The sequence below is a fragment of the Plecotus auritus genome (genome assembly GCF_963455305.1).
Source record: "Plecotus auritus genome assembly, chromosome: 2".
Taxonomy (NCBI): domain Eukaryota; kingdom Metazoa; phylum Chordata; class Mammalia; order Chiroptera; family Vespertilionidae; genus Plecotus; species Plecotus auritus.
In genome coordinates this window covers 20,702,686-20,765,473 of record NC_137771.1, presented here as the reverse complement: position 1 = coordinate 20,765,473, position 62,788 = coordinate 20,702,686, and the positions used below count along the sequence as shown (strand labels likewise).

General features: G+C 42.8%; 1 protein-coding gene across 2 annotated transcripts; it reads right to left on the bottom strand.

Moving 5' to 3' along the window:
• Window positions 1-9,099: 9,099 nt before the first annotated feature.
• Window positions 9,100-52,810, bottom strand: KHDRBS1 (KH RNA binding domain containing, signal transduction associated 1). Of its 2 annotated transcripts, XR_013959827.1 has the most exons (11): window positions 52,227-52,744; window positions 38,175-38,299; window positions 37,327-37,443; window positions 32,964-33,110; window positions 28,791-28,924; window positions 27,701-27,902; window positions 27,113-27,180; window positions 26,140-26,198; window positions 22,719-22,911; window positions 20,091-20,148; window positions 9,100-9,872 (listed from the first exon to the last, which is right to left on the bottom strand). XR_013959827.1 is itself a non-coding variant. In XM_080654067.1 (9 exons), the coding sequence occupies exons 1-9, from the start codon at window positions 52,606-52,608 to the stop codon at window positions 22,814-22,816; spliced, it is 1,332 nt and encodes a 443-aa protein (XP_080510193.1). In that variant the 5' UTR covers window positions 52,609-52,810; the 3' UTR covers window positions 21,570-22,813. The 2 variants fall into 2 exon arrangements, 1 of the variants encoding a protein (XP_080510193.1); XM_080654067.1 differs by lacking the exons at window positions 9,100-9,872; window positions 20,091-20,148 and having other exon boundaries at window positions 21,570-22,911; window positions 52,227-52,810.
• Window positions 52,811-62,788: the final 9,978 nt, after the last annotated feature.

Sequence of the window (62,788 nt, the reverse complement as noted above, 5' to 3'; positions counted from 1 at the left end):
AGGCACAAGCATGCATGCCTGGTGTGTTTAAGAAACAGCAAGGAGGCCAATGTGGCTTGGACGGAATAGACAAGAGATCAGGGTATGAGAAAGGATGAAACATAAAGGACTGTTTAGCTTTATTCTGAATGAGATGGGGAGTAATTGGAGGGTTTGAACTTCCATTTTAATTGATTTTTTAGAGAGAGAGGAAGGGAGAGAGAGAAACAACTATTTATTGTTCTGATTATGCATTCATTGGTTGATTCTTGTATGTGCCCTGACCGAGACCTAACCCGCAGTCTTGGTGTATCAGACAACATCCGAACTAACTGAGCTACCTGGCCAGGGCTGAACTTCCATTTTTAATAAATCACTCTGTCCTGCTCTGTGAGAATAGACTGTAGGGTCACAAGGGTGGAAGCAGGGAGACCAGGCATGAACCTATATGGCAATGACCTTAGCAAGAGATGTTAATGGTTGGTGTCAGATTGAGTGAGGTGATGAGACATGGTTGGATTTTGGATTTGAAGTGAAAGTCAACAGGATTTGTTGACAGATAAATAGATGTGGGGGAGAGAAGATCAAGGATTACTTCAAGGTTTTTAATCTAGACAAATGGAAATGTGGAGTTTAATTCCACACATACACATCTGTTATAGATTTTACAAGTCAGGTCTTTCCTTCTGCGGGAAAAAAGCCTGGAAATGGTGGGGTTGGGGTCGGGGGAGGAGAATGACCAGGTCACAAAGCAGAGTAGAAACCAGGGCGGATGTTTGTTTCCCAGCTAAAGAAATTCTGGTAGGAGCTAGTCTGGCCTCTTCAGAGCACTTCAATTGAAATTTATCTCATTAATTTCTGAATCCTTAAAGCCTAATACTACCTGGCATATGATAGGCATTCAAAGTAAGTATTAATTCAGTTGAATTGAGATAATGGCAAATTGACTCTTGAAAGGAATGCCTATTGAGAAGGGAAGCTAAATAGTTTCAGGAATATTCCATAGAAGCCTGAGGACAAGCCATACCTGGGAACTCATTTTAAATCAGGTCATTAACTTTTTGGAGCATCTATTATATCCTGGGCACTAGAGATACAGAGATGCCACTCATTATTTGGGGAGACAGAAGAATCAATAATTATGGTACAGTGTGATAATATCAGTATGTATCAAGTTCAGAGGTGGATGGAAGGTGACTAACTCTGACAGGGATGGTAGGCAAGAGGCTTCCTGGGAGATGACATCAGAGCTGGTTTCTGAGAGATGAATAGCAGTTTGCTTATTATACTCCTACTAGAGGCCTGGTGCATGAAATTCGTGCACTTGCGGGGGGGGGGGGGCGGGGAGGGTCCCTCAGCCCAGCCTGCACCCTCTTGCAGTCCGGGAGCCCTCAGGGGACGTCCAACAGTCAGACATCCTTAGCGCTGCCGTGGCTTCTGGCTGAGCAGTGCTCCGGTGTTGAGCGTCTGCCCCCTGGGAGTCAGTGCTCCTCATAGCGACCAGTTGTTCCTCTGTTCAGTTGATTTGCATATTAGCCTTTTATTATATAGGATGGGAGGAATAGCTTGAGTCTGGTAATTCTTACTGAGGACTGTCTTGCTGTGCATTTATCATGTGGAAGGTGCTGCACCTTGTACATGGTGAATACTCAGTAAATGTTTGCCAAATTGCTTTTAGGGCATTCATACAACCCAGGGTAAGAGTTTGCTCAAATTAACTGTTTTGCATGTGACCCATTATCTGTGGCTCCTGCCCATCTTGTACAGGTTGACTATTGATTTTGCCTGCCCAGCATCTATTCATTCCTTCTTCTGTTAAGAAACCTATAATTTTCTTTGGGGAACTACCCTTTCCACCACTCAGTTCATGAGGTTTTGTGGGGCTGCTTTACTCTGCAGTTCCAGTGTGGGCAGATGCCCCAGTCCTGTTGAATCAAAGCATTCCATTCCTGCCACTCCAGAGACAGTGACTGGCTGTGTGTGTGTGCTTGTGTGTGTGTGTGTGTGTGTGTGTGTGTGTGTGTGTGTGTGTGTGTGTTTGTGGGGTGAGGGTGTTAGTGCCTAATGCAGCCAAATGAGACATAACTCTAGGATCTTTGCTAGAAGTATTGGGAAATAATTTTAACTTCTGAGATGGCTAAGCAAATAGGTCATAAACAGAGTTGTTGGTGGGTATCTTGCTACTTTTGGGAGGAGCTTAACTGACAATGAGGGAAACACAGCTGTACCTGAAGCCATTATGGACTTTTCTATTACAAAACTCCAGTTTATATTTGGTGTCTGACAACTGCATCTGAAATAACCCCGAGTATACACTTCTATCCTGATTTCTAGCAGTAACATCTAGGGTCTTAGTCCTTTCACATCTGCCTCCTACGGGCTCTCTGGGGGAAATAATAAGAAGGTAGGATGCTAGTTAGGTTCTTTCCTCCAAATCGGCAGCCACACATTTCAGCTGTTTAGTGACCTTAAAGCCCTCACTTTGCTTCTCTGTGTCATTTCCTGATTAACTTGCTCTCTATTGGCTCGTCCAGGAGTCTTTGAGTTTTTGAGGAAATGCCACTGGCTCTAGGCCAGTCCTGTGTTATTATTGGGTGTCAGGAGTCGGAATCTCTTTCTTGGTCATGTTATTCTGGGGCCAAGGCTGGCACATCTGTCCTCAGTATCAGTAGTTTTCAACTTGGAATATGCAGACCTCTGGTGGTATACAATGGGGATGCTGAAACCACAGGACAAAGCACAACGCTGCTTTCTGGAGTGTCAGTTTTATTCATGAAAATGTTTTTCAATATTAAAGTGTAGTTATTCATAGCACCTTCTCTGAGCCACACTTAGATGAATTAAATCCTGGCTCCACCATTTATTAGCTGACCTTAGGATTACTTAACCTCTCTGTACCTCAGTTTCCTCTATAAGGGTAATATCAGTGCCTATCTTATGAGATTATGATAAAAATGTAGTCTGTGTAAATGACTTAATAGAACAATGCCCAGTGCATCATAAGTGCTATGTGTTAGCTATTACTGTTAAAACATGAATATATTATGAAGTACAAAAAAACCCCCACACAAACTAGTGTAACTTAAAAATCCAAGACTCTGCCCTAGCTGGTTTGGCTCAGTGGATAGAGCATCGGCCTGAGGACTAAAGGGTCCCAGGTTCGATTCCAGCCAAGGGCACATGCCAGGTTGCAGGCTCCATCCCCAGTAGGGCGCATGCAGGAGGCAGCTGATCAATGATTCTTTCTCATCATTGATGTTTCTATCTACCTTTCCCTCTCCCTTCCACTCTAAAATCAATAAAAATATATTTTTTTAAAAAAGTGTTTCTCTGTGGACTGAAGGGTCCCAGGTTTGATTCTGGTCAAGGGCACATGCCCAGGTTGTGGGCTCAATCCTCAGTGTGGGGCATGTAGGAGGCAGCCAATCAATGATTTTCATCATTGATGATTCTATCTCCCTCTCCCTTCCTCTCTGAAATCAATAAAAATATATTTAAAAATAAATAAAATAAAAATCCAAGACTTTGAAGAAAGTCACTTGCAGCTCTGACCCAGCTTCGCAGGGAGGGATTTGTTGTCACTTTCTTCTGGCAGCAAGAATACTCAGGGAGCCCTAGCCGGTTTGGCTCAGTGGATACAGCGTCGGCCTGGGGACCAAAGGGTCCTGGGTTCAATTCTGGTCAAGGGCATGTACCTCAGTTACAGGTTTCTCCCTGGCCTGGGCCCTGGTCAGGGCTCATGCAGGAGGCAACCAATCAATGTGTTTCTCTCACATCAATGTTTCTGTCTTTCCCTCTCTCTTACAATCTCCCTAAAAAAATTAATGGAAAAATACCCTTGGGTGAGGATTAATTAAAACAAACACCCAACAATAGTAATATTTTTTAAATATATTTTATTGATTTTTTTACAGAGAGGAAGGGAGAGAGATAGTTAGAAACATTGATGAGAAACATCGATCAGCTGCCTCCTGCACACCCCCCACTGGGGATGTGTCAGCAACCAAGAAACATGCCCTTGACTGGAATCGAACCTGGGACCCTTCAGTCCGCAGGCTGACACTCTATCCACTGAGCCAAACCAGTTTCGGCAGTAATATTTCTTAAAAAAAAAAAAAAGAATATTTAGGGAACCTTTGTTCACTGCTCATGGAAATATAAATTAGAGCAGCCACTGTGGAAAAGTTTGGAAGCTCTTCAAAAAATAAAAAAATAGAATTACCATACAACCCTGCAATTCAGCCTCTGGGTATTTATCCAAAAATGAAAACACTAATTTGAAAAGATATATGCACCAAGATATGGAAGCAATCCAAGTGTCTATTGATAGATGAATGGATAAAGATGATGTGATATACAGTAGCATATTATTTAGCCATTGAAAATAATTAAATCTTGCCATCTGCAGCATGGGTGGACTTAGAGGATAATGTACTAAGTGAAATAAAGAAAAAGACAAATACTGTATGATTTCACGTATATGTGGAATCTAAATAGCAAAAGAAATGAACAGGTGGACTCATAGAGAACCTGTGGTTGCCAGAGGGAAACAGGGGTGGAGGGGCATGCAGGAAGCAGCCAATCAATGTCTCTCTCTCATCATTGATTTTTTTTTTCTCTCTATCCCTCTCCCTTTCTCCTGAAATCAATAAGAATGTGTATATATATATATATATATATATATATATATATATTTTAAAAAGAATGCTATAGAAAGGAAAAGCATTTTAAAAATAACATAAATAAGTCACAGGGATGTGATGTACAGTATAGAGAATATAGTCAACAATAATAGTTTTTAAATGTTTTTATTGATTTTAAAGAGAGAGGGAAAGGGAGAGAGAGAAACATCAATGTGAGAGTGATACATTGATTGGCTGCCTTCTACCCACCCCCTACTGGGGATTGAGCTTGCAACCCAGGCATGTGCTCTGGCCAAGAATCGAACCTTTGACCTTTTGGTGCATGGGATGACTTTCAACCAACTGAGCCACATTGGCCAAGGCTATTCAGTAATATTGTAATAACTTTGTAGGGTGACAGATAGTTACTATACTTAATGTGGTTATTTTATAAGGTATTTAAATGTTGAATCACTATGTTGTACACCTGAAACTAATATTGTATTCAACTATATTCTTTTTTTTTAAATCCTCACCCAAGGATATTTTTTCCATTGATATTTAGAGGGAGTGGAAGAGAGAGGGAAAGACAGAGAGAAATATTGATGTAAGAGAAACACATCAATTGGTTGCCTCCTGCACACGCCCAGACTAGGGCCCGGCCGAGGGAGGAGCCTGCAACCAAAATATGTACACTTGACTGGAATCGAACCTGGGACCCTTTGGTCCGCAGGCCAATACTCTATCCACTGAGCCAAACTGGCTAGGGCTGTTTTTAAAGAGGGATAGAGAGAGAAGCATCAATATGAGAAACATTGGTTGCCTCCCATACACGCCCTGACCAGGAATTGAACCTGCAACCTTTTGGTATATGGGACAGTGCTCCAATCAACTGAGCCACCCAGCCAGGGCTCAACTATATTCTTTAAAAAATAATACTTACATGTGATTCTTACTGTAAGAGCCCACAAGAGAGAATCCAGGTTCTTCTAATTTCCGGGGCCATTCTCACTTCATGTATACATTAGTCTCCCCTATGCACCTTCCACATCTTAGGGCCACCCACCCATTGTCATCCAGACATTTGCCTTCCATCTGATTATTACAAAGATAATGTATGCAAGCTTTAAAAAATAACAATCTCTTCAGTTTTTAAAAAATAGGATTTTGTTAGGTAATGTACTTGGTGGGGGGTGGGCAATGAAGATAGAAGAACAGCATGAGCAAAGATCCAGAGGTTATGTTCCAGAAGAGCAAGTCCATTTTGGCTTGAGAGTAACTGAAGATGAGGCTGGAAAAATAGATTAAGTTTATATCACTTGGGGATCTCAAATGTTACATACATTGAAGAGTTTGAAGTTGATTTAAACTCTCTAAGCCTGTTTCATCTGTAAATTTAGGATAATTTCTATCTCACTGAATTGTGAGGATTAACGACAGAGAGAAACAAACAGATGGGCGAGATATCCTACAGAAGAAACGGAATGGCTGTCTTACAAGTTGAAGACAAAGAGGTGGGATAGAGCAAACCATCCCACCTCTCCGGGTAGCCTGTAATTCAAATGGTCTCACTTTTGAGATCTCGTATTTCTGCAAGGCACATATCAACAACCACCAGAGGGAGCTCATACAAAGGAATCAGAGCTCCCAGCTCGACAGGAAAATTGTGGTGGGCAAGTCTGGGCAGGGGTGAGGAATCCTGAACCCAATCCAGAGTCTCAATGATAGGAGTGGGGCATGGATCTAGGTGCCCCCTCTCTGGCTCCTTCTCCTTAGACCCATCTTAAGGACAGGGGTTGGACATACTGCTACAACCTAGAGCTTAGCAGCTAGCCAGATGTAAGATCTCTGGGATGGGGGTAGAGGATGAGGGCCAGATTTAATTTGGGGGCCTGAATTTCTGTGTCTCAAGTAAAAAGGGCTTTCATCAACTCTGCTTATAAGGAGTCCAACTCCTTAGGATACGGGTGCCAGGCCAGGTAGTCTGTCTAGATCTGGGAACTGCAGAGGAGGAGCAGGGCTGCAGTGTAAGGAAGGCTAGGCAGTGCCATATCTGATAATCAGTCATTATAGTAGCATCTACATTGCCTCAGGACTCTAACCTTCAGGTCTATCAGGAAGGGTTATGGGGTCTAGCTTAGCGCTTCATACAACTTTTACAAAACCTCCTTTGTCCTCTCCACTAACCCACAGTGAGAAAAGTGGGGATTTTTGTGTTGCAGATATTAAAGTGAAAGCCTAGAGACATTTAGCAATTTACCCAAGATCAAAAAGCACTCAAGGGCAGAGTTGGGCCTGAAGCAGTAGGAGTGGCTTTGAGGGGCCCAGGAAAGGGAAGGCTGGCCAACAGAGCAAGAGCCTTCAGAACTGCCTCAGCAAGCACTGGCTCTTGGCCAGATTTCATACCCACAGCTCCAGGGCCAGCTCTGCTGCTAGGCCCCAGGCTGCTAGCCCAGCCGCCACACTCCTACCCTAGTCTCCTGAGAGCCCATCACCCTGGCAACAGCCAGAGAAAAACCCAGCTAAAATATTTATGGCTCAAAACAGTCCAGAGGCTTCCATGGGGGGAGGGAAAAAGTTGATGTCATCCCTTCTCTGCTTGTCCAGGAAAGTGACTGACATGCAGGGCAGCTGGGTGTGTGGGACAAACCCAGTAAGTCAGGGCTCTCACAGGAAGCTCCCTAAGGCTGCAAGTGTTAATGAAAGGAGGGAGGAGTCTGTATGTGACAGGTGACTGGACTGGGTAAGAAACACAAGCCAGATAAGAGGAGGAAGGAACTCAAGCGTTGAACAGTATTGTGTAGACTCTGTGCTAGGTATTTCACACACATTCCATTTGCTTCTCAGATCCCATTCAGTGGATAAGAATTATTATCCCACTTTTACCGAGTAAACAGGCCCGAAAAACACACGAGTGATGAGCTAGGATTTGAATCCAGACCTGTTTGGCTTTACCACTGTGAGCTTTCTGCAAGATTGCATGGCTCCCAAGTAGATATCCTGTATTTGGGGTTGAGCATATGGCTGCCTAGGAACCTAGCTGCTTCTCAGACAGTGACACCAGCTCTGTGGCTTCATTTACCAATGACCAGGATGTCATATGATTCCCTAACTTCTTCACATCCCAGGAACTCTCTCAGTTCTAGATAAACCTGATGGTTTATCATCCTTAACAAATCTTTTACACAAACACAATGTTTTACTGCTTCAAAATAGTTGTGGCTGGAAGAGGTACAAACAGGTCAAAAGCAGGGACTATGAAAATCTGATAGCCACCCTTTTATTTTTAGGTTAATCCTCACTCGAGGATATTTTTTCCATTGTTTTTTAGACAGAGTGGAAGGGAGGGCAGGGAGGGGGAGAGAAACATCAATATAAGAGAGACACATTGGTTGCCTTCTGCATGCGTCCCACTGGGGGCCGGGGATCGAAACTTGCAATCCAGATACAAGCCCTGGACTGGGAATCAAACTAACCGCTGATCAACACCGGCCAAGGCTGATAGTCCCTATTTTTAACTTTAGGCACTGTTATTTATCCTCCTTGAACCTCTGTTTCCTCATATGCAAAATGAGTATAATGAAATGGGGGAGTAAGTGAAACAGTGCATATAAACGCTTGATATAGTACCTGGTACATACTAAGCATTCAATAAATTATTAGCTGTTATTTATAGTAATCAATATATAAAAATGTGCTCAGAGGTTAAATAACTTGCCCAAAGTAAAGCAACTGATTTCAATATCCTTTTCCTGCTAAGAATAAATCTAAGCTTATTATAATGTCCTAGGCTCAGTTAAAAGGCAGACAGGCTCTCTCCTCAAACTCAGCCCTTCTCCTTGATCCCTTGTTAGGATAAAAAGCCAAAAGGCATTAAAAGAAGAGTGTACTAGGAGAGATCCATAACCTCTCAGAAACCCCATTGTAAAACCAGCCTAGACATTAGGTCATAGGAAACCGGAAGTCTATATCAAAGGTTGACTTTCCAATCCTTCAAGAGAAATGTTAGGGCAAATAGCCTAATGTGTAACTAGAAAGTAAGTGGGAGCTCTAAAGGGAAGCTTTGGTTCTCTCTCAAAGTTGATAGAAGCTACCAGAGTGGGACCATTCATCACTTGACCAAACCTTTATTGAGCCCCTCATTGCCAGATATATGCTGGGGAAGGAATACAGTACAGGAGTTAAAGCCCTACCCTTAAAGAGCTTTTTGAGTAGCTTTAGTAATCAACAATGAAGAGAAAAACAGGTGCCGAGGTTAAATAACTTGCCCAAAATAAACGAACCTTCTCACTTGGCTTTCCTCAGCCTGTTACGGAGTTGGTGACCAGCTTCTCTCTAGGAGCCCTCTGGAAGCGTCCAAGGGCCCCAGGCTGGCACCCACAACACAGATGTGGCAGGGAGGGAAATAGGAGGTGGTGAGGTATACGTAGGGTGTTCTAGCCAGTTCTGTTGGAGGCTAAGGCGAAGCAGGCAAATTGGGAATGACACAGAAGTTATTCAGATTTAGGAGGCCAGTTGCCAGTTTATTCAGATTTAGGAGGCCATGATGAGGATACTGTTAGTCCCCTTCAACATTTATTTTATTTTTTAATATATTTTATTGATATTTTACAGAGAGGAAGGGAGAGGGATAGAGAGTTAGAAACATCGATGAGAGAGAAACATCTATCAGCTGCCTCCTGCACACCTCCTACTGGGGATGTGCCCGCAACCAAGGTACGTGCCCTTGACCGGAATCGAACCTGGGACCTTTCAGTCCGCAGGCTGACGCTCTATCCACTGAGCCAAACCGGTTTCGGCCCCTTCAACATTAAAAAAAAATGTTTTTTATTGATTTTTAGAGAGAGGAAGAGAGAGAGAAACATCGATGAGGGAGAAACATTGATCGGTTGTCTCCTGCACATCCCCCACTGGGGACCGAGCCTGCAACCTGGGCATGTGCCCTGACCGGGAATCGAACCTGGACCTCCTGGCTCATGGGTCAATGCTCAACCACTGCGCCACATTGGCTGGGCTCCCCTTCAATTTTTTCAAGTTCTGAGCATGTTTAACTGTTAATATCATAGTCCCCTGCAACCCTGAGGACTTCATTCTGGTCCTAGAGACTCTTAGAGGATCCTAACTGGCTTTCTGTGTGTAAATCGGACATATCAATGAAGTGGCTGAGAACAGACTGTTGATCTCTCTGGTGTTTCTCTGTGCTCAGCAAATGCCCTCAGGCTAGCCTTGACACAGCAGGCAGCTTTCCCAGTTTCTGGAGTCCTCTGATAGCTGCAAAGACACAAGCAGAAAATTAAGAAACATGAAACTGCCCTATCAAGGGCTTCCCTGCCACCCATATGGCCAGGCTGCCTCCCTTACAATCTCCCCACCACACAGGACAACTGCAGTTGTTTCATTCAATACAAGACTTCTAGGTGCACAGATGAGTAGAAAATAGAAGTCCACAGCCTATGAGCTCTCTTTTCATGTCAGTCAAACATATGGACCCTCACACCTTATACGTCCCAGCCTTGGCCTCAGCTGAGTGATCCAGGGCAGAATCAACTAAACCTTTGGGGTTTTCAGTTATACAAGCTTTGGGATCCCCAATTATACAAAAGGGAAAATGCTTCCTGTTCTCCCAGAGATATGAAAAAGATCCAAATGAACAAAGAACTTCAAAAGACTTTGGAAGAAGAAGAAAAAAGACTTTGGAATAAAGGGAATGGGGAAATAGGCATCTTCTAGTACCGAAATCTTAGATTCAGGGGTCTATCTTTCCTGGCCTTGAGGTGTTTAATCCCAGCCTTAAATGATCAGGGTTAACCACAGGAGAGATACATCCTACACCAAAGCCTATAACAGTGTTCCCCATCTTTTAAAAAATGGTACTACCATTGCCCCAGTTGTTCAAGCCAGGATAACCTAGGAGCCCTCCTCTTCTCCCACATCTAATCAACCACCAAATTATATTAATTAAATTTCCTACAAGTTCTTTTTAAAGAATATATATTTTTATTGATTTCAGAGAGGGAGAGGGAAACATCAATGATGAATCATTGATCAGCTGCCTCCTGCACACCCCTACTGGGGATCGAGCCCACAACCTGGGCATGTGCCCTAGACTGAAATCAAACCTGGGACCCTTCAATCCACAGGTTGACGCTCTATCCACTGAGCCAAACCGGCTAGAGCTCTCCTAAAAGTTCTTGAATCCACTTACTTCTCTACATTCTCACTATCATCACCTGAAAGAGTTCTTCTTTTCTTGCCTGGACTATAATCCATTCTCTGCTTGGGAGCAAATGAAGTTTAAAAACCAGAATCTAATCATGTCATTCTCCTTCCCGTCACTCCCGGATTCAATGGTCTTCAGTGAAGAACACAGAGTAAGGTCCACATTCTTACCTCATCTTGAATCTGGTTCAGGCCTACCCTCTGCCTATAATGTGCTCCATGCCCTTTCCCAAGCCTTCTACCTAGGTAATTCTTCCTTTTATTTTATTTATTTTTTTGCTTACTCTTCATTTTTTTTAATATGGGTTTCTTTAAAAAAATAAAATTTTATTGATTTCAGAGAGGAAGGGGTAAAAAAAAACAGAGAGGAAGAGAGAGATAGAAACATCAATGATGAGAATCATTGATCGGCTGCCTCTTGCATGCCCCCTACTGGGGTTTGTGCCCACAACACGGGCATGTGCCCTGACTGGGAATCGAACTGTGGCCTCCTGGTTCATAGGTCAACCACTGAGCCACACTGGCCAGGCTGCTCTTCCTTTTAGATGTCAGCTTAAACATAATCTCAAGGAAAACCCGTTAAGTTAGCTCTCTGTTGTGTACCCTCATAGCACCCTATTCTTTTTCTGTCATAGCACAGATGATTACAACTGATATGTTATTTATGAGTTTTATCTGTTTAGTGTCTGTTTCTCCAAATATACTGTTTTTAGTTTTTTTAAAAATTGTTTATTGAGGGAGAGGGGGAGAAATCAATTTGTTTTTCCACTTATTTATGCACTAGATGCCCGGTGCACGAAATGCAGGGATCGGGCTTAAGTCAGCAGTCTGACAACCCTCTTGCAGTCCAGGACCCTTCACTCCTTACCACCCACCTGCTCACTGCTCCTTAGCAGCAGGCTCCTTACCGCTGAGCTAGTTGCTCCTTAGCGCTGCCACGGAGGTGGGAGAGGCTCCTGCCACCACTGCTGTGCTGCCAGCCTTGAGCCCGGCTTATGGCTGAGCAGTGCTCCCCCTGTGGGAGCACACTGACCACCAGGGGGCAGCTCCTGCGTTGAGCGTCTGCCCCTGGTGGTCAGTGTGCATCACAGCAACCGGTCATTCCACTGTAATGGTCACTTAGACTTTTATTATATAGATTCCTTGGTTGTTTCTTGTATGTGCCCTAATTGGGGATTGAAACCGAAACCTTGGTGTAATGGTATGAGGCTCTAACCCAGAGGTCGGCAAACTCATTAGTCAACAGAGCCAAATAGCAACAGTACAATGATTGAAATTTCTTTTGAGAGCCAAATTTTTTAAACTTAAACTTCTTCTAACGCCACTTCTTCAAAACAGACTCACCCAGGCCGTGGTATTTTGTGGAAGAGCCACACTCAAGGGGCCAAAGAGCTGCATGTGGCTCGTGAGCCGCCGTTTGCCGACCACTGCTTTAACCAATTGAGCTACCCAGCCAGGACTCCTCAAATATACTGTAACCTCCATGAGTCCAGAGACCAATTTTATCTTGCTCACTAGCCACTAACTCTCCAGCGTCTAGCACATAGTAGGTGTAAGAGTGAATGCATTAAGAAAAATGAATAAAAGGAGCCATGTGTACTGATATCTGGACAGAAGCTTATGATGGAATCATATCAGAGCATAGATATTTCTTTCTCAAAGGCTAATGCAATTTGTTTCCTATTTTCCAACCCCAGAGAGCCTGAGAAATGGGTAGCACCCGTTTTATAGCTAAAGCTGGACCATGAATAGAAAGCAAGAAACCTGCAGGAGTCAGAAAACCCCAGAGAAGACTTGGCCCTGTATCTGAATCCAGGTATGTACCCTGACTGGGGATCGAATCTGCAACCTTTCAGTGTATGGAACAATGCTCCAACTGAGCCATACTAGTCAGGGCTGAACCCAAATACTTTGATCTCAAGTTCTTACTCATGGTGCCTAGGGGGAAGAGACTGGCTATCCTGAGGTGGGCCAAGGTGGTCTCTAGAGGTTGACAAGGGAACAGCTAATTCAGGCATCTTAACACAGTATAAACAGAAACAATGCCCAAGTTCCTGGTAGTGTGCTCTACTTACCTGATTAATCTGGGGCGATACCCTGGCCATGGCTCACACACTGCCTAGAAACAACTCAAACAGGCTGTCTTTTTTCAGGAGTCCTCATAACCTCTCCAAATTTGCCCTGGAAACAGCAAGGTCTTCTTAAAGCAAAAAGCTCCCCTAGGTCTAGGTGAGGGAAGCACAAAGATAGCTTGAGTACCTGCCTGAGAACTCCCCTGCCTAATTAATGCCTGCCTGAGATGCAGCCAATCGCCATAGTGTAGACTAGGAATGAGTCAGACACCTACTGCTGAGAGGCTACTACTGCATTTGTGGTCAAGGAATGTTAAGAGGCTAAAACCCAGCAGCATGATTATGGAATTCAAGTCCCTTCCAGATACAAGTCTCCCTCCTTTTAGAAAAGAGAACTGAAGTTGGCAGAACACTGGATGAGAACACATTATCTGTCTCAGAGGCAGAAAAGGCCATAGAATAGAGAACCTCCAGCCCAGGATTGAGAAATTGATTCTAGATGTGAGGGAACATAATCTGCTCCCATTACCCAAAAAAGCGGTTTGGTCTGCTGCTTGAATGTAACCTCCTTGGGAGCCCAGGGCAGCAATCAGGCCACAATAGGACTAGGGTACAGTACCCACCATAGGCCTTTGCTCCTAAAGGGCTAGGCCAGGGAACAAAAGAAATAGTTAGGCAGTGCAGTACACTTCCTCCCCTCCCCCCAACAGCTGCCATCTCAAGACAGCTGTATGCAGCCTGTGTGCTCAAGGCTATTAAATATTCATCAGATGCTTGCTAGCACTAGTTTCAAATATGCAAGAGGCACAAAAGGTTCTGAAGGGAGGGAGGGAGGGAGGGGGAGAGGGGAGAGAGAGAGAGAAAAAGAGAGAGAGATATTGAGGTTGAGATTAGAAGGGTCCAATTCTTTCAAGTCCAGGAATCTGGAAATCAAGCCAGGTGGTACACCTGTACATCAAAGCTGAGAACTACTTTGAGTGTAAACGAATCTTCTTATTGCCACTCTAGAGGAAGCAGCTCAGTGGGAACAGAAAGACTTGGGTCTAAGCTCCAGCTTTTGGACCTTGTGGTCATCCTAACCTACACATCAGTTTTGTTTCATAGGATTGTCTGTGAGAATGAAATGGGATGTTGCATATGATATTCTCTGCAGAGTTAGCACAGAATCAAAAGCTTTAAAATGGAAGCAGAGACTTCACTCCTTTAGGACAGAATAGTGAGAGCAAAGTTTGTATCAGTGGAGATTCAGAGTGTTTCACCCAATTGGGTGGGTGAAAGGGACAGACATGGAAAGACTATCAACATATGGTGAAGGCTTAACATCCCACCTTCATATAGCCCAAATACTATCTGAGAGGAGAAATGATTTTTCTTTCTGAAAAAGGAATGAACCAAAAGGCCTTCAGGCAAGAGGGAGAGAGGAAAGAATGCAAAGTGAGGGGAGACTATACCCTTCACTCTCCCACAAAGGAGGGGTGCCACTTACGGAAGGCTTTTTTCCTCTGGTTCCCTTACTCCCCTACCTCACCAGCACAATGGCAAACACAGATGTGTTCTTGGCTTAAGGACACCTATAGCTCCCTAAACTTTAGAATAAAGTCCAAATTCCTTGTCTAACATTTACCGTTTCAAAATTGGTACTAACCTATTCATCCAGTCTCTATTTATACCTAAATTTATTGGGTGCTTACTATATATCATGTTGAATGTTTCACACATATTAGTCCACTCAATCTTTACAACAATGTTGTAAAATGAATGATATTACCCCATTTTACAGATGATGGAACTGAGACTTGGAGAGGATAACTCATCTAAAGTTCGAAAGCTAGTAGCTTTGGAGGAAGCAGAATTTGAAATTAGTCTGTTTAAAGCCATAGTAAAGTGCTATTGCTAACCTATCTGTCTGTCTGTAAATTCTTAGTTATACTTTAAGGCTCAACTTAAATTTTGCCACTCCTGTCCTGGCCAGTTTGCTTGGTGGTTAGAGCATTGGTCAGTAGGGTCTTGGGTTCGATTCTGGTCAAGAGCACGTACATTGGTTGCAGGATTGATCCCCATCCCAGGTGGTGTAGGAGGCAACCAATCAATGTCTCTCTCACATCAATGTCTCTCTCCCCGCACTCCCTTCCACTCTCTCTAAAAAAAAAAATCAATGGAAAAAATATCCTCAGGTGAGGATTAATAATAAAAATTTTGTCACTCCCTTTCTTCAGCACTCCTTATGCCTTTCTCACCAGCTCCCGCAAGCTCAGATACTCAGTTCAGCAACATAAATGATCACACTAACTATGTAAGACTTACTCTCTCCCATTAGACTGAGTTTCTTGAAGGCAGAGACTATGAACTGTTGCAGACCCGTGACCCAGCACAACCAGCATAAGACCCTAAGTGACCCCAGCAAATGTTCACTGAATTAGTAATGACATTCCTGCTGAATAAGCCTCCTTCCAGAATACAGAATGACTGTGAAAGCATCCTGGGTTGGTTCGGGCTGACAGGTAAAACCCCTCAATTCCAATATAACCTAATAGTCGAGACTGATTATAGCCTCTAAAATCAGACTGCCTGAGGTTGAATCCCAGTTCTGCTACTTAACAGCTACATGACCTTGGATAAGTGTTTTAATTTTTCTGGGCCTCAGTTTCATCACTGTGTAAAAATGGGAGAATAATAGCTACTCTACATGTGGAGAAGACAGTGCCTGGCACACAGTGAAGAATATTAGAATTGACAAAATACTGTACTAGCTAAGACATATATTTTTTTCATATTTTAACATCTCTGAAATCAGGATGCATCTTACATTCAATATAAAAAACGAACAAAAAACCATTGTGTCATTGTGTTGGTTTAATTGGTAGTCTTTGTTCTTTCTTTGCTGTACTTAATAATACATTTTGCCCTAACTGGTTTGGCTCAGTGGATAGAGCATCAACCGGCAGACTGAAGGATCCCCGAGTGGATTCTAGTCAAGGGCATGTACTGATTGCAGGCTTGATCCTCAGTAGGGGGCGTGCAGGAGGCAGCTGATCGATGGTTCTCTCATCATTGATGTTTCTCTCTCTCCCTTCCTAAAATCTATAAAAATATTAAAAAAAAAAAAAATCACATCATGTGAATTTTATCTCATTAAAAAAGAAAAAGGTAGAGAGGATCAACTGACATAATCCTTATTAACTGCTTAGTATATTATGATGCACATAGTGATAAATGTTAGCTATTATTATCAACTTCATCTGATGATAAATTAGAAAGGTTAAGGGCTTTGTTTTTGTCAAAACAAAGACAAAGGCTATGATGAGACAGAGCCAGGACATGTTCTATTCTTGGCTGGCTCTAAATTAGCTTATAGAACTGTAGTAAGTTCACAGGTAGTGACAGGAAGTTATAGTAAACACTGGGACCAACTGATTAAACTACACAACCAGAGCAGGCAGACCACGAATAAGCCTGGTCTTCCAGTAATGAAACCTGCCTTTCCAAGCACAAATTACAGGCCAAATGAAGAAAGACATTTTCCCCAAAGTCTGTTCTTAAGACTATCCTAGGCAGAACTGAGACAACTTTTCTGAATCCAGGGACTTTATCTTAAATTTATCTACCCATTCATGTGACTAATATCATATTCAGGACTTTCTGGATGCCCCAAACCATGCTAAAGACAAATGGCCTTCCTTAAAGTCTTCAAATCTCAGAGGCTCCTGGCTAAGAGGGAGGCTAAGAAATGATATCCAAGAAGGCAAATTACTGTCAAAGACTATAACGTGCCTTTGTCTTAAATAGCTAGATCTTGTCTCCTCAGTGCTATCAGAACCCTAACAACTCATTCAGGGGCAGAGGGGGAAAAAAATCATCCAGTTAGTTCCTGGTTGGTTTTAAACAATAGGAAGCTCATTCAAGTTGTTAGAGTGAGGCCAACCACCCAAACAGGAAGGGGTTAAACTTCCTTAGGGGAAGAACACTAATATTTACTATGTATAGGGCACTGAATTCGTTGGCCTTATACGGAACTCCTTCAGTTCGCCAACCACAGAAAGGTGTACATTATCACTATCTTCCTCCCCAGATGTGGAAATAAGATAAGTGATTTGTTTTAGATCACCAACCAAAAGAAAGCTCACAGATTCAACTATAGGTTTTTGTCAGGTCCGATGTTCTTTTTACTATTAAAAAAATCCCTACCAGGGGTCTCTTAAATGTAAGAAATACCCCTTTCCTTAGATTATAAGCAATATCGTATAAATCAAGATGTTAAGTTCTGGCAACACATAAACTTGGGCTTGATTTTGAATAATACTAATTATGTGACCCTGGGAAGTCACTTCACCTAATTAAGTCTCAGCTACTTCTGTAAAATACAGATTTTACTGGACAATTGTTTTTTGACTGCCCAGAATCCATTTCCCCTCCCTAAGAACACTGACCTCTTTTTGTGGAATGAACTTTTTTTGTACTGCATACTGCTAAAGTACAGGTAGGTGAATCAAACAAATCCAGTTTGATATTCCCTTCCTAAAACTTGAGTCTTGCCCTAACCGATTTGGCTCGGTGGATGGAGCGTCGGCCTGCGGACTGAAGAGTCCCAGGTTCGATTCTGGTCAAGGGCATGTACCTTGGTTGCAGGCACATCCCCAGGAGGGGGTGTGCAGGAGGCAGCTGATCAATGTTTCTAATTCTCTATCCCTCTCCCTTCCTCTCTGTAGAAATCAATAAAATATATTTAAAAAAACAACAACACCAAAAAACAAAAAAACTTGAGTCTTGAGGGAGAAACAAACCAAACATGGCTAGAGCTTACTTATTCCAGTCAACAGTGCCGAAGCAGTTTTTGCTGTTTCAGGACTATTCCTGTGATCTACCACTGTTTCAGTTCTCTGCAGCCATTCTGGTTCCCAAGCCAGATTTAAAAAAAAAAAAATGTTTTTAATGATTTGAAAGAGAGGAAGGTAGAGGGGGAGAGAGAAACATCAACCGGCTGCCTCCTGTATGCTTCCTACTGGGGATCAAGCCTACAACCCCAGCATGTGCCCCAACCAGGAATCAAACTGGTGACCTCTTGGTGCATAGGATGATGCTCACCGAGCTACACTGGCTAGGGCAGCCCATAATATCTTTCCAATAAATTCCCTTTTGTTTACATTAGCCATTTCGTTGCTTATAACCAATGAACTCCAAATAAAACACTGCCTTAGCCCTAACTGGTTTGGCTCAGTGGATAGAGTGTTGGCCTGTGGACTGAAAGGTCCCAGGTTTGATTCCGGTCAAGTGCATGTACCTTGGTTGCAGGCACATCCCCAGTGGGAGGTGTGCAGGAGGCAGCTGATCGATGTTTCTCTCTCATTGATGTTTCTATCCCTCTCCCTTCCTCTCTGTAAAAAAAATCAATAAAATATATTTAAAAAACAAAAACAAAACAAAAAACACTGCCTTATTAGATTACTGACAGGATAGAATGGGAGTCAATAGCCATAAGTTGATACTACCTAGTCATTATAAGTAAATTCAGTATGAACTATAAACGAACATATAAACATGGTAATGTTGTAAATATGATACAAATGATGTATAAAAGAGACTCACCCACTGATTACCCCCCAGATTACCTCTTGGCAGAACTGTTTTATAGAACTAGAGGCCCGGTGCACGGATTCATGCACTGGTGGGTCCCTTGGCCTGGCCTGCGCCCTCTTGCAATCTGGGATCCCTCGGTTTCAGCCCAATATCCGCAGGCCAGGCCAAGGGACCCCACTGGTGCACAAATGCGTGCATCAGGCCTCTAGTATGCATATAAGATCTTTAGTTAATCTCGTCCTGCTCTCCCCTCTTCCCTCTGAGATTCATCACTCTGTTCCATGTTTTCATGCCTGTGCATTGAGCATCTGCCCCCTGGTGGTCAGTGCGCGTCATAGCTACCGGTCAAACAGTTGAATGGTCACTTAGGTTTTTATATATATAGACTAGTGGCCCAGTGCACAAATTCGTACACATTGAAAGGAAATTAATTAGAACATTTTAATATCGCTATTCGCCCTTTCTCTATAACAGAAGTGTCAACCAAATTCACGATCGACAATGACAGATCGAAACACACGTGTGCGAATGGTGCCAGTGAGAGCTTTATATGTATTGCCCATGCGTGAGTCAACTTAGCCTTTTATAGATATAGAATAAACTTGCTTAATTAGACCTGCTTTCTGATGTAGCTAAACTTTTTCCAGCCCAGTGAAGCACCACAACTTCTCTTTCAGCACTGGTTTAGAACTGGCTGGAAATATTAACATGAAGCAGATTATTACTGTAGATCACACAGGGAGAACAAAGGGTAAAATATTTAACTGCAGCAGTGTTTGACTATATTCTGCACAGTGAGAAAACCTGAAGTCATTTTCAAGGTCCACCATTTCTTACTTCTTTTCAGTTGGGTCAAGTTTCTAAGTTTCCTAAATCTCCATTTTCTGGCTAATGAAAAGAAAATAGGATTCCACCGAGTCTCCTATCTACCTACCCCAAGACTTCTGTGAGGATCAAATGAGATGAGGCATGGGAAAACACTTCACAGACATTTGGTTAAAGTGTAAAATGTTTCCACCTGGCTGTAAAGCAAGTCATGTTCCTGGGCTGAAGAAACTTCAAGGAGGCTAGTCACTAGGGAGAGGAAGCTGGGCGTTGCTATGTGATGTCATTACCTAGCGCCCACAGCCACCATTTCCGGGCTGGGCTGTGGGCCGCATTTTGTGCCATGGGGTCTCGGCAGCATTGGCTGCGATTGGGTGGGGTGTCACTTTGGGGTGGTGATAGGGCCTGTGTCCCACTTGAGGGAAGCCAAGTGTTGCTTTGTGGGCGCCAGGTCCGTGGTACTGTTTATTGTTAAACAGCCTGTTGCTAGGGAGAGGAAGCCGGCTGCATTTTGTGCCATGGGGTCTCGGCTGTGATTTGGTGGGCTGTTGCTCTGGGGTGGTGGCAGGGCCCGTGTCCCACTTGGGGGAAGCCGAGTGTTGCTTTGTGGGCACCAGGTCCACGGTGGCATTTCTCTGTAAATGGCCAGTGCGCATCATGGCAACTCATGTGTTGAGTGTCTGCCCCCTGGTGGCCAGCGTCATAGCGACTGATCGGACGGTTGGACACTTAGCACATTAGCCTTTTAAATATATAGATAAAAGTCCCACATCCTTAATAGAAAGACACCTTAACATACCTGACATGGGTCTTTAATACCCATTCTACTCCAGGAAATGTCTTGAGTTTTCAATGACCTGAAAATGGAGAAGTAAGAGATCAGTCTTTTGAAGAAGAAGTTTTAAAGACATACAAAATAAAAGATAGAGATCCTGCATGCAGTTTACACATTACAGGAGAGAAACATGCAACTTTAAGGAAATTTTAAGTAACATTTCATTGTGAATATCAATATGGGAACCTATAGGGGCTCATCCTTGTACATTTTAAAATAGCTGAGCAGAAATCTTTACTTTGGGGAGCATATCTAATCTACAGTCATTGAAATTTTACATTGTGTCATTTAAGATGTCAGACTTTGTGCCCAGGTTACATTACAGTTCACTTGTGATGGGCAGGATTATTAAGAGTTATGGCTAATTTATGCGGCAGCATATGGTTTTTCTTTTTACAGCTATTTTTATTAAACAAGTTTTGCAAAGTTTTAACATTAAAATTAACAGCTAAAGAATTGTTTATGCAAGTTGCTGTCACAGTTTATGTAAAAGAGAAATATGTGCTATTAAAATCAGACATTTAGGTTACCTTTGGTTTTTTGCGATGCATGTTAGCTTTACACATCCTGATTCTCTTGCGATAATTTTCCTTTAAAAAGGGGGGTATAGAGTGATCTCTTTTCATCAAAACAAGACATAATGCCCTGAAAGCTGACTTCAAACCATGGTTGAAAATTCAGTTATTTACACTTTATCACAATCTACAAATACATTTTTTGTTGGTGTGTTTTAAAAAGAAAAAAAATGTCCATCATGCACTGCTGCAGGCAGCTTGGCACTTCATACAAGAGGATTTTTCACCCCCGAGCAGTTTTAGGTGGCTCACTTAGAGAAGGCATGCAAACCCTAAAAATTAACAGAGGAGTGGAAACAGGGCCAACCAATTCTATCATTTCCTCTTGATCTCTCAGGAGGGAGTACAGAGCCAGCCTATCATGCCAGATCCTGCCCCAGCCCAGCTGATTTACTAATAGTATTTCTGGGATTAGAAGGGAAACCCTTAAGTGTACCCAGAGTTTGCTGAACTGTCATCTCGAAAGCAGGTGCTATCCCCTTTCCAATCTCACAGAGATTATTTGGTGTCACTTTTAGGACCACCAAGGGAAGATGCAAACAAGTTGGCTGGCACTTTAAATATTGACACCTCTGTATGGAAACCAATCCAAGCTTTTGTTTAGTTGTTTCTTTCTCTCCAGATAGGATTAGATAAAACTGTTTTCAACAACTTCCAGGGGGTGAAAAAGCTTTGGTTATTTTTAAACTAAAACTTAACAACTCATAAACTTTTTTTGGTAAACTTAAAATAAAATCCCCACCACAACTTTTAAGAAAGTCTCCAAGCTCCAACTTTTAACAAGCCCATTAACTTTAGAATTAATTTAAGTTTATTTGAAAGAGAAAACTATTTTATTGTCCACCCACAAAAATGACAATTCATCACATTTACTTTGATTAAAAAAGGACTAAACTTTATTGACAAACTGCTTCAGACATTTTGACATAAGTTTAAGCTACCTATTTAGGCAGACTTACACATGTAGCATTTAATCTTCCAAGAACAAAATGGGAGGATGGTACAAATCCAATTAGGACTTTAACTTATGTACAAAGTGGATTTTGATTCCTTTTTCATTCAGCTGCAGTGTCCCTTTTTATATCATGCTAGTGTTGAGACATACTTCATTGACTACCTTGGGAACAGCTCAATATTGACAACCGTCAAACTTAAAAAAATTATCAGCTTTTGGCCCCAGTGTCCAAATGAGCTTTTCATGGAGTGTAGAATCTCAGATGGACAAAACACTTTCTTTTTAAATACTGAAATTTTAATTATTAGTACTATTATTTAAAGACTGTGGCTAAAAAGCTCTGCATCAAATTCAATTCAGGTGGCAAACCCCTCTCCCCCAATTAAACTCTTCAAAGCCTACTTTCCACTAAGTATCTCTCAACACTGTATGTCTGGGGCTAGATTTCAAAACCCACATAATGAAAAAGTCATTTTTACAAACCTAATCTTGTTGTTTTTTTTAAGTCAATTAATGTTAAAATTGCATCAACTATTTAATTCATGAGGATCTTTCATATTAAAATTTAACCTTAAGATTCAACCGCCATGTGCTTTTAAAGGAAACATTTTTAGTGACGTCTGAGCTCACTTTTACATGGTGGCACCTATTGCCGTTAACGTTTGTGATTTTAAATCTTAAACAGCCCTGAATTTTGAAATGTAGCCTAGTTTGGGATTCTGCAACTACAACTATACGGGATGCCTCAAATCAAAACTAAGATAAAGTTAACAAGCCTTAATTTCAGAACCTTTAAGCAAGCAATGTCACTTTTGAAACTAACAGGTTTGTGGTGTTTTTTTTTTACTCAACTTCTTTTTTTATTATAAAAGGTACATTTCTGTTTATATTTAAACAACAAAGAAAAAAAGCATCTACACACTTAAAAAAATTAATTCGATATTCCTAAATCTATTTTAACTCATTTTAAAATACTACATACAGAAGCCAGAATGCAGAGTTAAGAATGGAGTAAGGTGGGGAGAAGAAGGGGACCACGAAGAAAAACACTTAGACAATTACTTGTCTGTTGTGGGTAAAGCAACAGGAATCCTGGGAGATACAAGAAATCAGTAACAACTTTGCTCATAACTGATATTTTCCCCTCATGTTTGTTTTTAATAACGTCCATATGGGTGCTCTCTGTATGCTCCCTTCACCGGCCTAGCTGGAGGGGCCTTCAGTGACGGCCTGGTCCCATTCCAGTCGTCTTGGCCTATGGGGAAAGCAAGAACAGTTTATAAACCATGTGTCAATGGCATCTAGGATGAACAGGGGTAAGTCACCTGGCAAAGAAACACTGCTTTGCTACCTACCCAGTGGTCCTTGCTTTTCCCTCTACTTGGCCATCCTAGCAGCTTAGGCAATTTCCCAACTGTAAGGAAGTTGTGAGTGGATAGGCAGAAGGAAACAGCTCAGAAAGGGCTTGGAATAATCTCCAGCAAAGAGGGTCTCCACAGGCAACCATGACTTATATTCCAGCCCCCAAACCTGGATAAACCCAACACTTGCTGAGACAGTGAGGAAATCAATCTCAGTGGGTTTGCAATACCCTTTCCTGTTCCCAAAGCAACCAGACAGCCTCAGGTAAGGTGAAGCAGGTAGCTCCCTTTTCATACAACAGAAAGTCAGGTTTCCTTGTGGAGAAGTGCCCTCTGACTCTCTGGGAGAAGCAAGCAAGGACCACTTTTCATGAGGCTCTCCACCAGCAGAGCTGGCCCACTGCTCTGGCAGAGCAAAGTACAATCAACTGCGTTTAGAGCACTAACTAGAATTCATTATTTCCGCCCTGATGCCAGTAGTCCAGAGAAGCCAGTCCGGAGAAGCCAGACAACATAGGTGACATCCTCAAATGGTTTTCCTTTATCATATGGAAAAATGTGAGGGAGAGGATCACTTATTTCTACAGCTGATCTTTCATAAAAATGAGTTGTGTTTATAAGTTTATTCTTCACATTAACTGCCATATTTTACCCATGCCAGTTCATTCCTGAAGTATTTCTCCAGCTGCCTGCATTCACAAACATCTGCCTCCATCACTATAGGTTTAAAATCCCCTATATGGGCCTGACTGGCATGGCTCAGTGGTTGAGCATCGACCTATGAGCCAGGTCACGGTCCCATTCCCTCAGGGCACATGCTCGGGTTGTGGGCTCGGTTTCCATTGGGGGGCATGCAGGAGTCAGCCGATCAATGTTTCTCTCTCATCACTGATGTTTCTTTCTCTCTCTCCCTCTTCCTCCCTCTCTCTCTGAAATAAAAAAAACAATAAATAAATAAATAAATAAATAAATAAATAAATAAATAAATAAATAAATAAATAAAATCCCCTATATGGCCCTAGCCCAGTGGTCGGCAAACTGCAGCTCGCGAGCCACATGCGGCTTTTTGGCCCCTTGAGTGTGGCTCTTCCACAAAATACCACGGCCTGGGCAAGTCTATTTTGAAGAAGTGGTGTTAGAAGAAGTTTAAAAAATTTGGCTCTCAAAAGAAATTTCAATCGTTGTACTGTTGATATTTGTTGATATGAGTTTGCCGACCACTGCCCTAGCCGGTTTGGCTCAGTGGATAGAGCGTTGGACTGCAGACTGGGGTCCTGGGTTTGATTCTGGTCAAGGGCACAAGCCCGGGTTGCGGGCTCAAGCCCCAGTAGGGGGCGTGCAGGAGGCAGCCAATCAATGATTCTCTCTCATCATTGATGTTTCTCTCTCTCCCCCCCTCCCTTCCTCTATGAAATCAATTAAAAATATATATATTAAAAAATCCCTTATATGCATCTAAAGTCACACAGCACCCTATCTAAGCCTGTTTCTATGCCTAGTATAATAGGTATGTCCATCACTTTCCAAATTGTTTCTGGGTACCAACAAGATAGTTTATTTTTTCTAATTCTCTTTATAAAGGCAGAAATCAGAACAGATTACCATGGCAACATCATACCAGGGGCATAAGGATCAGTCCGCCTCTTTCAGTCCAGTCTTTTATCCAGCAAAACAGAAATGCAATATAGTCAACACATACAGAGGCCCATTGTGCTGCCTCACTGATGGGAGGCAAATACCCCAGGGCAATCATACCACTCTTCTAAATAGTGGCATATGAATAGAAGAGTTACTAATGGCAACAGTCCAATGCCATTTAGCTAGAATTAGTAAAAACTGCTTCCCTGGGAAAGTAGCTGAGTGGTTACTACATACCATGCTGAGTTGTTGAGCTCAGCTTGTCCATTTGTGGGAGGCCCTAAGAGGCTCCCCTTTTTCAGCTAGGGGAAGAGGGAGATTGTCAACTAGCATCTTAAGAAGATCTGTCAACTGCCGAACCTCTTGCTAAGAATTCTAGAATTCCTGTAGGTATGTTTAAAATATCTCACCTTTCAAAGACTGCTCCCTCTCTGCATCTGTGGCCACATGGCACTCCCTTGGGGCCCATTAACATGAGGCCATTATTGGCTCTTGAGGACACTCTTGAGCAATGCATTTTCAACTAAACCTCAGGGAAGACAGTTTGGTCATACAGCCATTCCAGCCGCTATAGCTCTCTTAGGAGTTGCGATGTCTCCAAAAAACAGTAAGGATCTTGATGCCAGTACTGTCCTGAATTGGCTCCAGCTCCACTCCTCTAATCTGAGTCTAACAGGTGTTATTCTTGCCCCAATTTGCTCTGGCTAGCTACCTGCAATCTAGGTCTCATTCAGCTATTATTTCCTCTACATTGGGATTCTATTCGATGAGATCCAAAATTGTTTTTAAAAGTGAGGTAGGGCAGAAGAATAGAGTTGGATATAATGAAATTCTTATCCACCAATGTGGTCTAGGTAATCAGCAGCAAAGGCCCAGCAACATAATCTAGGTCCAGCCATCTCCTGGCCTAAAGTAGGAAAAAAAACAAACCAACATCAGCTTAAAAGTTCACTGCTCCAGCCCTGGCTGGTGTTGCAAAGTGGTTAGAGCGCTGGCATGTGCACCAAAGGGTCTCAGGTTCCATTCCGGGTCAAGGGCCAAGGGCATGTACCTGGGTTGCGGTTCACTCCCTACCCCCGGTGGGGGTGCATGTGGGAGGCAGTCAATCGATGTATCTCTCTTATTGATGTTTCTCTCTCTCCCTCCCTCCCACCATACCTCCTCTTCCACTATCTCTAAAAAGTAATAGAACAAATATCCTCAGGTGAGGATTAAAAAAAAAAGTTTGCTGTTCCAACCAGGCAAACTAGTTTGCTGAGTCCTAGTTTAGGATATTTTCTTAGCCTTCCAAGAGTAATAGTATCCCTATCTTTACTGCACACCACAAAATTTAAGTAAGAGTAGGATTCCTATTGTTACATCTACCAACAACTTGGCCTTCAAAGGGTTCTCCTCAGGTGTGTGACTGTCTGATCCTCAATAATCCAGCATTTTCTCAGGCACTTACTTGCACATTCTGCCCCAACACAGAAATAAAGACATACCATATGCTTCATAAGAATCTTGAACCTCCCCATGTCCATAGTCATAATATTCTGAGTCCCTAAAAGCCAAAGACAGAGTATTAAGAGAGCCATACAGCAACTATGTTTCAGTTTCACCTTTCTCCCAAATATTTCCATATTTCAGTCATTTTACTGTGTGTATAATAAAGGATAATGCTCATTCCCCATCTTCAAACCATAAAATATTACCAACACATGTATAACTATGTACTCATAAGAAAATGGATAACAACTGTAGCAAAGAAAAATGGATACCACACAATTTAAAGTGGAAAAGCACAATATAAAATTGACCACAGTGCTCACTGGAAGAGAATAAACAAACATGAGAACTATTTTGTCCCCCATGTAGAATTATGAGACATCTCTTCAATCAATCACAGATAAAACAAATATAAACAAAAAAATGTTTTTAAAGAAAAGCACAGCCCTGCCCAGTATGGCTCAGTTGCCCGTTTGATTCCTGGTCAGGGCACATGCTTGGGTTGCAGGCTTGATTCCGGGTAGGGGGCGTGCAGGAGGCAGGTGATTAATGTTTTGCTCTCGCATGGATCTTTCTCTCTCTCAAATTAAATAAAAATCTTAAAAAAAAAAAAAAAAAAAAAAAAGAAAAGAAAAAGAAAGAACCCAAGTTATTGCAGTGGAATTCTAGTTTCCTTTTAAACTTTTATACAATTTTACTGTGACTGTGATATTTAAAAAAAATAAATAATTTAAAGGCATTTCCCCTTTGTTTCCATGTAGTCACAGCTCAGGAATTTTTCTATTGTCAGATTCTACAATATAATTCAAGATTCATAATTATCTAAACTTACAGATGTCCAAAGCATAGTAGATGCCCACAAAAGGTAAGCTATACTGCTCCTTAGATTTGGGCTGCCTAAATCTCTGTCCCTTCCGCCCCGCTACCCATCCCCAGGACAAGAAACAGCACCTCTATTGCCTGACTTACCCTTGGCTCTGGCTGTAATAGCCTTCGTAGCCTTCATAACTCTGCTCTGCATATGTATCATCATATCCCTAGAACCAATAAAATGAAATAACAAGTCAGAATCACAGAGAGTAGAGAAGGTAATTATATCCCATGGGAGGATGCAGGCTTTTACATGAACAGAACATGAACTTTCCCTCCCAAATGTTAACACCCACTGTGAAAAAGTCAAGAGAGAAAGGGTTATTTTTAAAACATGAAACAAAACAACTAACCAAACAAAAAGAAACAGAAACAAAAACAAAAACCAAGTGTGAGCAAGAAATAAGGTACAAAGTTGAACTGGTAGTAGTGGGAGACCCCCTTAGTAAAATACTGTACATCGAGGCACAGCTTATTTCCTGTTTAATCTACATAAATATGGTAGCAAACCATGCTTAAAATGGAAAAATCTTCTCCGAAGTTAACATTCACTGTAAGAGAAAAGAGCAGATTCTGAATCTTACAGGCAATCCCTGCCACCTACATCAAGGGCCAAGGCCCTGTCATTCAACTTCCTTTGGCAACCTTCTAGGTAGTGGGAAATGGCACATTGTTCAAACTTCTTACATAATCTTCATATGTTTCTGGTGCAGGGGGTGGAGGCAAAGGTATTCTCTGGATGCCTGCTGTCCGTGCCCTTGGTGCTGGAGCACCCCTCACAGTAGGTGGGGGTGGCACTCCTCGAGTCACGGTGGCACCTCTGGTGATGGCTCCTCTCACTGGCGTACCACGCACCAAAGCCCCACGAGGTGGTACAACACCACGGCCCCTATAAAAAGAAAGTTTCCCCCCTTTTAATTGAATTTATTGGGGTGACACTAGTTAACAAAATTATACAGGTTTTAGGTTCATGATTGCATTAACACATCATCTAAGAAAGTTTGTTTTAAATGGAGATCATTTTTTTTTTAGTTTTTTTTTCTTTTTTATACTTTATCTTTATTATTGAAAGAGATTTTTTTAATAAATAGGCTACTTACATGGTCAGATTTGTGTGCAAATTCTGGAACTAGCCAGATTTTATGATGCCTTACACAAATACTATTATTAAAACCTAGAGGAATGTATGGGTAAGCAAAAAACCCACAATGGAAGATTCCCCAGGTCCCACAATAAACTGCTTTGGAGAGTCTGAACACTCCATAAAGATCAGTAACAAAAGGTAAAATGCTAAAGTCAGTGATCATTTAAAAATGCTATAACTGGCCCGACTAGCATGACTCAATGGTTGAGTGTCAATCTATGAAAACCAGGAGGTCATGGTTCGATTCCTAGTCAGGGCACATGCCTGGGTTGCAGGCTCGACACCCAGTGGGGGCATTCAGGAAGCAACAATAATTCTCTCTCATCATTGATGAGGTCTCCCTCTCCCTTCCTCTCAACAAATCAATAAAAATATATTTAAAAAACAAAAATGCTATAACTGTCCAAAAATATATTTAAAAAACAAAAATGCTATAACTGTCCAAAATTAAAAGACCAAAAGTTTCAGAAGGACTGCTACACTTGACTATGGCCAAAATGCTCAAGAGCTAGAATTCCACTCAATGAAGGATATAAGACTCCTTCTAAGCTGGAGATAAGAGCACCAAAAAGAGGGAGATGGTACTAGCGGTCAAATTTACATCCTATTTCTGGTTGTTTACATTACTTTTACCTGGGGACAGGTGGAGGAGGAGGGGCAGCTCCCCGGCCTCTCACTGGCACCCCACGTCCTCGAGAGGGCTCTGGTACTCCATTCAAATAGGACAGCTCTAGAAACTGCTCCTGACAGATATCATCCATCATATCCTGCAAATGAAAGATAATAGAAGGATTATTGTGTAACATCTCCAACTTTTGCTGGGAAGTCTTCTAGCCCACATGAGCCTTGAATGCTAAGAACAAATTAGAAAGCCCAGATGAAGTATAAGAGATCATTCATTCTCTGAAGTCAAATGGCACCCTGCCTGTTACCTCTTTGAGGAAAGTACCTTATCTTTATTAAAATACTAGAGGCCCAGTGCATAAAATTCGTGCACGGGAGCAGGGGGGGTTGCGGGGGGAAGAGGGAGGTGTCCCTCAGCCCAGCCTGTGCCTTCTCGCAACCCGGGACCCCTTGGGTAGGATCCCTAGGCCTGGCCAGCAATCAGGGCCTATCGGGGCTTTCCTTCCCCTGGCTGCCAGCAGCTGGTCCTGCCCCCGCCGCTGCCACTGCTTGTCATCTGTGTGGCGCTGTCCTCCCTTCCCTGCCACCAGTCATCTCCCTCTGTGGGTGACAGGTGTGGGGTGCGATTGCTTGGCTGGCCTGGGCCTCCCTCTGTGGGGCGATCACACAGCAGAGGGAGGCCCCGCCCACCCGGCTGGGGCTCCTCGAAGAGGGTGGCCTGGGCCTCCCTCTTTGGCTCTTTGGGGTGATCACCATGCCGGGTGGTGGCCTGGGCCTACCTCTGCGGGACAATCATGGGGCAACAGCGGGGCTCCCCGACCAATCACATCACACCCGCCTTGGCTGGCCTGGTGCCAGTGTGTGTCATAGCGTGGCCATCTGGAAAGTGGTTTGGACTGTCGTTCTACTGTTGGGTCCTTTGGTCTGTTTGCATATTATGCTTTTATTATTATAGATCATAGCTCTTCATGATGTGGTGGTCCCTGCCTAGCTCTCCAGATCATCACTTCCATCCTAAGTATAACTCTTTCAAGCCAGGCTGAACCAACTTGTAGTTCAGATTCTGGCATTCTCTTAACACATCCATTCTTGCAAATAGTTTCTTTTTCCTAGAATAATAAAAGCCACTACCATAAATTAAGCTGTATGTATCGAGTATTATATAATAAGCTTTATAGACTTTTCAGTTTAATCTTCAAAACAACCCTGAAGTAAGTAGACATAGAGCTAATAAGTGGCAGACTCCAGATGTGAATTCAGAATCTAGGCTTTGAATCATCCTATATAATAAAAGGCTAATATGCAAATTGTCCCCTCAACTGGGAGTTCGACCAGGAGGTGGGGCCAGCGGGCCAACCCTGCCTGCCACCCCCCATCGGGGGTAGCCCCACCCAGATGGGGAGGGCCAGCCAGATTCCACCCATGCATGAATTCGCGCACCGGGCCTCTAGTTAAACTACAATGTCCTTTTCTTGCCTACCTGAGGGACTTTAACCCACTCTTACAAGACAATCTAAAACATTACCTCTTTTGAAAAACTTTCACTTGATGCCACCCCCCAGTCCTTCTTCTTTTCCCATGGCACTATGTTGATTTTCTCTACCAGAGCAGTTACCACATCATTTTAGAATTGCTGGTCTGTCTTTCTCACTAGATTGTGAACTCCCAGGAGCCATTTTTGTAACTTTAAACCCAAGGCACCTACCAGTTACTTAACATTATGTTTGAGATGAATAAAGTTCAAAAAAGTGAAATAGTAACTTGTTCAAGATGATGCAGATAAAGCTTCCAGTCCAGTGCTCTTCCTACTGTACCAGAAGTCTCTCTGATATAGTTAATGGCTCCAAGGGGAAAATGTACAACTCTGGTAATGGATGCAAAAATAGGCTTATTCTTTTCCTTCACAAGAGGGAAGAACTGGGTCATCTGCAAATCTTTTCACATATTTCCTGATAAAAGCCATTCAGTCTTAATATACATGCATTTTTATACAGTCCAGGTCCAGGTGGATAAAGTTTCAAGAATAGAAAATTCTAATCACCACAGAGATGCTCCTCCATAGCTCTTTACCTCGTCCTCCTACCTTACACATTACTGCTGCTTAAGACTCACACTGGGGAATCAAGTGACCATAGACAGCCAATTTGTTTATAAAGTCTCCCAAATGCCACATCAACACTGAGGAAACCCAGATCTCCTTGGCAGGAATCTTTTTTGAAGATCCACTTACATGGAAGTCTTGTAAGCCTATTCCTTTTGAGAAATATGCTGAGACCAATGATAAAGAGGGGATGGGCACTCCCCTGTAGTCCCGTTCAGAAACTGGATTGGCTCAGGATGCTTCAATACAACACCTCAAAAAGAGTCAAAAGAATTCCCTTAAGGAAAAACTGACCAGCTCTGGGTTTTTCTCCAGGATATTTAAATTTGGCTGTTTCATGTTGAACATTCTAATGAAGACAAGGTACTTGGAAGCAAAGCAGCTGCTGAGATATTTGAGACAGTGTTGGAATCCTTGGAACTCAGCATTATAGGTACACAATGCTTATAAATTTTTGCTCTACCAGTTCTCACATCCTCTGAACACCTCATTTAGTTCTCTCTTTAAAAGTTTTTTTTAAAAAAATGATTTTAGAGAGGAAGGGAGAGGGAGATAGAGATAGAAACATCAATGATGATCAACTGCTTCCTGCATGCCCCCCAGTGGGGATAGACCTGGCAACGTAGAGTCTGCTTATTCTATGGGATCTAAGAACACAGTATCAAGGCTGTGGGCTCTTTTTAGGAGCCTACAAAAATGTTTTTGAGTAGAAAAATATGAAAACGAAATATGACTGGGAATAGAACTGTGACCTCCTAGTTCATAGGTCAATGCTCAACCACTGAGCCACACAGGCCGTGCCACATTTTGTTCTAATTCCCTCATTTTACACAGTCAAGAAAACCAAGAACTGTAGTCACCCCCTTTAGTTTTAATGATGAAAATATGATGCTTACTCACTTCTAGTTGAATAGTACTGCTAATGCTTTCTAAGGTTCCAGATTCAACCTTGGTTATTAAATATTCAACAGTAGTATGTTAATTCTAGTAACTACCAGGCCTTACTAAAAGGCAGAAATTGCACCATTTTCTATTAATTCAAAGAATGGACCCTCTGACCAGGTGTCTTGATAAGCAAGACAGGTAACCTTGTCTGTTCTAACTCTTCTTGGGCCTCAATTACATTCTCAAAGGAGTTGCACACCAATCTGTTCAATATCAACAGTCAAGCCTGTAATAATCAGGTCTCTTTCTAATCAAACTCTACTTGAGTAAACTCCTCCAGGAGAAAAAGCTGTGAACACACTCAGGTCAAATTTAATCCATTAAGATTGGATACTAGAAGCTTCTCGCTGTTATACTCTAGACCAGTGGTTCTCAACCTTTCTAATGCCGCGACCCTTTAATACAGTTCCTCATGTTGTGGTGACCCCCAACCATAAAATTATTTTCATTGCTACTTCATAACTGTAATTTTGCTACTGTTATGAATCGTGATGTAAATATCTGTGTTTTCCGATGGTCTTAGGCGACCCTGCTAGCGGTTCTCAACCTGTGGGTCGCGACCCACAAGTTGAGAACCACTACTATAGAGCCTAAGACCATCGGAAAACACAGATATTTACATTACAATTCATAACAGTTGCAAAATTAGTTATGAAGTAGCAACAAAAATAATTTTATGGTTGGGGGTCACCACAACATGAGGAACTGTATTAAAGGGTCGCGGCATTAGAAAGGTTGAGAACCACTGCTCTAGACTGTAAAGTCTAAAACACAAACCCTTGAGTCACTTTCCTATAATCTCCTGGTTCCACACTAGCATCAAAATACTTATCTCAGTGAAGAAACTGTTAAATCTTTGTTAATGAGATGTTAAAATGCCAGACGTGCTGTGGACCTAAGATACTGATATACAACTAAAACCACATTACACAAGGATGAGTAGAGTGGCCTTGAGGCACAGTGCTTTGAAAACTTGGTACAAGTTAAAGGACCACCCCAGGAAAATAAACCTAAGTGCAGAATTTGGTATACAATTTTAGGTTATGCAGAGACCCTGGTTAAGAACCCCTGCTTTAGCAAAAGCACAAAATCCAGTTCTCTCTTGCTCAAAAGATACAGGATACAGATTTCCTTACTGGTACTAGAAACTTCTTGACTTCCTCCATAGCATGTGCCATAAGAGCATAAGCCTCACATGGAGGTCCAAAGACTTCAATGAAGACATGTAGATCCATATTCAAATGGGCATATTTGGGGTCTCCACCTTTGCGCAGCTCTTCTTCCTGTGGAAAAACGAAAACAAAACATCATATCACAGACTAGGGATTTAATGACACTTTTAACTTCAAGGTCAAAGAAACAGCAAGAAATAACTTAACATCTAAGGAACACAGTAAAGCATAAGAAAAAAGCAAAACAAGCTCTGGAACAGGGGTGGGCAAACTTTTTGACTCGAGGGCCACAATGGGTTCTTAAACTGGACCAGAGGGCCGGAACAAAAGCATGGATGGAGTGTTTGTGTGAACTAATATAAATTCAAAGTAAAGGAGCGGAGGGGAGAGGAAGAGAACCCTCCGCTCTTTTGGCTCCGCGGGCCGGATAGAACAGCCAAACGGGCCGGATCCGGCCCGTGGGCCGTAGTTTGCCCACGGCTGCTCTGGAGAATAGTAATTTATACAACCCGCTAAACCTACAAATTGGTCTTGCTGCCAAAAGTTAACTATTGTTTTAAATCCCTGGTGGAGCTCTTATTAGAAAGTATAAAAAGACAAACTTAATTCCAGTCTCCATTCAGACAACAGGTGTTTGCCAATCCCTGATTCACTGCCAAACATTTCTTTTATTTCTTAATTTTTTCTTTAAATTGTTTTCTGCCCGACTCCCCTCCTAGAACTACAATTGCACAAAATGTTAGATTGCACAATAATGTTCCACAGGCAATTAAGACTCTGTTCATTTTCTTTCAGTTTTTATCTTCTTACTTTGGCCTGAATAGTCCTGCCTTTAAGTTCTCTGATTTACAACGCTCTTCTTTTTTTTCAGTGTCTTACATTGTAGTATGCTTGTCCAGTGAAATTTGCATTTCAGCTATTACATTTTCATATTCTATACATTCCATCTCTCTCCTAATTATTTTTCCTCTACATCACTGAACAAATTTATATTTATAATAACTATTTTAAAGTCTTGTCTGCAAATACCCAAATCTCTTATTATTTCCAGGTTTCTTTCTTTTTCTTTCCCTTCCTTTCTCCTTTTTAAAAAAAGAAAATATTTTTATTGATTTCAGAGAAGAAAAGAAGGAAGAGGGAGAGATAGAAAGAGAATCATTAATCGGCTGCCTCCTGCTTGGCCCCTACTGGGGATTGAGCCCGCAATCCAAGACCCTTCAGTCCGCAGGCTGATGCTCTATCCGCAGGCTGATATTCTATCCGCTGAGCCAAACCAGGTAAGGCTCAGGTCTCTTTCCATCAACTGATTTTCTTCACTGGCTATGGGTCACATTCAATAATTTCTGTATGTTTAGTAATTTTTTTGACAAACAAAAAAAAGTGAAAAGAAAAAACACAATAAAATAAAGTTTAATTAATTTTTTTTTCTCATTCCCTACCCCTTCCCTTTGGCAACCATCAGCTTCTTCTCTAAATGAGTGTTTGTTTTGTTTATTCATTTATTTTGTGTTTTTAGAATCACATAAATGAGATCATACATTTGTCTTTTTCTGACTTATTTCACTTAGGATAATACCCTCTAGGTCCATCATGTTGTTCAAATGACAAGATTTCATCCTTTTTTTTTAAATTGAGGAATAATATTCCAGCACACACCCTCTATCCATTATCCATTCATCTACTGATGTACATCTACGTTGCTTCCATATCTTGGCTATTACTAGTAATGCTACAATGAACATAGGGCTACATATATCTTTTCAAATTAGTGTTTTTGTTTTCTTTGGATAAATACCAGAAGTGAAATTGCGCATGGTAGCTCTATTTTTAATTTTTTGAGGAATCACTACACTGTTTGCCAACCCGACTGACTCATTCCTTCATTGCCAACCATGTGCTTTTAAATTCCAGGTAGAGCTGTTAATCACCAGCCCTTCCTATGTGCTTAGATGGCCTGGGGAGTACTGGGGAGGAAAGAAATTAGGATAGAGAGAAGAAAATCTCATGTAAATTTCATTAGCTAGGATAACATCAGCCCTAACTATATTCTTCTAATGAGAAATGAGAATGGACAAAAGAAGAGGGTCTGAGAGAACAATGTTCATCAATTAGGCTGCATAAAAGGAGGACTGAAAGAGTAAGTTTTTAGGCTGTAGCAGGTATGTCTCATCTAAAACCTGACCCTAGAAGGCTAGGACTATTCTGTTTTGGTGGGAAGTTTCTTGGCACTTACAAAGAATACAACATGTATGGGGCTATGGCACAAAAATAAATAAGCGTTAGGTTTTGTTGTCAGGATTACTCATGGCTCCTGTTGGAATACCTTCTTTTAGCAGGCCTCGAATTTGAGCTGGCTATAAAAACAAACCAGACAACTAATCCTCAGTCTTGCCTGCATGTACAACACTAGTGCTCTCACTTTTCCATGTTACTGGAAAGAGGATGTGTTTTTAGTCTGGGTAAGTTTCAGCACAGCATCCCTTCCAAGTTTTCATAGATAAGCTTTCTAATGCCATAGTTGCCACTGCAGTTTCCATTACTATACAGTCAAAAGTCAGAAAAAAAAAAAATCACCTGGGCACATCTAGACTCTTTTAGGGTTACCAAGAAGAAAACTACCTTGATCTACAATCTCTTATATCAAATACAAATTTAAAGGAGTCATATTCTGTACATATACAAGTGCATAAGGCATCCATAAGGCATCCATACTGGACCCTGGGCTACAAGGCATTAGAGTAAGCATGTCAAACTCGTGGCCCACAATGAATATTTTTGCGGTCCAGCCAATATAACAGTATGTAAGAAACATTTTAATAAAAATTTCGTAACTTAATTTTTACAATATTCTGTTATATATAATCCCATATAATAAAGAGATAATATGCAAATTGACCACCACTCCAACACACAAGATGGCTGCCCCCATGTGGACACAAGATGGCCACCACAAGATGGCCAGCACGGGAGGGTAGTTGTGGGCGATCAGGCCTGCAGAGGAGGGCAGTTAGGGGTGACTGGGCTGGCAGAGGAGGGCAGTTGTGGGCAATTAGGACTGCAGGGGAGGGCAGTTGGGGGGGACCCAGGCCTACAGGGGAGGGCAGTTGGGGGGGGGGGACCCAGGCCTGCAGGGGAGGGCAGTTGGGGGGGGGGGGACCAGGCTTGCAGGGGAGGGCAGTTGGGAGCGACCAGACCTTCATGGAAGGGCAGTTGAGAGGGACAAGGCCTGCAGGGGAGGGCAGTTGCGGGGGACCAGGCCTGCAGGGGAGAGCAGTTAGGGGCGACCAGGCTGCATTGGAGAGCAGTTGGGGGGACCAAGCCTGCAGGACAGGGCAGTTGGAGGCGACCAGCAGGGGAGGGCAGTTAGGGGTGACCAGGCCTGCAGGGGAGGGCAATTGGGGGGGGGAACAGGCTGGCAAGGGAGGGAAGTTAGGGTGACTGGGCCAGCAGGGGAGGGCAGTTAGGGCCAATTGGGCTGGCAGAGGAGCAGTTAGGCATTAATCAGGCTGGCAGGCAGGTGAGCGGTTGGGAGCCAGCAGTCCTGGATTGTGAGAGGGATGTCCCAGATTGGAGAGGATGCAGGCTGGGTTGAGGGACACCCCCCCACCCCATGCACAAATTTTGTGCATTGGGCCTCTAGTCTATATCATAAAAGACCTGTGGTCATGATGCTGTAATGGTGGAACGACCAAACAACCGGTCACCAGGAGGTGCATGGAGCACCTCTCGCGGGCTGAGACTCGCAGCTTGCGCAGGGCAGGTCTGGGATGTGGCAGGTCTGGGTCTCGCACGATTTTGCACACCGGCCCTCTAGTTTTTAATAATGAACTTCAACGTTCGCTAATGACTGATAACTATAATTGTGTTGCATTAATTTCCCTTACATGCCTTCTGTGCAGGCTCACCATTTCTCTCCACTAATACTAGTAGCAAATATTTTAGCAGTCGATTGCCACGTCATTAGTTTTGTACTGAGTTGTTTGGAGTGTGCAACAGGAAATATTTCGCTTTCGGAGAACAAGAAAAATAGGTTTATTTGTGTTATGCTTATTAATTTGTGCAATTATTCAGTGTCTGGTAAGTTAATGTTCAAGAAATAATATTTTATTAAAATGTTCTATTATTTTATGTTAATGATTACTCATTTATTTCAGCCCTTTGTATTCAGCATGTCTCTATCGGAATAAACCTACATTCCTATGAAAATCAAAGCGTTTGTTTTTTTGCGGCCCACATAAACTTACACCTTGTTTATTTTGCCCATGTTAGCCTTTGAGTTTGACATGCTTGCATTAGGGTGTCTTCTTGCTTCACTAAGTGAGCTTACCTTGGCTTTGTCTCTCATTGATCCCTTTCCTAACACAGAGATCTTTGCACCAGTCTCTTCTTGCAGTCTTTTGATAGTATTCCCTTGTGGTCCAAGGATCTTCCCCACAAAATTGAACTGACAGAAAGTAAAAACAAATTTCTAAATATTCATACTCCTATGAAACATTTCCACAAGTACTATCTCATTTGATCTCAACAATCCTATAAAACAGGTAGCTTCATTTCCATTTTACGAAAGGATATACTGAGATTGTAGTGATGAAGTGATTAGCTTAAGGTTATGAAAGTGGTAGTTCCTAGAGTTGATTTTGGGATTTCAGATGTAATATCACACTGCAACCCCTAGTACTTAAACATACATAAACATTTTTAAGGAAGTTACCTCAAAACAGACACATGGAATACTTGTTTAGTGCTGTTTTTTTTTGTAAACTAAATATAACTAATTGCTTTCCTAAAAAAAAAAGTAAAACTTTGAGTAAAAAATAAAGTTAACTTCACCTCTTCAAGGATTTATATTATAACTTCATTTTGATTTCATATTAAGAAATCTTTTGACAGAATAACTCTTTAAGTTTCAATTTTTTTTCTTTGAACTTTGAGCTGGAACAAACATTTGAGAAACTCTTTTTAGTAAGAAGATGACTGCATTTCTTTCCTGGCTATAGCTATCCAATCCGTTATGCACTTACTTGTTTTAACTGCCAGAAACAAGTATGCAAGTATGGAAGAGAAACTTCAAAGGCTTAAGTTTCTGATGCACCACAGTCTCTGGAAGTCATTATTAGAGCCCATGACTCATATCTACAAAGACAACTCCGAGAAATGAGGCACTTTTTGTCTTACCTTGGGATACTGCTTGACGGGTATCAGTACCCGCTCCTTCAGCTTCATGTTCTTATGAGAAAATAAATCCAAGTAATTCTCCTCATCGTCCTTCTTTGAAAGCCCTTTCTGAATCTTCTCAATTTCTGAATAAAAGAAACAGAATTTAACTGAGTTTTGCTCTGGTGAATAAAGGTAAATTTCTCGGTCTGCATAAAGCAATAACATGGAATACCATGTAATGACACGAAATAGTTCAGATGAATGTGCTAATTTCAGAGAGAGTAACTAAAAGCACCAAAGCTTAAGTTGATCAGAAAACCCAAAGCCTGCTCCTAATAAGAGCAGTTTGCTCTTTAACCCTCACCTGAATGTCTCTACATCAGAGACATTCAAATGTTTCTTAGAATAAAGAGATTTAACAACACTAATGGGGAGAGATGAGGAAAAAAGGATAAATAAACTAAAAAAAATAAAAATAAAAATCTGCATCAAGAAAAAGTACAAAGTCATATCTTGATGAAAAAATAAAAATCAGTAATTTAAATATACAGTGGAGAGTCCTGTTAAAATTCCAGTGACAGCAGTACTATGGACAGTAGTAGTCCTTAAGAGTTTGAAAGACCTGGTTCTTTTTTAAAAATATATATTTTATTAATCTTTTACACAGAGGAAGGGAGAGGGATAGAGAGTTAGAAACATCCATCAGCTGCCTCCTGCACACCCCCTACTGGGGATGTGCCCACAAGCAAGGTACATGCCCTTGACCGGAATCGAACCTGGGACCCTTCAGTCCACAGGTTGATGCTCTATCCACTGAGCCAAACCGGCTAGGGCAAAAGACCCGCTTCTTACTCTGCTACTCACTAATTGGTGAGCTTTGTAAGTTATTTAATTGCCCTGATTTTTAGTTTCCTCATTTATATAATGGAGGTGATAGCTACTTCATGAGGTTGCTATAAAAACAGAATAAAATAACATATGTACACATGCTAATTAAAGCCCATTTCTTGAGAAGTATCAACATTAGCTAGCCCAAATTCAGTCAATTCGCAGGTTAAGACAGTTTCATCAGATAGAACCTTGGTATCCAAAATTATTTCCTATCATTAGGGAGCTCCATCCATCCATCCCATCCTTTGCAAGCATTTGAGTGTTTCTTTAAAAAAAAAGGCAGATGAAAGAAACAGGTATAATCATTAACATATATGCGAGACTTACTAAGGGCCAGGCACCTATCCTATAAAGCAGAGGTGGGGAACGTCCCACCTACGAAATCATTTAGTCTGGCCCTGCCAAGGCATTAGGGGTGAGTTATTAAATGTTTGACCAAATATAGCAAGCTAATTTTTAAGTTGATAATTTTGTATGGCCCACAAATGATGTTATAAATATCCAAATGGCCCTTGGCAGAAAAATGGTTCCCCACTTCTGCTATAAAGTATAGGAGATACAACAGAACAAGTCAGATATAGTCCCCAACTTCACTATCTACAATAAAAGAGAAACATGCAAATTAACCATACCTCCGCTACACCGACAAACCACGCCCACCAGCCAATCAGGAGTATGCAAATTAGCCCAACCAAGATGGCTGCAGCCACGGAGTGAGTAGGAGGCTTGGGTTTCCCTGGCAATGGAGGAAGCCAAGTTTCCCGCCCACTCTGGCTGGCCCTGGCCTCCGTTCAAGGCTACAAAGTTTCAATTATAGAAGATAAATAAATCCCAGATACCAGGGCCTCAGCTTGGGTCGCCGGGGGACATGGCCGGCCTGCAAACCACCACAGGCCCCTTGCCCAGGCCACCCCACGCCCCAAGGGAACCCCCACCCTGATCTGGGACACCCTTCAGGGCAAACCAGCCGGCCCTCACCCGTGCACCAGGCCTCTATCCCAGTGGTCGGCAAACTGCAGCTCGCGAGCCACATGTGGCTCTTTGGCCCCTTGAGTGTGGCTCTTCCACAAAATACCACGGCCTGGGCAAGTCTATTTTGAAGAAGTGGTGTTAGAAGAAGTTTAAAAAATTTGGCTCTCAAAAGAAATTTCAATTGTTGTACTGTTGATATTTGGCTCTGTTGACTAATGAGTTTGCCGACCACTGCTCTATCCTATCTAATAAAAGAGTAATATGCAAATTGACTGTCACTCCAACACACAAGATGGCTTCCCCCATGTGGACACAAAATGGCCGCCACAAGATGGCCAGCAGGGGAGGGCAGTTGGGGGCGATCAAGCCTGCAGGGGAGGGAAGTTGGGGGGGACCCGGGCCTTCGGGGGAGGGCAGTTAGGGGTGACCAGGCCTGCAGGGGAGGGCAGTTAGGGGCAATCAGGCTGGCAGGGGAGTGGTTACGGGGTGATCAGGCTGGCAGGCAGAAGTAGTTAGGAGCAATCAGGAAGGCAGGCAGGCGAGCAGTTGGGAGCCAGCAGTCCTGGATTGTGAGAGGAATGTCCGACTGCCCGTTTAGGTCCGATCCTAAACTGGGATCGGGCCTAAACGGGCAGTCGGACATCCCTCATGGGGTCCCAGATTGGAGAAGGTGCAGGCTGGGCTGAGGGACACACCCCTCCATGCATGAATTTTGTGCACCAGGCCTCTAGTGTTTATATATTGGAGTTCTCAGTTAATGAAGTTAGCAATGAAGTATAGTTAAGTGCTATGATAGGAATACTAATAGAGATGGGGTAATGAATAGCAATTAAAAGGTTCTATGGTGCACTGAGAACAGTCAAAAAATTTATATTCCCCCCTGGCCAGTGTGTGTCAGTTGGATGAGCATCATCCCATGCACTGAAAGGTCACTGGTTTGGTTTCTGGTCAGGGCACATGTGGGAGGCAAACAATATTTCTCCTCCCCAAAAAACATTATTCCCTAAAATCAGTGTGACATTCTAAATAACACAAAACGTTCTCTTTATATAATATTTCCACAGTGTTTCTATCTTCTGTAATTTTAAGGCAAGGGTTCTCAAACTCAGTATGCATCAGAATCACCTGGAGGGCTTATTAAACGAGACTGCTGGGCCAAAACCCCAATCTGGGATTTGTGTTAGGAATTTGCATTTCTAACAAGTTACCAGGTGATGTTGATATTGCTGGTCTAGGGACCACACACTTTGAAAACCTGGTTTGGCATAAAAATATACTACTTCAAAGACATTCTGCAAATCTAAAATTTTGACAGTTTTAAAAAGTGTTTAGACTAAATCCAATTGTGAAGTACACAGATGAAGAAGGAAAGTTACTTTGACACTCACAGACTTCCTAAGAATCAGGATTTCAAACAGAAAGCTTCCTGTTTATTAAAAAGCCTAATTTCAGATGTTATAGTATACAGTGAGCTAAATGACCCACTTATTTCCTAGAGCACATACTCCCTTCCTTTCTGACAATTAAAACTGCTAATCATATTCTAAGTATCCTTAACTAAACATTTACTCCTATAAGAAGAACTGTAAATGGGAGTGCCTATTTTCACTGCTTGGAATAGAAAAACAAATCTGACCTTATAATTAACAGACTAAATGCTTCATTCAACATCTTATTTGTTTGCTGTTTTACTGGTGGTAACCTCCACCCCTTACCACCGACTGCTAATATTAACTTTTTGTAGTCACTAGTTTTGAGCCTACCATCACCTCTGAATACATCTTGAGTTTTTAGGCTGGAAAACTCAGTACTCAATCCTCAAAAGTCCTAAGGGGCCCTAGCTGGTTTGGCTCAGTGGATAGAGCGTCAGCCTTCGGACTGAAGGGCCCCAGGTTCGATTCCAGTCAAGGACACATGCCTGGATTATGAACCCGATCCCCATTGTGGCCCTGATCCCCAATGAGGGGCATGCAGGAGACAGCCAATCAATGGTTCTCTCTCATCATTGATGTTTCTATCTCTCTCTCCCTCTTCTTCCTCTCTGAAATCAATAAAAATACATAAAAAAGCAAGTTCTAAAGGAATAAATGCCATACTTCATTTTATCTATGCACCTCAGTGTTTCTCAATTGCCACCATCTAGTTAGGGCCTTCAGCTGTACTTTATAACCCTTTCCAGAAACTTTACTTGGTTAGGGCAGGAAGACTCAAAAGTCAACTAATCTGTTGTACTCCTTACAGGAAGCAGGACTACAAAAACTGAACCCAGTAGAAAGGTTTGTTCATATGCAATGTAATGCAGCCTGTGAATTTAAACCTTTTCTACATGGATCCTTCTGCTAGATTTTGAACTAGTCAGATCCTAGAGAATCCCTTTGTCCAATTTATCTCACAATTTTTAATATGAAAGCATTTTTTGAAAATTCAGAGAACAATGACTTAGCCAGGCTGGTGTGGTTCAGTGCTTGAGTGTCAACCTATGCACCAAGAGGTCGCTATTTCGATACCCTGTCAGGGCACATGCCCGGGGTTGCAGGCTCGATCTTCAGCAGGGGTGTGTGCAGGAGGCAGCCGATCAATTGATATTGATTTTTCTCTCTCATCGATGTTTCTATCTCCCTCTCCCTTACTCCTCTAATATCAATAAAAATAAAAACATTTTTAAAAAAAGGATAAAAGAATCAGGGGAGGTTAGCCTAGAAGGCAAAACACTAAGGGGCAACTTGAGTCTTCAAGAAGTGTCATCTTCCATGTTTGGAAGGTGAAGGACTGAACATGTACTCAATGTCTACTATGTATCAAACACTGTACAATATTACCTCACTTATCCTAAAAATTAACTCAGTGAAGTAGCTGGTACAATCCCCATTTTACAATTGAGGAAACTGAAACTCAAAAGTTAAATTGATAAATCAGTCCAGCCAGTGTGGCTCAGTGGTTGAACATTGACCCATAAACAGGAGGTCACGGTTTGATTCCCCGTCAGGGAACATGCCTGGTATTTCAGGCTTGATCCCCAGGAGGGAGCCTGCAGGAGGCAACCATAGATGATTCTCTCTCATCATTGATGTTTCTCTCGCTCGCTCTCTCTCCCCTTTACCTTTCCTCTCTCTGAAATCAATAAACATTTTTTTAAATTGATTAAAAAAATTGATAAAGCAACAAAGGCTATTAAAGTACCAGAGTAAAGATTAAAACCCAGGCTTTCTCTAACTTCAAACCTCATACTTTTTTTTTTTTTAAATATATTTTATTGATATTTTACAGAGAGGAAGGGAGAGGGATAGAGAGCTAGAAACATCGATGAGAGAGAAACATCGATCAGCTGCCTCCTGCACACCTCCCACTGGAAATGTGCCCGCAACCAAGGTACATGCCCTTGACCGGAATCGAACCCGGAACCCTTCAGTCCGCAGGCCGACGCTCTATCCACTGAGCCAAACCGGTTTCGGCCAAACCTCATACTTTTATTATTGCCTCTCAATGGCATGTGTGTGTCAGCGGTAGTTTTTTTTTTTTTTAAACAAGAAAAAGCTTATTTTGTAAAAATTTGGGAAGTACGGTTTTTAACCTCAGACACTGTTATGCAGCTAAAGGCAATAAAAGGGCTCGGCGGGTGCCTCTGATATTCAGTTACCTGATCTTTTTCTTCTTTTTCAATTTTTTCTCTCCTTAGTTTCACTTCTCTTGGAGAGCTAGAAACAGGATGTAATGGGGGGAAACTCAAGAAGCTTCCTAAAAATGGCTCATCCTCAGGCAAAAGTACTTTCTAGACACAATTTTTGAAACTAACTCCTTTAAATGATCTTTGCTTGAGCCTCTGGAGACCTTGGATGTCTCACGAGCCAAAGAAAGAAAAGCTAAGGTGTAAACAACACAGAGAGATGACCCATTTGTTTCCTAGCCAGACACTTTAAATAGTCGTATCTTATCCAATGCATTCTATGTGTCAGGAATTTTTTTATTGTTTCATCTTGTCTTTATAACTAGGATTATATTCAATTAACAACCAGAGAAACCTGGGCTCAGAAAAGTTATGTAACTTGTCAGAGATCACAAAACTAATTAGTGACAGAGCAGGTACTTAACCCCATGTCACTCCTTACATTAGTCAGATCAAGTTCAACTAATCTTGTGGCATTTCTTTTACTCTTTTACTATAATTTATTCTTTAAATTTTTGGTAGCCCCTGCAGATGAGGACAATTTTTAAAATGCATGTCTCAAAGGAAAGAACATGAGTTTTGAAGCTCGACAGGACTGGGTTTGATTCCCATCTCTGCTACAAGCTTGGTATGTGACCTTCAGCAAGTCATTAAACCTCTTCGTCTTCCCTTCTTCTTATTATTTTTTTTTAAATATATATATTTCTTTTATTGACTTCAGAGAGGAAGGGAGAGGGAGAGAAAGATAGAAACATCGATGATGAGAATCATTGATTGGCTGCCTTCTGCACGCCCCCCCCCCCCCCTCCCCGGGGATCGAGCCTGCAACCCAGGCATTTGCCCTTGGCCAGAATCAAACCTGGGACCGCACTGAGCCAAACCGGCTAGGGCAGTGGTCGGCAAACTCATTAGTCAACAGAGCCAAATAGCAACAGTATAACGATTGAAATTTCTTTTGAGAGCCAAATTTTTTAAACTTAAACTTCTTCTAATGCCACTTCTTCAAAATAGACTCGCCCAGGCCGTGGTATTTTGTGGAAGAGCCACACTCAAGGGGCCAAAGAGCCGCATGTGGCTCACGAGCCGCAGTTTGCCGACCACTGGGCTAGGGTGTCCCTTCTTATTTTTGAAGAAAATTATGGCATATTACCCATGGTCTCCCAAATCTCTTTCTCAGGGCACAATTTAGGGCTTAGGGCCTTATTTCTTAAAAATACTTTTGAGATAACTGTAGATTTATATGCAGTTGTAAAATATAACTGATCTCTAGATGCTTCACACAGTTTTCTCTATACTTTACATATCTACAATACAATCTCATAACCAGAAAATTAACATTATCTGTTGACTTTATTAAAATTTCACCAGTTTTACATGCACTTATTTGGGTGTGTCTTTAGTTCTATGCAGCTCAATCAGATTAATGTAACCACTACCATAGTCAAAGTACAGAACAGTTTCATCACCAGGATTATTCTCCATGCTATACACTTTTACAGCCACAGTCCCTCCCTCTATTTCTCGCTCACCATTAGCAACCACTAATCTGTTCTCCATCTCTTATTATTTTGTCTTTTCAAGAATGTAAACTTAACCCTGGCCGGGAAGCTCTGGTTAGACAGTCATCCTGATAAGCCAAGGTTGCAGGTACCATCCCATCAGGTCACATTCAAGAATCAACCAATGGCCCTAACCGGTTTGGCTCAGTGGATAGAGCGTCGGCCTGCGGACTGGAAGGTTCCAGGTTCGATTCCGGTCAAGGGCATGTACCTTGGCTGCGGGCACATCCACAGTAGGAGGTGTGCAAGAGGCAGCTGATCGATGTTTCTCTCTCATCGATGTTTCGAACTCTCTGTTCCTCTCCCTTCCTCTCTGTAAAGAATCAATAAAATATATATATATATATAAAAAAGAATCAACCAATGAATGCATAAATAAGTGGAACAACAAAATTGATATTTCTCTCTCTCTCCTTTCCCCTCTCTCTTAAAAAACAAACAAGTAGAATGTTAAATTAGTGGAATTACACAGTAGGTAATCTTTGGAGATTATTTTCACTCAGTATAATTCTCTCAAGATACAAATTGTTGCATTCATCAATAGGTCATTTCTTTTTTTTTTTTTAATATATTTTTATTGATTTTTTTTTTTTTTTTTTTTTACAGAGAGGAAGGAAGAGGGACAGAGAGCCAGAAATATCGATGAGAGAGAAACATCGATCAGCTGCCTCCTGCACACATCCCACTGGGGATGTGCCCGCAACCAAGTCACATGCCCTTGACCGGATCGAACCCGGGACCTTTCAGTCCGCAGGCTGACGCTCTATCCACCGAGCCAAACCGGTTTTGGCTAGGTCATTTCTTTTTATTGCTGAGTAGTCTTCCATGGTATGGATATACCATGCTTTAGCTATTCATCTATTGGAGACATATGGTTTGTTTTCAGTTTTTGCCTATTATGAATAAAGCTACTATGAACATTCATGTACAGGTGAACCTAAGTTTTTCAGTGCTTAAAAGTGCAATTGCTAAGTCATAAACATATTTAGTTTTGTAAAAAACTGCTTTATCAGATATATAAAAATATTGTACTATATCTATGCAGCCTTATGGAATTTACTTTTTCACCTAATATTAAATTTTCAAGATTTCTCCATGTTGTTGCATGTAGCTGTAGTTTTCATTTTTATTGCTGTATAAGTAATTCATTTTGAAAATCTCATAGTATCCAATCAGTGGTGAAACAAGCTGTACCATTTTGTGAACAAGGTGTACTGTTTTATGAATGAAGCATTCATGTGCAAAAGTTTCTTTGGGCATATTCCTAGAATGGTATGGTTGAATTTTAAGGCATTTTAATGTTCAACCATTTTTTTTAATACCATTTCCTTTTCTTTTTAAATATATTTTATTTTTTACAGAGAGGAAGGGAGAGTGAGAGTTAGAAACATCGATGAGAAACATCAATCAGCTGCCTCCTGCACACCCCCTACTGGGGATGTGCCCGCAACCAAGGTACATGCCCTTGACCAGAATCAAACCTGGGACCCTTGAGTCCGCAGGCTGACGCTCTATCCACTGAGCCAAACCGGTTAGGGCTAATGTTCAACTTTTAAATGAAATGCCAAAATGTTATCCAAAGTGGTTAATACTTCCACCAGCAATGTAATTCACATTCTCTCAAGTTCTTGGTCTTGTTGCTTAATCTGTCAATACAGGTTTTCATCATTTTCCTATCTTGAAAAAAATTTTCTCATTTATCTTCATTTATTCTTTTTTAAAATCCTCACCCGAGGACATATATATTGATTTTTAGAGAGAAGGGAGAGAGGAAGGGAGGGAGGTTACCTTCTGTATGTGCCCTGACCAGGGATTGAACCTGCAACCTCTTGGCATATGGGACACTCCACCAACTGAGCCACGTGCCAGGGCTCATTTACTCTTTGTATTAAATCAAACTTTTATGCTTCCCAGTCTTCATGGGGTGGTCTTATGTAGTAGGTGTTTTGTGGGAACCAGTGGTGCAGTCTCTTAGATCTCCTGAGTTGGGTGCTCTAGGAATGCCCCTTGAGTTACTTGAGGTCTCCTGTTTGTAACTGGGTCTTGAATGTTGTTATCCCACTCAAAGATGAAATCTCCTCTCAGGCTGGCTTCATTTACTCTTTAAAGCTACTTTACATTCAACACGTCACGTTAAAAAAGTAAATCCAGTTAGAATTAGTTTGGAAAATGCAAAAAATCAACATGTTAATTTAAAAATTCTGTCATCTTGCTCGGCTCGTATGGCTCAGAGGTTGAGTGACAACCTATGAACCAGGGGGTGTGGTTTGATTCCTGGTCAGGGCACATGCCTGGGTTACGGACTCCATTCCAAGTGGGGGAGCATGCAGGAGGCGGCCAATCAATTATTCTCTCTCATCACTGATGTTTCTCTCTCTCTCTCCCCTTCCTCTCTTAAATCAATAAATTTTTTTTTTTTTTTTAAATTTTGTCATCTTGCCCTGGCCAAGTAGCTTAGTTGGTTGGAGCATCGTCCCGATGTACCAAGGTTTTGTGTTTGATCTCCGGTCAGGGCACATACAAGAATCAACCAATGGCTGGCATGGCATGGCTCAGTGGTTGAGTATTGACCTATGAACCAGAGGTCATGGTTCGATTTCCAGTCAGGGCACATGCTCAGGGTTGCGGGCTTGATCCCCAGTGTAGGGTGTACAGCCAATCAATGATTCTCTCTTATCATTGATGTTTCTACCTCTCCCTCTCCCTTCCTCTCTGAAATCAATAAAAATATATTTTTAAAAAAGAATCAGCCAATGAATGCATAAATAAGTGGAATAACAAAATTGATGCTTCTCTCTCTCTTCCTTTCTCTCAAAATCAATTAAAAAATTTAAAAAAAAAATTCTATAATCTTTGTAACACTAGTTCTTCCTCCACACACTGCCCCCTTGCAGGAAATGACATATTTCTCTTTTTATTCAGATCTTCATCACCTTCAGTAAAATTTTAAGTTGACAATATGATCACAACATTCATCTCTAAGAGTAAGATAAAAATTCTTTCTGCCTCAGAGAATGGCCAGGAAGGTTGAATTATGAGTAGCACATTTCATGGCGCATATTATTAAATATTATTGTTTGTTATGGTTATTCACATACATTTTGAACTGATTTTTATTGCTTGTCCCAAGGCATTTGATACTGTTCTAAAAATGAGATAATTTTTATTAATTCTTTTCTAACGCTCATAGAGCAGAAACCTACTGATTTGTACATCTTTAACTTGCAATCAACCACATCACTGACCACTTTTCTAGGTAAACAATCATGATGTTGCAAACAGTGAGTGATAATTTCTGCCTTTCTTTCCTAATATTTATACTTATATCTGTATTTGGTCTATAATTTCTTTGAAATTCCACTTTCTGGTTTAAATAGGTCGTCTAGCCCTGTAGAATGAAATAGGAACATCTAGATATATTTTTATAGTGTATTATAAATAAATTAAAAGAGTTAACTATTTTGAAGTTCCAATCACTTCCCAAATGTTCTATACTGTGTGCTTTTGGAAGGTAGATTTCTGAGTATCCTGTCAAGATCTGGGGATCGTTAATCTAGCAAATGCTTACTAATTCCTGAGTTATTTACACTAACTTATATTTTCCTAATTGGAGAAAGTAGAAAAAGAACAGTGATATACTTAAAAGCATTTTATGTTTATTATATAAGCATTTAACACAAATTATAAATTATTTTTGTCTCAGAAAGCAAGCATGGGTATACTGAATCCTTGCATGTCTGCAAATGCATTTGTCATCACAGTTAAATATCAACTTGGCTAATACAGAAGTCTATATTCAAAACCCAAATCCCTTAGAACTGTGTTATTTTTCCATCATGAAATGAAGATAAATATCCATTCATCAAATATTTAGTAAGAAGCCTCTGTGTGTGTGGCACTCTTCAAGGAACAGGAGATATAGTAGTAAACAAAGGAGACAAAAGATCCCTGTCCTGGTGGAGCTAACATTCTAGCTATGAAGGAGAAGGGGTGGTCAACAAACACATAACTACAATATATAATGCATCAGATGCTGAGAAGGGCAAAGTAAAGCTGGGCAAGGGACAGGGAGAGCTATGTGAATAGTGAAGGAAGAATGGTCTGGGTCTTGCAGCAGATCTTTGAAAATAAGCAGAGGTACTTCAGTCACTGACCCAAGGGCTAGGCTCTCTCTATGGGTTTCCTTTTTCTATATCTTGGCCTTGTCATCTTCACTGCCCTGTTCTAGTACTCTGACATGTTCAAAATGATTTTACAATATTTTGTCTAAGTAGTACAAAAAATATGTATTTTTTAATCCTCATCTGAGGATATGTTTTCATTGATTTCAGAGAGAGGAGGAGGAGGTGGGCAGGGGGAGAAGAAGAAGGGGGAAGAGAGAGAAACATCTATTAGCATGCACCCCGACAGGGTATTGAACCGGAAACCTTTTGGTGTATGTACAATGCTCTACTGAGCTACCCAACCAGGGCCGGGCCTGTCTGTCTGTCTGTCTGTCCGTCCGTCCGTCCATCCATCCATCCATCCATCCATCCATACACATTAATTGCAGAGGGAGAGGGAGAGAGAGACAGAAACATCAATTAATGAGGCTTTGATCAGCTGTCTCCTTCATGCTCCACACTGCGGATGGAGCCCGAAACCCAGGCATATGCCCTGACCAGGAATCGAACCACAACCTCCTGGTCGTTGCTCAACCTCTGAGCCACGTAGGCCAGGTCCAAAATATTTTCTTAAGTACAATTTGTTGCAGGTACTATAGTGGAGGGGTGGAGAGGGTTAAGTGTGTGGAGTCAGACTCAGACTGATTTCAAATCCTAGTTATGCTGTTTACTAACTTTGTTACCTTGGCTAATTTAATCTCTGTATGTATGGTTCTCTCATCTGTAAAAGTGAGGATAATAAGAGTAACTTCATAGTATTGTCCTGAAGACTAAATATTTGATGTTAAGTGCTTAGACCAGTGCCTGGACAGTAAGTGTTTGCTATATTTTTCTTACCGTATCCTTATCAGAGCTTAAATACCATTATTCTGTCTTCTCAGTCTCTTACTTTCTTGTAGTTGGTTACCTTCACTACAATCCCTTTTCCAGATCATTCAAAAATGCCTTAAAAGTTGGATTCAACATATACCAAGATTTTCCATGCTAAGAAATATACATAGACTGTTTCTTAATAAACAAGCATTGCCTTAATCCCATTTCTCCAATTAAATTTCAGTTTGGTTAAAAAAAAACACATAAAAAAGCCCATGTTAAAAAAATTAAAGAGCACTGTATTTTCATACCATATTTAACCATGAATTTACATATAGAAGGAAATGGTGGTGACAAACTGTCATCTAATAATTATATGTCAAAGGGAATTGTGCTAGTGCTTTACACATCATTTAATCCTCACAACTCACTATCCCACTTTACAGTTGAGGTTGCTGAGGTTCAGAATGTTTCCCAAGAGTAGGTAATTACTTAAGCGTCAGGATTAAACCAACAGCTTAAAGTCCTAAAGTTTGATATTTTAGTTTCACAAATTTTACTTGGACTAACTAAAGATTTGAGAAAATAAAAATCAGACTACTAAGTCAACTTTTTTCACTTAGTCTAACATTCCTAACTCTGCATGTACTTGCTTTCAAATTCAATTACCTGGTGTTTGCTATACGCAAGACAATCTGAAAAATATAAAGATAAAAAGCATTCCTTGCTCTCAAAAAGCTTGCCGGAAGAACACAATGAACAAACAATCCAACTGTGTTACAGAACAGCAAAGCACCGAGTTGAAAATGAAGCACTTTAAATATTCTTAGTTTGCTTTTTTTAAAGACCCCCTTACCGATGTTTGGAGATAGAGAACAAAGGGAGGGAAATATTTTCATAACGATCTGTCCATTGTATCAACCTTGCCGGAGTCCAACTATTCATTCAGTGCTGAAGGCTGCGAATTTTTACTTAAAACTCAGGTATCATAAGATAATACTTATTAAAACAACGTTTCAACCAGAAGTGAGGGCAAAACAGCCGGCTTCAGGGAGAAATCAGAGCGACTAGGTAATTGGCCAGTGCAGAGCAGGAAAGGAGCACTAGTCTACCGACAATAGAGAACAAAGACTACTATTCCTAATCTATTTCACCACTGAAGCAAAAACAAACAAATAAAAAGACCAAGCCTTTCAGGTGCATGCATCGTGCAACTTCCTCAATGTCTGTCCATCTCGTTGGGGAACGTCATGCAACTACCCTTTACCACCCTCTACCCCATTTTCACTGTTTTTAGGGTTATTTTTCTCCTTGAAGGATGGCGAACATACGTAGTAAAATAAAGGTGTCCAATCTTCCGGCTCTGTAATTATTTTATGTGCCGAAATCAGAAATCTGATTAGGAAAACCTTAAGCGTCGATTCCCACAGGTTGCTCCTTCCTGCCTGGGAGAAACTTAAGCTCATTACCGCTAAGTCCGACCCGGACCCAGCGACCTCGGCGCGCTGGACAGGGCACTTCAGCCTCACCCCATCTTACCTCAGCCCTCCCTCCCACGGTCCCTTCCTGCTCTGGCTGTCTTCACCTCCTACACTCTCAGTTGAGGCGCCTACCGCTACCCACAGTCAGAAAAGCTTTCCCTTCGGGGGAAGGGGAGTTAAAGGTTCGTTTCTGGAAGAATCTGAACACTTGGGGCATGGGGCAGCTGCAAGAGGTGGGAGGGGCAAGGGTCGGTAAGGGGGCGGGGACCTCAGCACGACCCATCCACCTCTTTGCGCTAAGAGATCCCTAAGTCCCCTTCGGGCCTCCACTGCAGCCTAGACATTCTCCTTCGCACCTTGGCGGGATGGGAACATGAAATCCAGGCTCCCGAAGATGAGTATGAGAGAAGGGGAGTTCACTGCTGCCTCGGTCTCCAGGGGGCGGGAAGCAAGGGGGAACAAAGCCGCTTGCCACCCATGCTCCCGGGTGGCCGGGCGACCCAGAAGGACCAGGGAGGCCCGCTTACCTGCCGTCAGCAACTGCATGGCATGAGTGAAGGACGGGTCGAGCGAGTCCTTCTCAGCCATGAGTTCGGGCAGGTACTTGTTCTCCGGCTCCATCTTGACGGAGGCAGTGGCTGAGGGGGGCAGCAGCGGGGTCGGCGCCGGACCGCCCACTGTCGCGTCGGGACCTGTGGCCGAGGGCGGCAGCAGCGGTGGCGGCTGCGTGGCGGGCGAGGCCCGGGCTGCCCCCCGGGACCCTCCTCCGCCTCCCCGGGACCGGTGAGGCAGCGGTGGCTGCCGAGACGGCGCCTGACGCACCGAGGGGTGGGCACCTGAGGGGTCCATGGAGCCGCTGCGGCCCGAGGACCGGCTCATGCGCGCGGCGGGGTCGTCCCGGCGCTGCATTGGGGAGGATGTGCGATCGAGAAATCGAGAAAGCGACGCGGCAGCGGCAGAGGCCTCAGAGGCGGTTGGCGGGGGTGGAAGAGCGGGAGCGACGCCGACCGAAGCCGACCCGAGCGACCCAGCGAAGGAGAGCACCGGAAATGAGGCGGCGCGCGTGCGCAGCCGGGCACCGGCACCGCCCTTGGGTTTCTCCGTGGAGAACAAAGTCCCCAGTCGGGCCTCGGCGCCTGCGCACCGCCGCGGAACCCAAAGAAGTCGCCTTCCCGCTCCCCTCTCCCTTCCAAGCCCGCCCGGCTAGAGCCTCGTGCGCGTGCGCAGGTGGCCGCGGGCTTCTTCATTCGTTTTCTTTTCCACGTGACTCAGCGCTAGCGGGACACGCGTCTCCTCCCCCAGTGCGCGGAGGGGGCGGGGGTTGTGGAATGTCTTTGTCTGCGCGCGGGCCGCGGAGTGCGGGGCGGAAGGCCTGTTACTCGCGGGGACACGCCCCCCCTCCACAACGGCCGAGCCGCTGACGGGGGCTGCGCTCAGTGGGTCGGGGGGAGGTCACTGACGTGTGGCAATGAAAAGAGACAAGCGTGGGGAACTGGGGGTGGAAGATGCGGGGGAGGGGTGGCGGGAAGAAGAGAGAATTGAGTTTGTTTAGGCAGGAAGGCTGGAAGGAGAGAGCCGGCCTGAACTGGGAGAGGGGCAGAGAGGGCACAGGGGAGGCTAGGGATGAAGAAGGGGCAGCTAAGTCAGAGTCTGACGCAGGGAGGAGGGGTGGAGATGGGGCAGTGGGAAGATTGAAGTCCATTGGAAGACATGAACTAGGTCCTGGTTACTAGGAGATCCGCAACAAAGTGGGATAGAGGCCAGGTCCTTAATCCATGATGGTTGCATCACTGGGTGACTCCTACTGATGTGAGGGCTAGTCCTCCTCCCTCTTCTGGGCCCTTCATAATGGATTATTCCAAACTTGCTCAGAGAGCCCCTCACCACCGCTGTGGAGGCCAAGGTGTAGTAGCCTCCCGCATCATTCTCATCCCGGAGTGCTATATCCACCAACGTGCGCCTTCTCTAACCTTTCCATAGTTTTTTGTTTCCCCCATTCAAAGCACTTCCCTTTTTCTTATGGATCAGTTTCCCAAATATGCCCATGCGAAAGCATTTCTGAAAAATGTCTTCTGGGTTCCTGGAAACTTGATTTTTGAATCTGGAGCTTAGACACCTTCAAGTAGGACACATTAAGGCCTGGCTACCTTCTTGTGGGTGGGGGAAAGAAGTCACCCACAGAAAGTAAAACAAAACACAAGCCCATAAATTATCTTATGTATATTATACAGATATATTTCCAGTGTCTGGTGCAGAACTTTACTTTGAGGTCACAAAGGTAGTTTATAATGAAGTAGAATAAAAATGTTTTAAATAATTGTATTGAAAAACGAATGTGACAAGTGCCAAAAGATAAGCAAATATTAAGTAAGATTGGAGTTCATAGCACAAGATAGATTTCAGACAGGGAGAATGAGTTCCAGGCAAATGGAAATGTGAAAAAATGAGCAGAGATGAGACTGTCAGAGATACCTTTAAGGAGTAAATCCAGTTTCGACTGTGAAGAAATAGGTGGGTTGAGACAGCAAATGCATGCAGGAGGGGAAAGGGGGCAAAGAGGATTTATAGCTCCCTTGCAATTCGTTTCTGCTGCTGTCCTTGAAAATTCTGCTTGGATGGTGGTGTTACAAATGGCTGAAGTGTCCTTGCTCTGTAATGAGATGCCCAGATGGAGGTACCCCGAGCTGAGCCTAATAAAACTTTGATAAAGAAGAGTCTGAGAAGGAGCTGGGTTTCTAGACCAGAATCAACATTCTTACAGGATGACTGCCAAACTTTTACTTACTTTTTCTGTGGGTTGGGTTGAGGGGAGGTTTGAGCCCTTCTTTCTGGTGAGACACACAAAAGGTAATCTGTGAAGCCATGGTTATGCAGCTGCAGTGTACTCATCTGCTAATGCTGCAGCAGCCTTCTATTGTGGAGGGAGGGTGGAGGAGGTGGGGGTGAACTCTTCCATGAGGGTAGGGAAGAATAATTCCTGTCCTGAGAGCTGAGAGGTCTGGAGTTCATTTGTGTTGACCACCCAATGCTGTCTTAGGCTCTCCTGAAACTATTAACAGTATGGCCTTGTGAAAACACTGACTTAGAAGTGAGGCAGACAAACTCAAATCCAGCAATGCTTTGTCCTTGCTGTGTGTCATTAGGAAAAACCACAACCTATCTGAGCCTTAGTTTCCTCCTTTATAAAGTGAAGATAATGACCTCTACCTTGCACAATTGTGAACATTAACAAATACCAGTGTAAACTTCGTGACAGTAGGGCTTGTAAGCAGAAGTTATTAATAATCATTATTATGCCATTTAGAGCCTAAGGAAGAGTTTTGGGTGCTCATGTTGGCTGTGGATCTGAAAGGCCTGCTCTCTCATCTCTCACTTTCACGGATTATAGCTAGACTTTGTTCTGGAGCAGGGAGGTTCCAAAAAGACTAAGTTTCTTGTACTCTATTTCCCTCCATAATCCAGTCACTATGGCATAGAGTGCAGGAGCAATTGAGAGCATTGTGATTCAGATGGAGTTAGGGCCAAAGCTGGCTCTTCCATTACTTAACCTTGCTCATCCTCTGTTTCCTCCTAGATAAGGCAGGGCTCCTAACAATAACTACCCCAGGACTGATAGGATGAAATGGCAGTACCTCTGTAAAGCACTAAGCACAGGAGCTGGCTATTAGTAGGTGCTAGATAACCAAAAGAAGCCATTGTTATTATTCCTTCACATGTGTATTGAGTACCTTATTTCAGGCTTTCACTTTCATGTGAGTCCTTAACATGCAGGCTGGAAAGGATGGCAGTTTGCCTGACCTATTTGATCACCATGGATCTGCCTCCCCTGCTTCGCAACCAGTTCCCAGGAGAAGGGCTCCAGCCCTGGGCAGGAGAGTTTCTCTTTCAAGGGTGTAGTTTATCTGTTCAATCTTAAACACCTACCTGGTGCCAAATATGTGGAGGATGGAGGACACAGGGAGACTTAGATTCAACATTTTAAAGTGTTTTTCTAAGATTTGTTTTAAATTACAAAAAATATACTTTTAGCTTTAAGAAAAATCCAACCATAATAAAGGCATAAAGTGAAAAGTAAAACTCCCCCCAAAATCTTGCCCATTCTCTTGACTGGCATTCTTTAAAGATGCTCTTTAGGGGTTGCTTGTGTATCTAGACATTTTAATACATCTATATTGCAAGTCTATCCTTTTTGTTTCAAACACAAACTGTAGTATTTTATACAGTTTTTTGTTTTTAAATGAAATATTCTGGTCACCTTTCCTTGTCAGTATATATAAGTCTGTAAGCCATGGTTGCATAGTATTATGTTGAGTTCTTTTAAGTAGTTCACTTCTGATAGAAATATAGGTTGATTCCAATTTTTCAGTATTGCAAACCATACTGCAATGAGCATCAGTATACAGAACATTTTTGTGCATAATAGCAATATATCGATAGGATAATTCCTAGAAATAGCATAAAAAGGCTGCACCAAGCAGGAGGGTAGGCAGCATCCTCTTGTTCCACCTCCTCAACCAATTCTGGGTACCCTCTTCCAATTTTTTTAGTCTTCATCAATGTAGTAGCTGAAATAGCATGAGATTCAACATGGAATGGGAGAGTCCATGCCTTCAAGGAACTCACTGTTTAGTGGAGACAAATATGGAAACCAAGAGTTACCATGTAATAGTGTGAAAGTGTTATAATAGAACACAGCACAAATTGTTGTGGGAATGCACAGGAAGGGGTAATTGACCAATTGCTGACATGAATTAGGGAAGCTGGGTCTTTGAGAAGTTGTCAGGTGATGTGGAGTGGGGGGGGGGGGCCAGGGCATTTAAACGTTGGGAGTTCAGCAGAGCTTGGTCCCATGCCTTTACTTCCTCTTCCAGTTCAGGGTTCTGGAATTTAGATCTCTAACCCAAACTTCCTAGGTCAATTCTAGATGCCCAGTGTATCCCTGGCATCCCCATTTGGATGTCTCAGAGACCCCTCAAACTCAATGTGTCCCTAATGGACCTCAAACAGTAGCCATTGGCAGTGCTTCTTCAGGACCCAGATGACTTACTGTAGCTCAGGGCTTGGGAGAAACCTCTCTTTCAGAACCCAGGCCTGTTCTAGCACCTTGAGAACACCAAGGCCAGCAGAACTTATGGAGGCATTTACTTTCAGAGCCATTCTCCTCTCTTGCCTCACTCTAGTCAGGAGCTGCTCTTAGCAGTCCCACAGAAGACACCTTTGGTAGTAGCAGTGGGCAGGGATGGGAGGGGATTGGATCAGGGCTGGTGTGTCCAGTGACTTGGCCCTGTTGTTTTGTCCTATAACCCCATGTGAAAAGTCCCTAGAAGTGTCCCCAAAATACTGGAAGGGGATTTTGCAGGGGCAGTAACAGAAACTCAGGATGATGAGTGTTCATGTGTGTGTGTTTTTTCATTCCACAGGCCGGTGAACCTGCATGGTATTTGGGTTATAGCAATCTTTTTTTCTGCCTGTCCTCCCAACCAGAAGGTGAGTGGCTTTGGGCAGGAAACATTTCTGTCTTTGTATTTACAGAAACTGGAACAGAGCAGGCATTGGAAAAATGTACATTGGTCAAGTAAATGTCAGCAAAATAATAAATTCTCATTCTCTCTGTTGCCTTTACCACTGACTTGCTCCTCCTTCAGTGTCCCCCATCTTAGGAACAGTACCTCCAACTCATTGCCTAGCTAGAAATCTGGGGCTCATCTTTCTTTCCATGGCCTCACAGCTCTATCCGCCATATACAGTCCATGCCTAAATCCTATTATTGTTTACTTCATAAATATTGCAGCTCCCATCCATGTTTCTCTGTTCCACTACCTCTGCCATAGTGCTTCACCTGAACGTTTGAACTTCTGTCACCTCTGAACTGGTCCCCTACCTCTACTTCTAATCACTCTTTCTCTATTTTCCACCCAGAAGTCAGTATAATATTTTCAAAATGCAAATCTGATCATGTCTGTCTGCCTGTCTGTTTATCCTACACACACACACACACACACACACACACACACACACACACACACACACCTTGTTGTTAGGTAGACCTTTTGAGTGACTTCCCATTGCCCTTAGGATAAAGACCAGAACCCTTATCATGCCTGACTGAGCCCTGCCTGTATGGCTAGCTTCCCTGGCTTTCCTGCCTCAACTCATGCCTCTCTGCTTAGTTCCTGTCTTGGCAACCCTGGCCTTTTTCAGTTCCTCAAACAAGGCAGACTCTTGCCTCCTCCAGACTGCACACTTTCTGGTTCCTTTGCCTAAAACTGCTCGCTCTCCTCTCCCCAACCCAACCCCTGCCTGCCCCAATTCCTCTTTTCCTTAGATACTATAGTTCCTACACATTCTTCAGATACAGTACATGAAAATGTCTCTTCTTCAGGGAAGCCTTCCTAGATCCCCAGGGCAGGTCGCCTTAGCTCTTGTTATGTGCTCTCTCATGGCTCCCTTCTAATACCTATCACATTTTAAATTTGCTTCTCTGTGTCATTATTTGATACGACATGGTCACTAGAGTAGAGAAAGGAACCAGGGACTCAAAGGCCATATTCGGCCTGTGTATATGTTTAATTGGCCTGGCTAATTTAAAAAAAATTGCAATAGTTGCCAGTACTTAAACAATGGGAGATTTCACATTTTAAAAAAATTCTGCATTTCTAGTTTTTCTTAAAACATCAGATATTCTAGGAAGTCTGGGTTCGTATTCCTCCAAGTAATTAGCTTCGGCCTTTAGAGGGCACTGCCTCTAACTTCCAAGGCATTTCTGCTATCAGCCTCACTGTCTAGGCCTGTGGTCAGCAAACTGCGGCTTGCCAGCCACATGCGGCTCTTTGGCCCCTTGAGTGTGGCTCTTCCACAAAATACCACAGCCTGGGCGAGTCTATTTTGAAGAAGTGGCGTTAGAAGAAGTTTAAGTTTAAAAAATTTGGCTCTCAAATTTCAATCATTGTACTGTTGATATTTGGCTCTGTTGACTAATGAGTTTGCCGACCACTGGTCTAGGCCTTTGAATTTATGTCTCAGTCGTGGAGGGATCATTCTGGTGGTGGAATGGGAGAAGAGACTGGAGTAAGTGGGAAAGGGCAATGGCAGCCAGAGGAATCCAGGGAGAGAAGGTCATATTCTGGTGGGAGACACCTAGACCCAAGAGGTACTACATCTTGACTTAGTCACTTGGGCCCAGGCCTGGAGTGGAGGAGGGGAATAAGCTTCAGTATCTAGGGCCCCTCTTTTACCATTAGAAGCTTTATTTGGCGTGGCTGGCATGGCTTAGAGGTTGAGTGTCAGCCTATGAACCAGGAGGTCACGGTTCAATTCCTGGTCAGGGCACATGCCCCGGGTTGAGGGCTCGATCCCCAGTGTGGGGCGTGCAGGAGACAGGTGATCAATGATTCTCTCTCATAATTAATATTTAAATCTTTCTCTTCTCTATCCCTTCCTCTCTGAAATCAATAAAAATAAAATAAAAAATATTTTTTTAAAAAAGAAGCTTTATTTGGATGGATGATTTAACCACTAAGCAACCTGGCCAGAGCTCAAATCAGTCTTTTTTTTTTTTTTTTTAAATATATTTTATTGATATTTCACAGAGAGGAAGGGAGAGGGATAGAGAGCTAGAAACATCGATGAGAGAGAAACATCGATCAGCTGCCTCCTGCACACCTCCCACTGAGGATGTGCCCGCAACCAAGGTACATGCCCTTGACCGGAATCGAACCCGGGACCTTTCAGTCCGCAGGCCGACGCTCTATCCACTGAGCCAAACCGGTTTTGGCAAATCAGTCTTTTTTTTAAAAATCCTCACCTGAGGATATTTTTCCGTTGATTTTTTTTAAATTTAATAAATCTTTATTGTTCAGATTATTACAATTGTTCCTGTTTTTTCCCCCCATAGCTCCCCTCTACCCGGTTCCCACCCCACCCTCTGCCCTTACCTCCCTCCCACTGTCCTCATCCATGGGTGTACAATATTTGTCCAGTCTCTTCCTGCACCCCCCACACTCCTTTCCCCCCGAGAACTGTCAGTCCACGCCCTTTCTATGCCCCTGATTCTATTATATTCACCAGTTTATTCTGTTCATTAGATTTTTTATTCACTTGATTTTTAGATTCACTTGTTGATAGACATGTATTTGTTGTTCATAATTTTTTTTTAAAATATATTTCTTTATTGATGTCAGAGAGGAAGGGAGGAGAGAGAGATAGAAACATCAATGATGAGAGAGAATCATCGATCGGCTGCCTCCTGCACACCCCCCACCGGGGACCGAGCCCGCAACCCAGGCATGTGCCCTTGGCTGGAATCGAACCCGGGACCCTTCGGTCAGCAGACTGACACTCTATCCACTGAGCCAAGCCAGCCAGGGCAAGTTGTTCATAATTTTTATCTTTACCTTTTTCTTCTTCTTCCTCTTCTTAAAGAATACCTTTCAGCATTTCATATAATACTTGCTTGGCGGTGATGAACTCCTTTAGCTTTTTCTTATCTGTGAAGCTCTTTATCTGCCCTTCAATTCTGAATGATAGCTTTGCTGGGTAGAGTAATCTTGGTTGTAGGTTCTTGCTGTTCATCACTTTGAATATTTCTTGCCACTCCCTTCTGGCCTGCATAGTTTCTGTTGAGAAATCAGCTGACAATCGTATGGGTGCTCCCTTGTAGGTAACTAACTGTTTTTCTCTTGCTGCTTTTAATATTCTCTCTTTGTCTTTTGCTCTTGGCATTTTAATTATGATGTGTCTTGGTGTGGTCCTCTTTGGATTCCTTTTGTTTGGGGTTCTGTGCGCTTCCTGGACTTGTAAGTCTATTTCTTTCACCAGGTGGGGGAAGTTTTCTGTCATTATTTCTTTAAATAGGTTTTCAGTATCTTGCTCTCTCTCTTCTTCTGGCACCCCCATAATTCTGATGTTGGTACACTTGAGGTTGTCCCAGAGGCTCCTTACACTATCTTCAAATTTTTGGATTCTTTTTTCTTTTTGCTTTTCCGGTTGAGTGTTTTTTGCTTCTTTGTATTTCAAATCTTTGACTTGATTCTTGCGATCCTCTAGTCTGCTTTTAGGTCTCTGTATAATATTTTTTATTTCAGTCAGTGTATGTTTAATTTCTAGTTGGTCCTTTTTCATCTCCTCGAGGGTCTCGCTAAATTTATCGGCCTTTTCTAGGAAATTCTTGAAAAACCTTATAACCGTGATTTTGAACTCTATATCCAGTCCTTTGCTTTCTTCCATTTCTTCCATTTGTGATCTGTTTCTTTGTCTCTATTTTGGCTGCTTCCCTGAGTTGGTAGAGTAGCTTTGTGTGCTAGGTGTCCTATAGGGCCCAGTGGCTCAGCCTCCCCAGTTACCTGAGGTGGACACTTTTGGTGCACCCCTTTGTGGACTGTGTACACAGCGTTGTTGTAGTTAAGTCTTGATTATTGTTGGTATCACTGGGAGGAATTGACCTCCAGGCCAATTGGCTGTGAGGATCAGCTGTGTCTATGCTGGGAGAACTTCTGTGCTGGAGACAGCATTATGAGACAAGACTTGAAAAATTGCAAAAGCCTCTGTGCTCAGCTTGGATGGGGCGGAGTCTCAGGGCAGAGCAGACAGCCTTGGCTTCCTGTCAGCCTTGCCTTATGAGGCCCCTGGGTCTCAGTGTCCCTTGGTAATCGCTGCAAGCACCTCTGAGAGAAAGCCGCCCTCGAGTTTCGCCCGCTGCCAGACAGTCCAGTTTCTCCCCGAATGAGTCTGAGTCCCTGAAACTCTCCTGGAACTGGAGTTCAGTGCAGTCGTGAGCTTTTGTCTCCCTCCCGCTTTAGAAAGCCAGCTGCACACTCAGCCCTTTTGTCTCCAAAAATGCCCGTGCGCTCAGCAGTCAGTCCTCTCTGCGCGTGCGCGCCTCCAGACCCCTGCCTTCCGCAGCTCCCCTGAGTCTCAGTGTGCTTTCTCTTTTCCTGACAGTCCAGATTCCCTCTAAATGAGTCTGGGTTCCCAGAGTCTTGCCCGGGACTGGAGTTCAGCACAGTCGGGAGCTTCCGTCTCCCTCCCGCTTGGGAAAGCCGCCTGTGCACTCAGCTGCCTGTTCTCTCCGTGGGCACACGTCTCTGTACCTCAGCCTTTTGCAGCTCCTCTGAGTCTCAATGTGCTTTCCTCTTTCCTTCTAGTTGTAGAATTTTCACTCAGCCAGCTTTCTTGTGGTTCTGGATGGTGTCTGTTTTGTCTTTTAGTTGTAGTTTTGATATTGTTGTGTGAGGCAGCAGTTTAGGTGTTTACCTATGCCGCCATCTTGATTTCTCCTGATTTTTAGGGAGAGTGGAAGAGTGAGGGAAAGACAAAGAAAAACATCGATGTGAGAGAAACACATTGATTGGTTGCCTCCTGCACATGCCCTGACCAGGGCCCAGGCTGGGGAGGAGCCTGCAACCCAGGTAAGTGCCCTTGATCCGAATCAAACTCAGGACCCTTCAGTCTGAAGGCCGATGCTCTATCCACTGAGCCAAACCGGCTAGGACTCAAATCAGTCTTGATAATAATTGGTTGAGCTGTAGCTTTGAACCCCATGTTGTTATACTCAGTACTGAAAAAGTGCTGATTGAACACCTCTGTTCTCCCTTAACTAGATGAAAAAGAATAGAGGAGAAAAAATCACTACTCTGAGCAACAGAAAAGACCTATCTGGGAAACTGCCTGAGAATACTGAGATCCCACCATCCGTGAGGCCATAGCCAGGGGTATAGTGTGGAAAATAGACTTGGGGCCTACTTTAGGCTGTTTTATGGACCCTGGATGAATCCCATTTATCAAAGGACTAGTGGCCCGGTGCACAAAATTCGGGGGGAGGGATGTCTTTCAGCCTGGCCTGCACCCTCTCCAATCTGGGACCCCTCAGGGGATGTCTAACTGCCAGTTTAGGCCTGATCCCACAGGCCTGCCCCCCCCCCCCCGGCCTGATTGCCCCCAACTGCCCCCCCCACTGGCCTGCTCACTTCCAACTGCCCCCCCCCCCGCCTGCTCACCCCCAACAGTCCTCCACTGCTGGCCTGATCGCCCCTAACTGCCCCCCCCTGCCAGCCTGCTCACCCCCAACTGCCCCTCCCTGCTGGCCTGCTCG

What these genes read in the sequence shown, in the direction of transcription:
- KHDRBS1 (XM_080654067.1), bottom strand. Translation starts at nt 52,608, where the DNA reads ATGCAGCGCCGGGACGACCCCGCCGCGCGCATGAGCCGGTCCTCGGGC. An exon ending in TCAAGAAGTTTCTAGTACCA is followed by an intron (nt 28,925 to 32,963) that starts GTAAGGAAATCT and finishes TTTCATTTGCAG; the next exon opens with GATATGATGGATGATATCTG. An exon ending in CAGAAACATATGAAGATTAT is followed by an intron (nt 27,181 to 27,700) that starts GTAAGAAGTTTG and finishes TATTGGTTCTAG; the next exon opens with GGATATGATGATACATATGC.